The following is a 72,089-nucleotide window of genomic DNA, read 5'->3' as shown; positions in this document are numbered from 1 at the left end:
ATGAAACATCTACTGAGCTTGTTTAAAGTCATTTTGATATTTCATCTCTTAAGACTTCTGAGATCTATTTGAGCACTTTCAAATTGTGTGCAAATAAATGGACAATGACAGCTGAAGGGCAAATAGTTTATGTATTTCTTTGCATTCTTTTTAGTACTGTACACCCCAAACCAAACTCATCTCCTTAGACAACACCTAGAAAATATTAGGTCACTGGACTGCAGTTGGAAAACTTATACAAAAATACATTTCAAAAATACACTTAGAATTGGTATCTTCCCTTCCACTGCCTTGAAGCATTTTATAACCCTAAATTCTAAGAATGTCTTTCCCACTCTTCTCTGAAATGAAAATCCAGCTGATAAAAGAGAGCCCAAGTTACTTTTGATTCTTCTATTTCCACAAAACACACATCAAGTTTTATCATGAATACTTCTTACAGCTCCTCTTGAAATTTCCAGAAACTTTGTTCCTTATTCATTCAGAAAGAAGTCAGATTCTCTTGGTTCTAATTCTCAAAGTTTGGCACCTTCAGTTCATTTCCATTTCTTTCAAGATGAGCTTTGCAGTCAGGGGAAATGGTTTCCACTTAATTTTCACTCAATCTATTAACAGGATAAGGTCTAAGCTACTGTAACAAAAACTCCTCAAAATAAAGTAGTTCAAATAAATGGACACTTATTTCACCATGTTGTAACAGTTAAAAGGGGTTAGGAGACTCTGTTCCATGGAGTTATTCAGGGACCCAGGCTGATGCAGCAGTTCTGCTATCTCCAAGGGGCCTCCAAGGTTGCTCTATTCATGGTCTTTCCACCATTAAGATCAATATAAACCTACTCATGTTTGTCCATTGCAAATGGAGGAAAGAGAGAGGGTCTAAGGCTCATGATTTTCCTTAGGAATGAGATAAAATTTATGTATATCAATTATGTTCACTGATCACTAATGAATATTTGTTAATAGTAAGTTTATTTTTATTTATGTTTTTATTTGTTATTCATTAATAATAACATTTAACCTAAGTGGCTACAGCTAACCATTTAGGTTAAATGTTAAATAGCCTCACAGGACAGTTATGTGCCCAGAAAGAAAGAAAGAACACATTTTTTGGAAACAAGAGTTTTCACACTTAAGGGTTACAAATCATATGGTTCATTTATTTTTAACTCTGCCCCCCCAAGAATTACCAATAGTAGAGACAGGTTATTTTGTTAGTTTTGCTTATTGAGGGAGAAAGCTAGAGAGTACCTCCATGAAGGAAGGAAGGAAGGATGGACGGATGGACAGAAGGAAGAAAGGAAGGAAGGAAGGAAGGAAGGAAGGAAGGAAGGAAGGAAGGAAGGAAGGAAGGAGACAGAGAGACAGAGAAGGAGAGAAAAGAAAGAAAGAAAGAAAGAAAGAAAGAAAGAAAGAAAGAAAGAAAGAAAGAAAGAAAGAAAGAAAGAAAGAAAGAAAGAGAGAGAAAGAGAGAGACAGAAAGTGAAGGAAGGAAGGAAGGAAGGAAGGAAGGAAGGAAGGAAGGAAAGAAGGAAGGAAGGAAGGAAGGAAGGAAGAAAGAAAGAAAGAAAGAAAGAAAGAAAGAAAGAAAGAAAGAAAGAAAGAAAGAAAGAAAGAAAGAAAATACAGAGAGAAAAAGAAGAAAGAAAGAGAGAAAGAAAGAAAGGAAGGAAGGAGTAAAAAGAAGGGAAGGAAGGAAGGAAGGAAAGAAGGAAGGAAGGAAGGAAGGAAGGAAGGAAGGAAGGAAGGAAGGAAGGAAGGAAGGAAGGAAGGAAGGAAGGAAATCATTCATGAGAAGGTAAACCATAAATCTTGGTACTATTTTTGTTCCTTTCTCATTCTGCATCTCCTAAACCAACAGAAATATTTCTAGTACCAGACAGTGTATCAAGTGCTATCAAGTTATTTGACTGGAAAAAATGACAGAGATTTCTTGCTTAATGGTCAAATTTTCATCTTGTAGAGCTCAGTGGGCTTGCTTGCTCTTATTATCTGCTGAGAACTGAGAGTTCTAGATTCAATTCAAATAATTAAAGGAGGTTTAGTGCCTACAAATATAAGTTAGACAGATGTGGAAAACTAAGCATGCTACAGAAGAAAACTGTCACACTAAAGTTAATAGGAAACAAAATTTTTTAATATCTCAGAGGAATAAGAGATACTGTTCTAAAGGGAAGGGAGAAAGCTAGTTGGGCAAATGGCTAAATACTTTTGAAGAGAAAGAATGACTGTAAGTTCAATCTTGTTTATCCTGGCTAGTTGTACCAAGAACAGTGCAAAAACTTGATAGGAATAGTCTGAGGCCATCCAGCTAGGAAGTCGTATTTACTCAACCCTCAATTTTTAATTTCTAATAATATCCATGATCTCATACTTGTCCTCTGCCAACTATGGCCCTAGGTCTTTAACTGTAGCCAGTATTTCCACTCACAATGGTAGTGAGCACCTGAAATCCAAGAGTCACTTATATTGTATGCATTTAATTAAGGCCAGCCTTTAGCTTAATTTCTGGACCCACTACTCATACTAGCATCTCTGTTGCTTGGTGCTATTCTCTGTGCTTATCATCAGCATCTGTCCCTTGTTCTTGGTTTAGTCTTTGTAGACTTTTATCTCTGGCACACTGTGGGTGTCTTTACAAGGTCTAGGCCTAAAGGCATCTGATTTGTCAGACCTAACCGTCTTTCTTCTGCCCTGTCCTTCAGGAGAATTGGATCCGACATTTCAGGTTCTGCATTGACAGAATTGGGGAAAGTAGATTTGGGAAGGTTCTGGAAATCTGATAGCAACTAACACTGAATAAACAGCTGTAGTATGTTCTGCAAAGTAATATGAAGAATATGAAGTGCCATTCCTAGATGTACAAGCGGCATAGAGTCTAACTGGAGAGACAGCAGAACTGTGCAAAACACATGCAAATTAAAACAAATGTTTACCTGGTACTCACAAAAGCAATGAAAATAAATTTTCTCTGTAATTTAAACCAACAACTCCTTCCTACTATTATGAATAACTAAGTCAGAAGTGTATTTGGGGATGTGAATGATTCAAAAAATGGTCGAAATGTCTTGCTTTCGATGTGTGAATATATACAGCTTTGTAATAGAATTACATTTTCCATGACATACAATTTTCTATGGTCATCCTATTATCTTCAGTCAAACTATTATTTCCCTTACCCCTTTACTGAAACTAGGGACTAAAAACAAATGTGAAGTTTGAAATGAAATGCTGAAAGTAAATAGTGGTGTACTGAAGGCATTGATTTCTTTTCAATCTTTCTCTAATGCATTAGTTTAAATAATGGGATAACACTTTGAAGCATGTCCTTGATTTGTCATAAAGTTTAGCATTCTAGGAATTTATTTTGGATGTACTCATGGAAACAAATGCCATCAAGTATGATGGCCAGTGTGTTTATCCGGGAAGTCACCTTATACTTTCAAAAAAAAACAAAGAACATGCCTCTGGTAGTGAGTCAGTATTTTCACTTAAAACAGTAGACTGAACTTGATGTGGGAAAAAAGGGTTGTGTCTGATTCTTGATTCTTGTTTTGTTTTTGCTGCAGAACCTGGCACTTTACCTGGTAACTCGGAAGTGCTCAAAAAGTCTTTTTTAAGCTGAGCAGGACTCAGCCGTTGTGGTAGGCAGAATAATGCCCACTCAGGGATAGATGTTAAGGCCTGGAACCTACAAATATGTTAGATTATATGGTAAAGAATGACTTTAAAACAAGGAGATTATCTTGGATTATCTGAGTGGGCCCAATGTAATTGAAAAGATTCTTAAATAGAAAAGAAGCAGTCACAACTAAGAAATCTGCAAAAGCAGTAGTCCCATACTATGGAGTCCACCAAATGATTACTACATTGAATATGGTTTGGCCGTGTCCCCTCCACCCAAATCTTGTCTTCAATCGTAGTTGCCATAATCCCCATGTGTTGTGGGAGAGACCCAGTGACAGTTAATTGAATCATGGGGGCAGTTACCCCATGCTGTTCCCATGATAGTGAATGAGTTCTCATGAGATCTGATTAATTTAAAGGCGTCTGACGTTTCCCTTGTTGGCACCCATTCTCTCTCCTACTGCCTTGTCAGGAGGTGTCTTCGGCCATGATTATCAGTTTCCAGAGGCCTCCCCAGCCATGCAGAACTGTGAGTCAATTAAACCTCTTTTCTTTATAAATTACCCAGTTTCAGGTATTTCTTCATGGTAGTGTGAAAACGGACTAATACAACATTCTTAAGATAGAATCCAGCAAGCTTGCTATTCTCTACACAAAACGACCTACATCATACGCCACCCAGCCTCTCACGTAGCTTACCAGATGTATGTTCAGTCATTCAGGCTGTCTCGGTCTACTCCGGTTGCCCTAACAAAATACCATAGACCAGGTAGTTGAAACAACAGAAATTTCTTTTCTTCCAAGTTCCAGAGTCTGGAAGTCTGAGATCAGGATGCCAGCGTAGTCAATTCTCGTGAGGCCTCTCTTCCTGGCTTGTAGGTGGCCGCCTTCTCTCTCTGCACTCCACATGGCCTTTCTTCAGTGTGTGTGCGTGGAGAGAGAGAGGAAATCTCTGGTATCTCTTCCTCTTCTTATAAGACCACCAATTCTATCAAATCAGAGCCCTACCCTTTGTGACCTCACTAAAAGTTAATTACCACCTAAAAGCCCCATTTTTATATACAGTCACATTGCAGGCTAAGGCTTCAAGATAAAATTTAAGGGAACATAATTCAGCGCATAGCACAGTCTCACTCTCATTTGCATTCTTTCCCAGTCTCCCTGGCTAGATATAAATATTTCCTCAGCTACAAGGCCTCCTGTTGTGTCCTGCTCCTCCTTAGGCATGCCTGCCTTGAATGACTGAATACTTGCCCACATAGAGAAATCAATCAATTCTGTTGTATTTCTCAGCTCAGAAAAGTGAACTAACTGAAACCCTGTAGTGTGTAGCAAAAACAGGCCTTTCACCTACAATTCTCATAAAGTGGATACATCGTTCCAGACTTGTCAGTTGTAATAAAATATACTCCTCTCCAAGTTATTCGAAATCTCCTCTTAGCATATGAAAGAATGGGCTTTTGAATACAGAAATTTTAATCCCTTAACTTTTTTTAAATTAACTATAATAAATTTTGACTGCCAGACAACTTGATCATGGAGTATGAATTATCTAATTTCCAAGGTATTAGACCTTCTCCTTGATAGTTAAGCGTCATTTTCAGGTAACCTCACTGTGAACATTCCAAGAACATTTAACATGTTTTTATTATATGTGTTATAATGATAATATTATTATATGTGTACATGTAAAGAACATGCAAAATATTTAAACCCAGCCCCTAAAGGAGCTGGAAATGGTAGGTCTTATGTTTGCTTTACTCTTGCCAAAGAGAAAGAAAAAATAACACATACGCAGGAGAGAGCAGATTCAGATGATCCTGCCTGAAGCTTCATAATCAATTTATGAATCCAGTAAATATTTCTTGAACACTTACTTCAATAGAACTGGAATTATGAAAATTAGAAAAATGGAAAACATCCATTCTTGTGAAAAAACATAAATAAATAATCAACCACATAATGATCTCTCAATCTAATAGACAGAGAACTATAAACAGACAGGTACAAGATCAGAGCTATGAACAAACTGTGATAAGCAGGGACAAGTATGAACATTGGAGCAAGATACCTTGAGGCTACTAGGTAACCAAATATTTTTTTCAGAAGAGATAATAATTGAGCGTTTCTCCTCTGCCCATAAGTGAGGAGAGAAGCTTCTGCCCAAGCTTCTGTTTTTCTCTAGCCATGTCTTAGCAATTTTCTGAGGAAACATTGTTAATCTTATTAGTCAAATCTCAGAATATTCACTGGAACCTACTTTATACTGGGGCAGTTCCTGAGTTGTAAAAGGCATAAGGCCATGCTCATAGTCTACTCTTCCATTTCTTGCTTTCACTTCCTGCTTCTATGAGATGAGCATGAGAATGTAGCCACTCTCATTTATGCAACTATTCTGATGCTTTGGATATTCTAGATTACATAAGAGGAGTAGGACGTCCCTCTTATGCTGGTCCTAAATCATATACTATATCACAGTTCATCAGAGATGATAGACAATGGAACAATAGAAGGTGCTTTTCTGGCATGTAAACTAATTATAATTCCCCATTTGGCTATAATTCCTTGCTTATAAAGCTCCCTTACTTTCTAATAGGGAACTTCAAGGAGGAGGATGAGTGGGTGTTTGGATTCAGGGACCAAAACTGCATTTTCAAAACTTCATCATCAAAAACAGCTTGAGCTGAGTCTTAAATGATAAGCAGGATTTTCTAAGTGAGGGGTAGGAGGTGGGGGTGGGAGGTATCTGAAACAGGCAGCATAAGGAGAGCATTTAAGAGCAGAGCAAACAGCACCAGCAAAACTGTGATACAACTGCAACATAGATAGGGTACATGGAGGAGAAGAATAAAAGACGGCATGGCTGAATAGGACTGGGTCCAAGTCAGGAAAGCTTGGTGGTCATGCTAATATGATTGGATTGTATTCTGTAGACTGTCAAATGCAACAGAAGAAATTTAAACAAAAGAACAACATAAAATATCAGTATTGTTGAAAGGTGTCTTTGGAAGTAGAATGGATAATCACTAGGAGGATGACAGCAGCTAGGAGACAATGAAATAATGCAGACAAACGAGAGCAGTGGCAAAAGAGGAAAGAATGAAATAAATATTTGAGTGTCTTTGAGATCTATACCACTGTTCTAGGTACTTCACAGCCATTTACTTTTATTTTCCCAAAATAACCCTGTGAAAATGTTGGGACTGAGAGATTGCATGGTACTTAGCTCAAAGTCTCAATAGCCATAAAATAAGAGAATTAGAATTGGAAGCCATGTCTGTCTTATTTCAACTCTTACTCTCTTTTTACAATGAACAGTCTTATACACCAGAGAGAATTTTAAAAAATCAATATTGAGACAAAAGAAACTAATTAAATGTGGTGGAGGGAAGAAGATGAAGGATGGGCCAGTTGATTCATCACTGAGACAATAAACTGAATAGAGGTTATCATAGAACAGCTAAGCATAAATGCCCCATATAGTTGAATGTTCAATATATGGAACAGCAAAATGGCCTGTGCTATAGGCATAGACTTGAGTGTCACCACCACACAGAATAACGTTGCCCAAAGAAAAGACAAAATGAGAAGAAAATAACAGTAAAGATGTTGTATACACATCAGAAACCAAATCAGTTTTGTGGGTTTTTTGTGTTCTTTTGAGCATATAAAAGTTAACATAAAGATTCTTAAATCAGTATTGAAGTGCTGCAAATGTCAAAATGGAACACTATGGTAAATATAGAGGTAGCAATAGCACAAACAGTTGCCAGCGCTAGAGTTAGAGGGCAGGAGAATTGGAGGTTATTAAAACATAGAAGCTTAAAGAATGGGTCGTGAGGAAATATAATTTAGACCTCTAAGGAAGAGCATGCCGGGAATCTCCAAGACTACCCTAACACTCAATAATTAGCTAGAAGGACTCACAAGACTAAGAAAAGTTCTTATATTCATGGATATCATGTATTAAAGTGAAACAATACGGATGAAAATCAGCAAAGGGAAAAGGTATATGGGCACCATTCTCAACAACAATAGGTACAAGTTTGCAAGAGTCCTCTCTGAGTGGAGTCACACAGATCCACTTGATTCTCCTAGCAACAATATTTGATGACACATATGAGATATTGACAACCAAAGAAGCTTACCTTAGCCATGTGTACAGGGGTTTTATTGGGTGTAGTGAGTTGTCCCCCACCTCCCTAAAAGTTATATCCAAGTCTTACCTGTTAGTGCCTGTGTGTGATTTTGAAATAAGGGCTTTGCATATATAATTAAGACTCTCAAGATAATATCACACTCTGGAGGCAGGGACAAGGGTGTGGAGGACACAAGGCTAAAAGATAGTAGATGTGTGGCTCCAAATTAGTTGGATCATATGAGGTTGATTGGATCCTATCAATCAACTGAGAAGAAACCAGGAATCAAGATGTGATTATCCAGGAATGATCTCTGAAGGAACCTTTGGTCTAATGTTGTCTAATGTGTCGATCCTTGTGGCGTATATGGGAAAGTCACAAGGGTTTGAGTGTCATAATAGACTTCTCAAGAGATCCGGTTGTTTAAAAGAGTGTAGAACCTCCTCCTTCACTCTCTTCCTCCTGCTTCCACTATATAGGATGTGTTTGCTTCCCCTTTGCTTTCCACCATGATTGTAATTTTCCTGAGACCTCCTGAGAAGCAGAAGCCTGTATATACCACAGAACTGTGAGCCAATTAAACCTCTTTTTAAAATAAATTAACTTGTCTCCAGTACGCCTTTATAGCAGCACAAGAATGGACTAATACAGAAAATTGGTACCAGAAGTGAGGTATTGCTATAAAGATACCCGAAAAATGTGGAAGCAACTTTGCAACTGGGTAATGGGCAGAGATTGGAAGAGTTTGGAGGGCTCAGAAGAAGACAGGAAGATGAGGGGGACTTTGGAAATTCCTAGAGACTTGTTGAACGGTTTTAACCAAAATGCTGATTGTGATGTATGAACAGTAAAGTCCAGGCTGAGGACTCAGGCGAAGATGGGGACTTATTGGGAACTGGAGTATAGGTCACTCTTGCTATGCTTTAGCAAAGAGATAGGTAGCATTGTGCCCCTGCTCTAGGGATCTGTGGAAATTTGAACTTGAGAGGGATGATTTAGGGTATCTGGCAGAAGAAATCTGTAAGCAACAAAGCATTCAAGAAGGGACCAGGCTGCTTCTAACAGCGTATTCTCTTATGTGTGAGCAAAGAGATGATCTGAAACTGAAACTTACATCAAAAGGAAAGCAGAGCATCACAGTTTGGAAAATTTGCAGCCTGATCATGTGGTAGAAAAGAAAAACTCATTTTCAGGGGAAGAATTCAAGCCAACTGCAGACATTTGCAGAAGTAAAGAGGAGTGAAATGTTAATAGCCAAGATAATCAGGAAAATGCCTTTAAGACATTTCAGAAAACTTTGTTGAAGCCCCTTCCATCACAGGCTTGGAGGCCTAAGAGGGAAGAATGGTTTTGTGGGCCGGGCTCAGGCCCCCACTGCCCTGTGCAACCCTGTGACACTGTTCTCTGTGTCCCAGCCACTACAGCTCCAGCCATGGCTAAAAGAACCCCAGATACATCTCAGACCACTTCTCCAGAGGGTGCCAGCCATAAGCTTTGACAGCTTCCACATACTGTTAAGCCCGAGGGTGCAGAGATGGCAAAAGATGAGGCTTGGGAGACTTGCCTAGATTTCAGAGGATGTATGGAAATGCCTGGATGACCTGGCAGAAGTCTGCTGTGGAGGAGAGCCCTCATGGAGAACCTCTCCTAGGGAAGTGCAGAGGGGAAATGTGGGGTTGGAGCCCCCACACACAGTCCCAAATGGGGCACTTCCTAATGGAGCTATGAGAAGAGGGCCATCATCCTTCAGACCCCAGAATGGTAGACCCACCAACAGTTTGCACCATATGCCTGGAAAAGCTGCAGGCACCCAATGCCAGTCTGTGAAAGCAGCTGCAGCAGCAGCTGTACCCTGCAGAGCCACAGGGATGGAGCTTCCCAAGGCCTTGGTGGCCCACCCCTTGCATCAGTGTGACCTGATTGTGAGACATGAAGTCAAAGGAGATTATTTTGAAGTTTGAAATTTGGGACTGGCAAGCATCCTGTAGTCAATTTCTCCCTTTTGGAATGGGAGCATTTACCCAATGCTATATCCCCATGGTATCCTGAAAGTAACTAGCTTGATTTTTATTTTACAGGCATATAGGCAGAAGGGACTTGCCTTGTTTCAAATGAGACTTTGGACTTGGACTTTTGAGTTAATGCTGGAAAGAGTTCAGAGTTTGTAGGACTGTTGAGAAAGCATGACAGTGTTTTAAAATGTGAGAAAGACATAAGATTTGGGAGAGGCCAGAGGCAGAATGATATGGTTTGACTCTGTGTCCCCACCCCAAATCTCATGTTGAATTATAATCCCCAATGTTGTAGGTGGGCCAGGTGCTAGGTGACTGGGCCAGTTGTGAGGTGACTGGACCATGAGGAGTCATTTCTAATGGTTTAGGACCATCCCCATAGTTCTGTCTCATAATAGAGTTCTCATGACATCCGGTTATTTATAAGTGTGTAGCACCTCCCTTTTCATTCTCTTCCTCCTGCTCCCGCTGTGTAAAACGTATTTGCTTCCCCTTCATCTTCCACCATGATTGTTAGTTTTTTGAGGCCTCCCCAGAAGCAGAAGCCTGTACAGCCCACAGAACCATGAGCCAATTAAACCTATTTTCTATATAAATTATCTAGTCTCAGGTATGTCTTTGTAAGAGTGCAGAAACAGACTAATTAGTTTAGACATATTAGTTTATTTTTCTATTGCTATAATGATCCAAAGTAACCCTAATTATCATTATAAAATGAAAATAGTTTAGAATGTTTTCTTTAGATTCCCCACATAACTTCAAGGTAGAACAATAATCTGTTTGTGTTCTTATGTAAGAGACTCGAATAACACAGAAGTCTTTTAAATGATCAGAACAAAACTGAATAAGAATATAAAAAATTGTGACAAAGATTAAAAGCCAAACTAGAAGTAGAAAGAAATTTTAAGTCCCAAACTCATTAGGAGGTAAGGAGCACACTTTTTAAGGGAATGACAAATTGCCTTTAATTTTGTTATTTTATGTAACAGTTTAAAGCAATAGTTTTTGAAGTTCACACAAATTGTGATTTACAGAGGTTAACATACTTCTAAAATACAACCAAAGTAGACAAAGGTATGAGAAGAAAATGGAGAGACATGGGATAATATCCAGGGAAGAGCACCACCTTTTAACATTTCTACTTAGTCAATTTTTAAATTACATGCTTAAACAACCTATAATAAAAGTGTGAAACTACAGAAAAGCTTTGGAGAGCCTACTTTTAATTCTAGGCATTAAACTTAAAAATTGTTCATATCATTCTGATGTCACTTTTACCTGGAGATTAATGAATTCCCATTCGTAAGAACTTTTAGATACAGTCAAGAAGAAATTCATAAATTTATATGTATTTAATCCTCTACTAGAGTGAAGAAGAGATAATTTTTTAAGGTAGCAATGTGACCTCCAATTATTTAACCTTCCCTGCCAGGGACAAGTGCTGTGGGACTAAAACCAATCATTAGATGACTGATTTGAAAGAAAACCACTGGAAGCAAAGTCAACAGTACAATCAGCCACTGATAAGGTAATTAAAGTCCCAGCTTCCTAGTGTAGATTGTTAGAAATAAAAGATTATTTTAGTGATTATCTGATCTTGCCCCTACCCCTGCATCATTGCCTACTCTCTTCCCCAAGAAGAATCAATCATCCTCAGCCATAGTAGCCTCCCTTCTTTTTCCAAATACATTTAGCATGGTGATCTAGTGGTTACGGTACAATGCACTCTCTCAAACACGTCTAGCAGGCCCTTGCCTCAGCATCTTTGCTTCTGTTGTAAGGTGCCTGGAGCACATGTAGATTCAGATCTTTACGTAAATGTCACTTTTATACATAGTACTTGCATTATTATCCTATATATAACAGGTGCCCCACTTCTACACTCCTCCCATTATTCTTTATTGTATCACTTGTTATAGTTTTCCTCATATGTGTTATCACTACCTAAGCCATACCATAGGTTTGTTTATTCATTTGTCTTTCTCTTCACCCTAAAATAAAAGCTCTAAGAGGGTAAGGGCTTTTTGGTTTAGTCCATTGTTTTATTCCTAGAACATAAAATAGTGCCTAACCCTAAGAAGTCTTTCAATAAATATTTGCTGAAAATTGTTCACATGATCCCATTATTATTTTAATCTGTTTCGGTCTTTGTATTTTCCAAAGATCAAATTTAATGCCTTGATGATTATAACAAGGATAGTTAGCTTACCTTTATTAAGGTCTTGCTATGGGTGAAGTGCTGGGTGAAGCACTTTGCAAAGATCTCACTCCCTGCAAGCCTGTGAAGAGAGGTATTAATAAATTTTCCATTGTATACAGTAGAAAGCACAGCCATAGAGAGATGATTCAGTTGATCAAGGTCACTCAAGGATCTCAGCCTAGTTCTGGCTGACTCTAACCTTCTGCTTTTGGCACTCGTAACTGAATTAAATTCCATTTTAAGTAAATACAAATACAATCATATAAAGGCTGTATCCTGTCCTACAGGTCTAAGTGATACGTTCTTTATGTGGCTTTTCCTTTCTCAAGGCTTTTGCTAGTCTATATGGCATTTTGGTATGATTTGCAAGAAGTACCTTCTGGGTGGCTCAGGTGGAAAAAGGTGTATCCACTGGGCAGTAACAGCCCTAGAAGTAGAAAATGCTTTTGTGAAAAGAGAAAAGTGTCCCTTTTCTCCTGGCTGATCCAGCCCTTCTCTAAGAAATACGGCCTAGATAGTAGCACACAGGTTGGATTTCAGTACCACTTGCCTCTAAGACTGATGCTTGTTTGCACAGCACAGATGCACAAATTCCAACCACCTTCTCCTACCTTTCCTTCTTCTTTACTCTGCTGTGTCTACATTTTCTTTTCTCTTGTTCCTTGAACACTGCAAACCTACTCCCCTCTTAGGGCCTGCACAGTTGCTGCTACTTTTGTTCAGGAAATCTCTTTCCCCAGATACTCTCCTAACTCATTAGTCTCTGTAAATGTTATTTCTCAAAGAAGCCTTCTGACCATCTTACATAAAAATAACACACCATAGTCATTGTTTTATATTATGATGCTACATTTTTCTTTTATATAATTCATCACTATCGCTTGATATTATGTGATAGGTATTTGTTTAATTCTTTCATGGGAGGCACCCCCATATTATTTTAGGTGTAAGGACCCAGTTCTACTAACACATTTTTCTTTGTAAACTTTAGCTAACTGATCTATACGGCTGTCTGTGAAGTGATTTAGCTTTCAATTACTGGAAATACGTCATCTATGCTATAACTTGACATCAGTTCCTAACTCATTAACCTAGAAAGTGGAAATAAGATAAAAATAAACTTAGGGTCATAAATACAAATGTACCTGAATATGATAGGTATCTATATAAAGTAGGATATGCTTAAATTAATTTTTAATATCAACATGGAAACACATAATTGTGAAGTGTTCATCAACGACTTATGGATCCCCTCCTCTTAACTTCCCAACAAGAATATATCACATCTCAGCTTTTAAAATACTATCTTTCAGAGTTTTCATGAAGCATAAGAAAGCAAGTGATTGGAACATAGTAAGTGAACAATAAATATGAGTCCTTGGCTTTATTCCCTATAAACTCCCCCCACCACACACACACACACACACACACGCACACACACACACACACATCATAACATATGTTTACATTTCAATTGATCATAGACTATATTTTAGGAAAGACTGGCTGTTTTACCGCAATGATTGCAAGTCTGTAACTAAAATAATTAAATAAAACCAAAAATGTTGTCAGTATGCTCAGATATTTTTATTTTGTAGCATTTATCCTAAGGTTACCAATTCTATTTCTTAGTCAACTAGTCAGTTGCTTTCACCTTGAATTCACTGCTTCTAGGTTTGTCTAAAAAGAGTATTAAAAAATAAAACAGGCTATTTGAAATAGCATAAAATTCATTATTTCTTATAGAATAGTGGGAGAAATTTTAATGTAGTTAAAAATAATATAAACAAAAGTTAGATAATACCCGACAGATAAGTTGCTGCATAGCATATTTTTATATCCAGTATATCTCAAAAGATACAAACTACATTTTCACAAATTTATAACTGTAACAAATCGGACCAGAGTCTTTTTTTTTCCAGATAAATGTAACCCTTTCCAGAGTCTTTTTTTTTTTCATATAAATGTAACCCTTTCCATAGTTTAAATTACAAGAAAAAATATGCAGAATAAAGAGTCTTTCATAAAGTTTCTAGAAAAATAGAAAATATTCTTCTAAGAGCACAAAAATATTTTGCAGCTGGTGATGGACAGTTAAATATTATTATTTCTCATATGTTTTCTGCAATCAAAATCTTTGATTAGCTGATTCTGAAATAACTACCAATTAGTCAAAGACATCAGGACCCTTTAATTATTTAGAACAAAGTGGGTTTATGACTTCTCGTGTATAAGCATAGACTTTAATTTTTTTGTACTTTTTGCTGTAATTCTAATGCATTAAAAACTGCAAACATGAATTGCAAAACGGTGTCTGGGGAAAAAGAGAAGAGAAAGAACATGGAAAGAAGCATAGTTCATAGTAGAATATAATTACTAAATCTTCATTAACTCCCTGGACTAAAATTAACTCTAAGAATAAAACGTATTCCTAGCTTTAGTCATTTACAACAAATCTCCATGAGAATGTTCTCTTTACACTTAAAGTAAATTTCCATATTACAGTATACATTATTGTCATGAATAGTAATGATGGACTTAAAAATTTTATCTTGGTAGACAAGCATTGAAATCTAATATAACCCATATTTCAAAGGAGTTGTGACAAATAACTAGGGATGAAGATAGAGTGTCTTGGACCATGTACTACAGATATAAATCAAACCAAATATTTCTATCTCTTCCTTAGCAGGAACAATACAACTTTTTTGTTTCTGGATGGAAATGTAAAGAGGAGTTACATTTCATTTTATATAGTCAATAAATAAAGCTGTTATTTCAATGATTGACAATTATATATGTATTATATTTAATACATAAAAGTTATATATTATATATTTAGAGATATATACATGGAATATAGTTATACAACTATAAAACATAATATATATTATATATATATAATTCTATAACATAAGATACCCCAAAACGCGGTGGCTTAAATATGATACTTGTGTTTCTCTCACATGGTAGTTCAGAACTGTGTCGATTTGGCAAGGTAGTTTAGTTCCATAAGGTTATTCAGGGATACAATCGCACTATCTTGTGCCTCCACCATCATCATGAACATTGTCCTTACCTGCAAGCTGGAGGCTTGCCACCTTCACATTCCCATTCTACCATATGGAAAGATAAGAGAGAAGGTCCAAGAATAGAGGACTATCTTCTTTCAGCAGATTAATTAGAAGTTGTAGGTATCACTTATACATGCATATACTAAGTGTGATCACATGGCCTCATCTAGCTGCAAAGCAGACTAGGAAATATCCATAGCTGAGTGGCCATGTGTCTGTTTTAACTTGAAGGATTCTATTACCAAAAAGCAAGAAAAAATGGAGGCTGCTGATCCACTATATTTATAATTCCATATACACTTGCATAGTCTATATATGTATAATTCCATATATATGTGTATGTGTGTGCATGTGTTATATATACATACAAATAGCTTTCTTGAAAACTATGTATATATGTACGTGTGTGTGGATATATATATTTCAAGTCAAATTCAAGAATTAGCTAGTGAAATGTAACAAGGCCTTTAACCTAGAAAAACAAAACCAGTTTTGAATAAAAAACCATAAATTTTTTATTAAATTTAGAAAGTATAGATTTTATTTCATAAAGCACATCATAAATGTTTAAATTGTGAATAGATCGATAAAGGTTAAGAGATAGGCCTAAAATCCCCGAGGGGCCAAGCAGGTCTACACCATTTATTGAAGCTGCCTTTCACTGAGTCACATGGTAAAGTGGAAGAGCTTTGGTGTTCTTGTCTGAAACATGTTACACCTACCCACCTACCATGTGGGATTTTGTGAGAATTATCGACAACTGATTTTAAAAAACACATCAACACAGGTATATGTGTAATATGTATCTACCCAGTGCAATGCCTGGCACATACTAGGTTATCTTATAAAGGTAAAGACAATTATTAGTATTACTTTGAGAAAATGTTTCTTTATGAATTGCATTATCAGTCTTTGATATTTACTGATGATGAACAAACATAATAAATATTCCAGAAGCACTCAGAATCTAGGGGTAAAGCTAATCAGGAAAGTAAACAATTTTAATAATATAAAATAAAAGCACAAAATATTTAAGTTATTGCTGGTATGTGTTTACAAAGAAAAGTTACCCAGCTCAGTGAAATTGTGTGTGTATGTGTGTTTATGTGTAAATTCCACCAGCTCCATCAGTACCATACTGTTTTAAGTACTTATTGGAATTTTTTTTATTTTTTATTTGTAGTCAGAAAGTAAAAGTACTGATATTAGTAATAATACAATAGAATCAAAGACTAAAATGATCCAGTTGTCTACTCAGTAATCTTTAGCTTTAATCAGATGCTCACTATACTATATTAGGTCACTTTGGGCTAACTGTAAAAGAAAACAACAAACTTAAAAATATATGAAATGCTAGATGCACAGCATCAAAAACAGTGGCTAAAACATGAACTCTTCAGATAAAAGAAAAACAGATTTTGTCTAGAAGTTGAAGGGTTCCTATGGAGAAATGCAGAGATAGCTAAATTTATAGAGATTAGCATTAAAATATACAAAGTAAAAAGAATGTCACACATTTATAGAAATTTAATAGAAATGCAGCATATCATCAATTCCCTATATCAAGAAAAACGGTTTTTATATTCAACATTCTTTACCATTTTTTACAAAAAAAAAATCAAAGTTTTTTTGATGTGCTGCTGGATTGTTTGCCATTATTTTATTGAGGATTTTTGCATCGATGTTCATCAAGGATATTGGCCTGAAGTTTTCTTTTATTGTTGTGTCTCTCCTCAGTTTTGGTATCAGGATGATGTTGGCTTCATAAAATGAGTCAGGGAGGAGTCCCTGCTTTTCCATTGTTTGGAATAGTTTCAGAAGAAATGGTACCAGCTCCTCTTTGTACCTCTGGTAGAATTCAGCTGTGAATCTGCCTGGTTCTGAGCTTTTTTTGGTTGGTAGGTTCTTAATTACTGCCTCAATTTCAGAACTTGTTATTGGTCTAGTCTGAGATTTGACTTCTTCCTGGTTTAGTCTTAGGAAGCTATATGTGTCCAGGAATTTATCCATTTCTTCTAGATTTTCTAGTTTATTTGCATAGAGGTGTTTATGGTATTCTCTGACAGTATTTTGTATTTCTGTGGAGTCAGTGGTGATATCCCCTTTATCAGTTTTTATTGTGTCAATTTGATTCTTCTCTCTCTTATTCTTTACTAGTCTAGCTAGCAGTCCATTTTGTTAATCTTTTCAAAAAGCTGTCCCTGGATTCATTGATTTTTTGGAGGGTTTTTTGTGTCTTTATCTCCTTCGGTTCTGCTCTGATCTTAGTTATTTCTTGTCTTCTGCTGGCTTCTGGATTAGTTTGCTCTTGCCTCTCTAGCTCTTTTAATTGTGATGTTAGGGTGTCAATTTGAGATCTTTCTAGCATTCTGATGTAGGCATTTAGTACTATAAATTTCCCTCTTAATGCTGCTTTAGCTGTGTGACAGAGATTCTGGCATGTTGTCTCTTTGTTCTCATCAGTTTCAAAGAATTCCTTGATTTCTGACTCAATTTCATTATGTACCCAGGAGTCATTTGGGAGCAGGTTGTTCAATTTCCATGTAATTGTGTAGTTTTAAGTGAGTTTCTTAATCCTGAGTTTTAATTTTATTGTACTGTGGTCTGAGAGACTGTTTTTACGATTTCAGTTATTTTGCATTTGCTGAGGAGTGTTTTACTTCCAATTATGTGGTCAATTTTAGAATAAGTGCCATGTGGCACTGAGAAGAATGTATATTCTGTTGATCTGAGGTGGACAGTTATGTCGATGTCTATTAGGTCCACTTGATGCAGAGCTGAGTTCAAGTCCTGAATATCCTTATTAATTTTCTGTCTTGTTGATCTGTTTAACAGTGGGGTGTTAAAATCTTCTACTATTATTGTATGGGAGTCTAAGTCTCTTTTAGGTCTCTAAGAACTTGCTTTATGAATCTGGGTGCTCCTGTATTGGGTACATATATATTTAGAATAGTTAGCTCTTCTTGTTGCATTGATCCCTTACTGTTATGTAATGCCCTTCTTTGTCTTTTTTGGTATTTGTTGGTTTAACTTATGTTTTGTCAGAGAGTAGGATTGCAACCCCAGCTTTTTCTTTCTTTCTTTGGCTTTCCATTTGCTCAGTAAATTTTCCTCTACTCCTTTATTCTGAGACTATGTATGTCTTTGTACGTGAGATGGGTATCGTGAATACAGCACCCCTATGGGTCTTGACTCTTTATCCAGTTTGCCAGTCTGTGTCTTTTAATTGGGGCACTTAGTTCATTTACATTTAAGGTTAGTATTGTTATATGTGAATTTGATCCTGTCATCATGATGCTATCTGGTTATTTTGCACACTTGATGCAGTTTCTTCATAGTGTCACTGGTCTTTATATTTTGGTGTGTTTTTGCAGTGGCTGGTACTGGTTTTTCCTTTCCACATGTAGTGCTTCTTCCAGGAGCTCTTGCAGGGAAGGGCTGCTGGTGATGAAATCCCTCAGCATTTGCTTGTCTGGAAAAAAATTTATTTCTCCTTCACTTATGAAGCTTAATTTGGCTGGATATGAAATTCTGGGTTGAAAATTCTTTTCTTTAAGAATGTTGAATATTGGCTCCCAATCTCTTCTGGCTGTAGAGTTTCTCCTGAGAGGTCCACTGGTAGTCTGATGGGCTTTGTAGGCAACCTGGCCTTTCTCTCTAGCTGCCCTGAACAGTTTTTACTTCATTTTGACCTTGGAGAATCTGATGATGATGTGTTGTAGGGTTGATCTTGTGGAGTATCTTAGTGGTGGTCTCTGTATTTCCTGAATTTGCACGTGGACTTGTCTTGCTAGGCTGGGGAAGTTCTCCTGGATAATATCTTGAAGTGTGTTTTCCAGCTTGTTCCCATTCCCCTTGTCTCCTTTAGGTATTCCAATCAATTACAGGTTCATTTGTTCTTTTTATGAAGTCCCATATTTCTTGGAGGCTTTGTTCATTCCTTTTCATTCTTTTTCCTCTAGTTTTGTCTGCATGCCTTATTTCAGCAAGGTGGTCTTCAAATTCTTACATCGTTTCTTCTGCTTGGTCAATTCAGCTATTTATACTTGTGTATGCTTCATGAAATTCTCATGCTGTGTTTTTCAGCTCCATCAGGTCATTTATGTTCCTCTCTAAACTAATTGTTCTAGTTAGCAGTTCCTCTAACGTTTTATCAATGTTCTTAGTTTCTTTGCATTGGGATAGAATATGCTCTTTTAGCTCAGCATAGTTTTTTATTACCCATCTTCCGAAACCTACTTCTGTCAATTCGTCCATCTCAACTTCTGTCAAGTTCTGTGCCCTGGCTGGGCGCGGTGGCTCAAGCCTGTAATCCCAGCACTTTGGGAGGCCAAGGCGGGCGGATCACAAGGTCAGGAGATTGAGACCACAGTGAAACCCCGTCTCTACTAAAAATACAAAAAATTAGCTGGGCGCGGTGGCGGGCGCCTGTAGTCCCAGCTACTCAGGAGGCTGAGGCAGGAGAATGGCGGGAACCCGGGAGGCGGAGCTTGCAGTGAGCCGAGATCGCGCCACTGCACTCCAGCCTGGGCAACAGCGTGAGACTCCGTCTCAAAAAAAAAAAAAAAAAAAAAAAAAAAGTTCTGTGCCCTTGCTGGAGAGATGTTGTGATAATTTGGAGGAGAAGAGGCACTCTGACCTTTTGGGTTTTCAGCGTTTCTTCATTATTCTTTCTCATCTTCGTGAGTTTGTCTAGTTTCCATCTTTGAGGTTGCTAACCCTTGGATGGGGGTTTTTGTGGAGCCTTTTTTTGCAGTTGATGATGCTGTTGTTGTTGCTTTCTGTTTTTCTTTCAATGGTCAGGTCCCTCTTCTGTTGTGCTGCTGTGGTTTTCTGGGGATTCACTTCAGGCCCTATTCATCTGGTTCACTCCCACACCTGGAGATGTCATTCAAGAAGGCTGGAGAACAGCAAAGATGGATGCCTGCTCCTTACTCTGGTATCACTGACCTTGAGGGGCGCCAACCTGATGCCAGTAGGATTGCTCCTGTATAGGGTGTCTGACAACCCCTGTTGGAGGGTCTCACCCAGTTGGGTGGCGTAGGAAACAGGACTCATCACAGGGAACAGCACTTTGATTGTCCCTTGGTGGAGGGTATGTGCTTTACTGGTGGGAAACCCACTTCTCTGGGCTGCCCAGATTCCTCAGAACTACTAGGAGGAAACGCTAAGTCTGCTGGTCTGCAGGTACTGCAGCCATCCCTTCCCCTAGGGGCTCAGACCAAGGGAGATCCAGGTTCTGTCCCTAAGCCTCTGGCTGGAGTTATTGAAGTTCCTTCAGGGAAACCACACCCAGTGAGGAGGGATGAGTCATGGTCAGGCCTGAAGGCACTCTGGCCACAGTCTGCCATAGCTGGTGTGTTGTGCTGTGGGGGACACGTCTTGAGACCAAGTCTTCCAGCCTCCCTGGCTCCAGCAGGGGAAAAGCATGGTCTGGAGCTATAGAGATGAATGCTGCCCTTCCCCCACCCAGGAAGCTTTGCAAATTAGGCAGTTGTGAGTCCCAGTGCTGGCTGCTGCCCCTCCCTCAAGGAGTTCAAAGGACCTAGACAGCAGGCAGCTGCAGCTGTGGTGCTGGTTGACCCTCCCCACAGGAGTTCAGTAGGCTTAAGCAGATTCCAGCTGAGAGGCTATTGAGAATCTGCATGGCTCTGGGGTTGGGAAGCTAGGCCGCAGGGGCATAGGTTTGCGAGTGGGATCTTCTGATCCATGGGTTGCACAGTTATGTGGAAAAAGCATGGTTTCCCCGACTGGATAGCATGCTCACTCACCACATCCCTTGGTTTGGGGGTGGGGGCTCTCCTGCCCCATGTGGTTCTCAGATGGGCTGCCTCACCACACAGCTCTTCCTTCCTCTCTGTGGATCACGCCAGCCTCCTAATCAGTTCTGATGAGAGAACCTGGATGCCTTGCTTGCCGGTGAAGGAATCATATACTTATTATAGTTCTTTTCCATGGTAGCCTATGATCACAGCTGTTTCTAGTTGGTCATCTTGGCCCTGCCCCTCCTAAATATTTACAATTAAAGGTCTCCTTGTTAAGCTTTCTTTTTTTTTTTTTGAGACAGAGTCTCGCTCTGCTGCCCAGGTTGGAGTGCAGTGGCGTGATCTTGGCTCACTGCAAGCTCCGCCTCCCGGGTTCATGCCATTCTCCTGCCTCAGCCTCCCGAGTAGCTGGGACTACAGGCGCCCGCCACCTCACCCGGCTAGTTTTTTTGTATTTTTTAGTAGAGACGGGGTTTCACCGTGTCAGCCAGGATGGTCTCGATCTCCTGACCTCGTGATCCGCCCGTCTCGGCCTCCCAAAGTGCTGGGATTACAGGCTTGAGCCACTGCGCCCGGCCGTTAAGCTTTCTTTGATGCCAGCTTCAATTCCATTGCATTTTTTGCCAACCTCGGCCTTGATTCCCTGTTTTCTATCAGGATTGTCTTGAGATTTACCCAGTTGCCTGCAATTCCCAGGGCTCCATAACAGGTGCTCAGGAGTCTGGGGTACTGCAGGGGACTGGGAATTTGCTGGGCCTAACCAAGGCTGTTAGTCAGCGTGCGGCCCCACACTCAAGGTCCAGGAGGGAACGACGTTTGGTATCAGGACGCAAGCCACCTCCAGCCCGGGCAGCCCCCTCTAGATATTTTATAATGTGTTTTAACACTTTGGAAATAGATATGCCTTTGCTGCTCAGTTTTTTAAATTTTACTTTTATTTTTTACATTAAAAGGAAATATTTTTGTATAAATATACATAAGTACAACTATGTTTTCAATGTATATTTCTGTTAGTCTTAACTAACCTTAGACATTAAACCAGACCCTAATGATAGAAGTGTGAATGTAATCAACACAGTTCCAGCTTTCATGGAATTAATACCAAAGGGTGGCATGAGACAATTAGAAAACAGTTAAAACTATAACAACTAGAGCTAGTATCTACATAACTGAGGAGTCCAGCTCCAGGCCAAAATCCTATGTGTGATCTTTGAGGCTCAACCATAGGCAATTACAAAGACTTTACCTGGAAGGCCTTGAGAGGGAGAGCTGCCCTCCCATCTCCAGACTTCATGCACAGTCATCAATCACTTTGCGGTCTCTGGAAGGAGTTGCAGTCAGGGATTCAGGCTCCTCCAGCTGGCAATGCTCTTACACACATCACATTGCTAACCAGGAGCCTCCATTCAGAGGCCATGGCCTTTCCCAGGTGTCTCTGCTGAGACCACCTTATTTGGGGAGGCTTGAGAACACATTTTCCCACTCTGACTCACTATTCAGTACTTTCTCTTTCCTAGCCCTTCTCTCTCTCCTTCCTTAATCCCCAGCTACTATGTCCATCAGATGGCAGAAGCCTTTTATTTGAGCCAGAGCATAAAGCCAAAAAGTCAAGCTCCAGGAGCCACATGCTTAATAGTTATGTTCCACCGACACTTGGTCATTCCAAGAGTGATGGGTGCCATGTAGAAAGTGTAACAGGAAAAAGTAAGCAGCATTACAGATAGTGGCCAAAGAATGGATCTCTCAGGATGGGACATTTTAGCTAAGATGTGAGCAACATGAAGTAACTGAGGCTGGGAACATATGGAAGAAGAATGTTCCAGGCGAAGGGAAGTACAAAAGGCTCTAAAGCTAGAATGAGCCTGGTGTACTCTAGAAACAGAAGCTGGTGGGTAAGACTGCAGCCTGGGAGCACATGACATGGGAAGGAAAGATGGGAGATCCTCGATTACAGAGGGCCTTGAAGAACATGGTAAAGAGTTTGATTTTATTCTAAGTGTAATAGAAAGTCACTGGTAAGTTTAAACAGGGGGTGTCATGACACAATTTCTATTTATAACAAGATTACTTTGACTGCTGTGAGGAAATTGATGAAATATATATATATATATATACACACACTGTAGGGACATCAATGAAATTGCCCAGGAAAGAGAAAAAGAAGGATACTCATATTAGGCAGAATAAATGCAACATTCATAGGCAAAGAGCCGAGAAATAAGCATGGGGAACTGAAGGAGACACAGCTCCGTTGGAATGGCTAAATTATTGGGTGCCTGCTGGAGAGTGACTAGTGGGAAGGCTGAGAAATTGATCAGCATCCATACAAACGTGACCCATGCTTTGATAAGGAGCTTGATCTCAGAACAATTAGAGCCCATTGATATTTAAAAGAAAAGTAAAAGTTTCTCACTTATGAAGTCAAATCTAGCTCCTATAAAGGCACAGAGAAATTAAAAACATATAAACATATAGATCATATATTTAGATACCCAGAGCTACCCGGAAGGCAATTCCTTATAAATTGGACATTGCCACCTCTGGCCCAGAATATCTAAAGTCACCCAAAACAGTAAGTAGATGAGCAGGTCTTCTCCATTCAGAGAACCATCTAATCCTGAGCTAGCCTGGCAGGATGTTAAGGGTAGATGGGGTGTGTCATGCACCTGGCTGCCCTTAAGCTGAACATTTGGCTTTCCTGAGGCAAACGTCATACCCCTGGGCATACAGAATTTCACACTTATTCCCAATCCTTGCCATGTTTGCAAAGGCACTTTGATAAGGCCTCTATCTTGATTTCTCAATTATGTTTGCTTCCTCTACTGGGATAAAAGTCTTGTCACAAACTTCAGAAAAGGAGAAAGGACCCTGGCCCTGAATTTCCTTTCTGAGGGCTGAATTCTGCAGATAAAAATCCTCATTTTGTCTAAAGCCCTGTCTCAAAAACCACTGTGAAATCACAATGCTATCTCTGATTGCAAGTATCTCTTCACTGTCTACATACTCTATGTCTTAGTCCATTCGACAATTCGGGATGTTATTCCAAAATACCATAAACTGGGTAGCTTCTAAGCAAAAGAAATTTGTTTCTCACAATTCTGTAGGCTAAAGGCACTAACAAATTTAGTGTCTGTTGACGGCCTGTTTCCTGGTTCATAGATGATGCCTACTTGCTGGAACCTCACATAGTGGAAGGGGCTATCTTTCTCCCTGTGGCCTCTTTAATCCCATCTATGTGGGCAGAGCCCTCATGACCTAATAATTTCCCCAAAGCCCCACTTCCAAATACTATCAATTGGGAAATTAAGTTTCAACACATGAATTTCGAGGGGACAAACATTCAGACCATATCACTCATCACTTTGTACTCTTTAACCCCAAATCAACCTCTTTATACAGCCTTATGTTCCTATAAATATCCCCACTATTTCCTCTCTCCCCATGAGCTAACTGTAAGTCCAAGCATTTTAAACAGCAATGGCCCTCAGTCCATTACATTAAGCTGATAGCTTTAGAGAATTAAGTACTAAAAAAGGTCAAATCCTTTTCCCTTTAACCCAGAACTCATTCCATTTCCTGGTGGTTTGGGACTTTTTGATATCACAGACTTTATTTATTTTTGGCAACTACTTTATTTGGCATACTTAAAAATAAAACTATTATCTAACCATAAGAAAAAAAATAGACAAATATAATTAAGGGACATTGTGTAAAATATTAGTACTCTTCAAAACTGTCTAGATCATCAAAAATAATGAAAATCTCAGAAACTGGTCACGACCAAGAGGAGCCTCAGAAGACATGACAAATAACATAATGTGGTATCTTGGATGGGATCCTGGACCAGAAGAGGGACATTAAGGAAAAAAACTGGGGTGATCTAAATAAAGTGTGGAGTTCAAGAACAATTACCAATATTCGTTCATCAATTATGACAAATACACTATACTAGTATAAGATGTAAGTAGTAGGAAAACTAGGTGTGACATATAGAAATTATACTAGCTTTGCAAAAATGCTGTAAATCTAAAACTGTTTTAAAATTATTAAAAATAAACAACACAATTGACAATGATTCTATATTTTGCTTTATTCCAGAAATTATACTCTTTGTCATGGAATTTCTTGAATTTCATTTTTAAATTAAATTTAACTCCCTCTTTTCTTTTTAAGAGATAGAAAGATTTCCTTTTTCCTGAGCATTTTGATGAGGTTATTTAGGGTCAGGTTATCTATAAATATTACAACTGGTCTCATTTGGAGTTAAAAGGAGAACACCAAAACCCATTTTTGTTAATTATTTATTTCTAAAGCTACTGATTCTTTCTTTTGTATATTGATTTATATGAGCCAAGCAAACATCTTGACCACTTTATAAAGGTTTCATTATGTTTCCTTTCTATTTCTCCAAAATGCATCTTCTCAACTGACCCATTTTCTATCATCTAAACACTTGTAGAAAGAAGATAATGTCCTCATCTTCAGCAATGATGATAAAGGACCATATGGTAGACTTAGGGAAAATAGATGCTCCCCCACTTAGTAGCATTTTGACCTTGGACAAGCTCTGCAATTTAGTTTCCTCTATATTTCCTCTAAAGCAGAAATGATAGTAGTAACTAACACATATGTGTTATAATGATTAAATTAAATTCTATATTTAAAATGCCTAGCATAGGACCTACCACATAATAAGGTCACAGTAAATGGTAGTAGAGGGAGAAAAGAAGTACTATCTTTTTCTCACCCATCACAAGGTTCATGCTGAGCCCCCTATAACAAATGGCAGATTAACAAGGAAAAGTATACAAATTTATTTACTGTAAATTTTAGGTGACACAATAGCTGTCACTAGGAAATAAAGACCCAAAGAAACAGGGAAACATGGGTATTTTAATGCTATGGTTGATGACAAGTGGACAGTTATGGGAAGTATGATTGGACAAAGGAGGTATGATCTAATGGTAATAAACTGGGGAACTTTAACAATGTCTATTTTTCAGATTCTTCTTGGCACCTCTGTGTCTTCAAGGATAAGAATACTTCTTTTCATTGGGTACAGGGGCACCTCTAGAATGAAGGTTTTATGACGTGCTTCAGGGCGTTAGCAGCAGCAAATCTGTACCATTCTGCAGCAACCTCAATTCTTGCCTCCTCAGAAGAAATAATTTGATCAATGGGACATAAGGCAGAGTGAGAGACTGAGGCAAGTTTTAGAGCAGGAATGAAAGTTTATTAAAAAGTTTCAGGGCAAGAATGAAAGTGTGTCCAGAATTTATTCCTTCCAGTGGGTTCTTGGTCTCCTGACTTCAAGAATGAAGCCGTGAACCCTTGCAGTATTACAGTTCTTAAAGATGGTGTGTCCAGAGTTTTTTCTTTCAGATGTTCAGATGTGTCCAGAGTTTCTTCCTTCCAGTGGGTTTGTGCTCGCCCTGACTTCAGGAGTGAAGCTGCAGACCCTTGCGGTGAGTGTTACAGCTCATAAAGGTAGTGTGAACCCAAAAAGTGAACAGCAGCAAGATTTATTGTGAAGAGCAAAAGAACAAAGCTTCCATGGCATGGAAGGGGACCCAAACAGATTGCCGCTGCCGCTTGGGTGTCCAGCTTTTAGTCCCTTATTCGGCCCCACCCACATCCTGCTGATTGGTCCATTTTACAGAGTGCTGATTGGTCCACTTTACAGAGTGCTGATTGGTGCATTTACAATCGTTTAGCTAGACACAGAGCACTGATTGGTGCAGTTACAATCCTTTAGCTAGACACAGAGCAGTGATTGGTGTGTTTTTACAGAGTGCTGATTGGTGCATTTACAATCCTTTAGTTAGACACAAAAGTTCTCCAAGTCCCCACCCAACCCAGAAGCCCAGCTGGCTTCGCCTCTCAAAAGGAAGTAAAGTACAGTTGGAAGAGGGCCAAGTGGGTGACTTGAGAGAGTCAAGTGCCTAGTTTGACCTTTGGCTTGGGGTTTTATATGGTGGCATGCATCCAGGGTCTTGTGTTACATCTTCCCAGATTCTTTCCTTGAGGTGGGCTGTCTGCATGCACAGTGGCCTGCCAGCACTTGGGAGGTACTACATGCATGGTGTGTTCACCGGAGTTGTGCACATGCTCACTTGAGGCGTTCTTCCCTTACCAGTTGAATGTCCCTAAAAGTTCATGTACCAGTTAAACCCTACACTTTTGCCTCTTAGTGTGCCTGCTTGAGCCCACTTGCCCAACCCCTGAGATCTTATCAGAAAGCTGCTGATCACTGGTTTCAGGTTTCTTCAATCTATTTAGAGGCTGCCTTTCCTTAGTGCCAGCTGTGACCAACTTTTATTTTAGAGAGACAGTGTAACAACCACCTGGCCATTACCTGATGGTTGCCTTGACATTCCTGGTTGTGAAGGGGAGCCCTTTCTTGCCCTGTTCATATCTGCCCATTACCTACTCTAACAAGGGGAGAAGGGCAAGGGGAAGATGAGAGTGATCTTCCTGTTTCTGCTGTTTGCTCCAAAGCCAAGGTGGCATATTTTAGTGTAGTGTGTCCTGAACCCCATCAGTGGTTATTGTTTTTAGGGCTGTGACCTCCTATGAATCCATGTGTGACACAGAATGCAAACCACCTTAGGTGAAGCACATGAAATATATATAAATCTCTGTCAAGGTCTAGATATTCCTAAGACTGGGAATCAGAACAAAACGAGAAATTAGAGAGAAGACCAGACAATGATGGTGATGCTGCAGAGCCCAGGACACATATGGAAGGGTAGAGCAGCTGGGCTTTTGCTAGGGCTTTAAGTCTGTGCAATGCATGGGAGATACTCCTGGCTTAATATCTCTTCATATGTGTAAAGGGATTGCAAAAGTTTAAGGGAATTTCATTATTTTTGAGACTCTGTAGAGGCTAAAGCAAGTCTACTTTGGATGCTAATCCACCATGTTGGCTTCTGATTAACCCCAGTTCTGGGAGGGCCTCTAAGATTTCCAGTTTATCTATGGTTCCTTATGTAATACTAGATACTTACCATAAATCCCGTTCTTAGGTCAAACAACCTTGAAGTTATCATACTTCAGTTGTCCTATACATCCCTTCTGAACAACCCCTTCCGTGTGTTAGATAAGTCCTGGTTCTGGGGGGTAATGGCATGGGGATCCACCATCTTGTCTCACCACTGCTGAAGACACAAATATAGCTCTTGTTTGTAAGTCTCTGTTAAGTGTTTTCTCCTAAGAAACTGGGTTTGTCTGCCTCTTTCTTCAGCCTCTCAGCTTCCTCAAACTTTGGCGTAGGTTTGAATAGACCTGCCCTCCTTGAAACAGACCTCCTCCCATAACTGGAAAAGAGAAAAACAAAAGAGAAACAAAATGTCACTATCGTGCATACTAGCTCTCTCGGGAGACCATGTGAAAAATAAATATTGTGTGGGATTATTCAGTAAATAAGTATTTGTTGAATAAATGTTGCAAAAGAGGCAACCAATGGTTTTTTTATGGAACGTTGCATTGAACATTTTATTGAACATTATATATGTGACATGCTTTCTGCATATCTCATCTTGTTTACTGTTCACTACAAATCAGAGGTAGATTTATATTGCCCTCATTTTAAAAAAATAGTACTTTTCTCATTTTTAGAGAGCTAAAGAGATTCAGTAGCATGTCCATTAGCAAGTCATTAAACTAGAAAAAGTGATTGGATGCCAAGTCTAACTCCAGATAGATATTGGAATACTTATTCATTGCACAGGCTCTATAGAAATATAATTGCATGCATGATAGAACTCCCGCCCTCAAGGAGCTTACAGTTCTCTGGGGAATACAGATGGAGTAAGTGACATGTAGGTGCTATGGGATCACACAGGCGAAACCCTCACTTGGAATTAAATATTTAGCCTTTATGGCACATACTGAGCCTTTTAAGCACATATAAGAAATGTACTTTGCTCAATATACGAGCAAAGCAATTATTGCAGTTAAAAACCTCCCATGTCTGAGGGAGGTTTTTAGCTGCAAGGATTGCATCTTGGGAGATGGACTCGGGAGGTTTTTAGCTGCATGGACTGCATCTTATCTGTGAGCTACACCACAGTGTAAGTAGATTCAGTACACCTATTTCAAGGAGAGTACATGGGCCCAAATCCACTTAACACCATGTGACTTTTGGTATTCTGTGCCTCAGCTTTCTCATCTATTAAAGAGAGATGCTAACAATTATACTACTCCTAGGAAAGTATCTTTACAAGACACTTAGAATAGTGCCTGTCGCATAAGTACTCAACTATATGTTTGACTTCCTCCTCTTGCCAGCCAACATGCCTGGCAACAGCAGGCACTCAGTCAATGTTTCTGAGTCAAAGCAAAGGTTTTGGAAACTCAGAATATATTTTAGACAACTCTGTAAATAAACTCAGACTCAATGGAATAAAAAGCCAATCTGGCACAAAATAACTAAAAACAATAAAGTAAAAATATATAAATACTCTCTTCTTCCAGTGCCAGAAGGTGAATGTGAAAATCCAGGCAACTGCCAGAGGCATATAGATGGCAAAATTTTGTGATGATGCTAGCAACCAGTCTTCTTTCAATTTCTTTATCTGTGGTTCCCTTCTGTTGCCTCCACCATTACCATCTTACTTTATTCTCAGTTTTGGTAAGGCTGGAACATTCTCCTCTCTTCAGTAGGGATGGTGGGGTGATAGTTATTGGTCTCCACTGAAACAGATAATTGCCTTAGATATAGGCAAGCAATTCTATACCTGCTGGCATATTATTTAGGTTTCTGTGAATATTTATCTATAGTTAATTGTCTTTTAACTTCTCAGTAAAGGAGACCCTTGCTATTCATTACAATAGTAGGTACCAAGAGAAGTAAATTATGATGTGGGAATAGAACTGAAATCAGAGACACCTGAATTTGGGAGTTTCATTAGAATAGCAGAACACAGTGAGAAATCACTACCTGGCCGGGCGCGGTGGCTCAAGCCTGTAATCCCAGCACTTTGGGAGGCCGAGACGGGCGGATCACGAGGTCAGGAGATAGAGACCATCCTGGCTGACACGGTGAAACCCCGTCTCTACTAAAAATACAAGAAAATTAGCCGGGCGAGGTGGCGGGCGCCTGTAGTCCCAGCTACTCGGGAGGCTGAGGCAGGAGAATGGCGTGAACCCGGGAGGCGGAGCTTGCAGTGAGCCGAGATCGCGCCACTGCACTCCAGCCTGGGGCACAGAGCAAGACTCCGTCTCAAAAAAAAAAAAAAAAGAAATCACTTACAAGATTAATTCTCAAACTTCATTCAAGAAGGAACTAGAAAATATGTTAATAAGCAGCACTGTGATAACAAACCAGGATTTTCCAAATTGACCTATAGAGAACAATAGAAGAAAAATTTTAATATATCATTTTTAAAATAATAAAAATGATTTCCTTTTCTAGAATGACCCAAACTCTAATTTTGTGTCTGAGGCTCATAAAACTAATCATAATGAGTTCATTTAGCATGATTATGGGGTGTGGTACAGCTCTTCAGAAGAAATTTTGTTCTATTATAATTTTATTCCAGAGCACTATATCATTAAAGTGAAATATTAATGATATTTTTATTACAATTGTCAAGAAAATTATGGACAGGATTCCAAAAACATAAAAGCTTGGAATTGTTTTAAAAACCTACATTTTTAAAATGTACTATTCAAAGACTTTCAACTTCTTAAAAAAATAATGTATAATGACTCTCATTTATCATGGGTATTTATTATTCCAAAATTATATAAATGCTCAGTTGAATCAAAGAGCAGCAATAAAAGAATTTATATGAAAGATTAATTAGAACAGAATATTTCCCTTTAGAACAATTCTAAAGGAGCTTGATGTGTTGGTGTTCATTTTAATTAGAATGTTCACTTTTAAAAAAGTAATACTTTTTTTACAACTGTATCTACCCTGAGAAAAAGAATCCTTTCAAATCACGGTTCTTTGGGGGATATTAAAGTCGGGTTTTGGCTTCCAAATGACTATGTGTAACCTAAACCACGAAAATGTGTCTTGTTTTAAATTCCCATGGACAAAATTAGTATGAGTCTTGAACCACTGTTTCCTGTGGAAAACACTAGCCCACATTGGGAATAAATTTTCCCCTAAAACCTTGCTGGTATTATGGAACAATTTTGACAACAGGCTTGCTAGTAAGTAAAGATTTTTTATTTTTTTGGTTTATTATTATTTACCACTACAAAGTTCGGTAAAGTCATTACCTTAAATTTTGAATGAAAATTTATTCAAAAACATATTTCAATAAGAATAGGCTAAGGGAATTTTGTGTCAAAGATTTATTTTTCATTATTATTTTTGTATTTCTTTTATCTTTCTAAGAGTATAGCTAACAGATGAATACAGTAGGTAGATTAAGTAGGTAAACATTAATAACAAAATGTTTCTCCCAAGGAGAGAAAGTTGGCCTCGATCTTAAAAGAAAAACGTATATACTTATCAATAAAGTCAAAACTTGTTGATTTAACATTTTTGACTTGCTCAAAGTTCTTTTGTCTAATAGCATAAAAGGCCAGACTATAACTGGAATTAATAAGGAAAATAAATAAAGAATTATAGTCGTTACAAAATTATTTTACTTAATCACACGTAGTCAAGGGGCACCATTTCAGGACTTTTCTCATGATTTTTTTTTTTTTTTTAACTACGCTTTCAAACACAGCTCAAATCATGTTGGCATTATGTTATCTGAGCTATGAAGAATCCAAATGGTGATGGGTGCCAGTTTTCCTGTTGTCCAGGATTGTAGAAGAGATAAAATCTCTAGAAAAGGAATCCCAAGCAACAACAGCAAAGGCAAAAGAAAGCTGAGCCCATTTAATGCATAACCCAAGTGTTGCAGATCTTCTCAGTTCATGGAAACATCAATCTTCTGCCGAATTGTATAATATGGTATTAGAATATGGTCAAAACTCTTGTTTAACAGTTTAAGAGTACATGAGATGATAGTTATACTGATAAGCCTGAATAAGCTCCTATCTTACTTGACCCCACTGAAGGTAACATGTGAAACTCTAAGTAAAATATTTCTTAAAACATTATTTGAATGCATGGGAATAAAAAAAAAAATTAGGCAGATTCTGGAGGGAATTTGAAAGTTGAAAGAATGGATTGCAAGAAATGAGCTGATGGTTTTTATAGCATGCACTATTAAAATGCCATAAAAATACCAATAGAAAATCTGTAGTTTTTCTGACCTGAAGATTTAGATAAATCAATTTATCAAAGGAAAATGATGAGAATAATCCCAGAAAGAAGAGTTCTAGAGAGCTGGAATTTCAAATTTTGTGTGTAAATCTTCCCAATTATCTGACCAATAAGCCATGCATGCCTAGAGCAGATTTAAAACATTCCAGGTAAAGATTTTTAAAAATGAAACATTATCTGAGCTCCCACCTATAAAATAAAGTTTATAGTTTGATTCCTAAAAAGTTAATTGCCCAGTAAGACAAGAACAAAAGTACTCTGAAGAAATACATAGGATAACAGAATCCATAGACTTCATAATAGATCATCAAAATATCTATGATACAACCCAAAATTATTTGACATATGAAGATCCAGGAAAATGTGAAAAATCCCAAAATCTGATTTGTTTCATGAGGAAAGACAATCAAGACTATTATTAGATAACTCAAATTTTAGAATTACAAGGCAAGAAGTTTTAAGAACTTCTTGTAACTAAGCTTATTGAGGTAAAAGAGAAATGCTTATAATGAAGAAACCTCTGTAGAGAAATATAAACTATATTAAAAATAGAAATTCTAGAATTGCAAAACACAAAAGATAAAAGAAATATTAGCTAGATGGGATTAATAACATAATGAAGATAACATAGGAAATAATTCCTGAATAGAAAAATAAATTAATAGAAAATATTCAACCTGAAGAATGCAGAGAAAAAAAGAAAGAAAATTAGAAAGCTCTAGTGGCCTCTCGGACAATAACAGAAGTCAAAGAGAATGAGCACTTCAATTAAAAGGTGGAGATTATTAGAATAGATTAAATAGCATAAACAAACACTGTCAACAAGAGATACATTTTAAATATAAAGGCAAATAGGTCTAGAGTAGGTACCTGGCAAAAGATATACTATGAAAATAAACTTAAGATGGATGATTGGTCCAAAATAATATGGGACAATATAAGCTTTAAGATACATAATATTACCAGAGAAAAAGGGGGCTACATCACAATGATAAAATGGTCAGTTCATCAAGCGGAGAATAACCATATATGTGAAAAAACATAATAACAGAGATTTGAAATTTATAAAGATAAAATTGAAAGAATGAAAAGGAGAAATAAGCATGTCAAAAATCATAGAAGGAGATTCCAGCAGTTAATAGAAAAATAACAAAAAAAAAAATCAAAATACACATACGGGATATGAACAAAGCTGTTAACCACCTTGACCTAGTTGATACTTATAGCTCCCTATACCCTAGAATTGCAGGATCATTCTTGTTTTCAAGTGTACATGGTATATTTGTTGTGACAGAAACATATGCAGAACCATAGAGCAAGTCTCAATAAATTTAAAGAAATTGAATTTGTAGAGTATGTTTACCGGCCACAATGAAATTAAATGCAAAATGAATAATGAAAATTATCTAAAATAATGCCAAGTATTTAAAAATTAAAGAAAACACTTCTAAACAATCAATTGGTCAAGGAAGTAATTAGGGGAAAATTATAAAACATTTTGAATTTAAGGAAACAAAAATATAGTTTATCAAAAATTGATGGATTAAGTTAGTGTTTGGAGTTGTTTAACTGGAAATGTTTCTATTAGTAAAGACAGTATGTCTAAAATCAATAACCTATGAGTCCAACATAAGAAGCTAGAAAAAAATAACAAATCTGAAATTTGATTATTTGAAAAGATTGACAAGATAAATATACAAGACAAAAAGACAGAAGACACATCACCAATATAAAGAATGAAACAGGAACTATCAGTACATATTCTATAGAAATTAAAAGAAAAATAAGAGAGTAGTACAAAATTTTTATACTAACATACTTGACAACCTAAATGAAAAAGACAAGTTATCTGAAAAAATACAACCCACCAAAATGGTTACAACATGAAACAGGAGATCTGAGTATCCATATATCTATTTTAAAAAATTAATTTTTTATCAAAATTTTTACCAAAAAGAAAGCTTCAAGCTCAGATACATTTGATGTTGAATTCTAGTAAATATTTTAAAACTAAGTATCACCAGTTTTATACAAACACTATCAAAACATAGAGAAGACAATAAAGCTATTATGTAAAAGTTCTAAATCAATATTCCTCACAAATAGTTGCTATTTAGCAAAATCATAGCAAATTGAATCCAGCAAGGTATAAAAGGATAATGACCAAGTAGAGTTTACTCAAGAAATATGATGCCAGTTTAACATTTATCAACTTAAATTTACCACATTAATGGACTAGACAAAAATTACACGATTATCTCAATAATGCAGAAAAAGCATTTGACAAAATTCGACACCCATTCATGGTAAAGACTCTCACTAAGCAAGTCATGGAGGAAGCTTTCTTCAAATTGATTTAAAAAACAAAACATAACTCTCAGGTAACATCATACTTAATGGTAAAAGATTGAATGCTTTTATTATAAGTTTGATAGTAAGGCAAAAAAATGCCTATCTCATAAGTTATATCTCAAATTGTACTAAAGGTTCCAGTTCTTGCAACATGGCAATAAAATTAAATAAAGGTCATAAACATTTGAAAAATTTTTAAATGTTACTATATAAAGTTTTGCATAAAAAGAAAACTATTCAGTTGGTATGCTTCATCCATGATTCAGCATAAAGTTTTGGAGGTTGATTCATGCCCATATGTATATCAGTAATTTGTTCCTTTTTATTGCTGAGAAGTATTCCATTGAATATACCCACAATGTGTTTATCTTTTATCTTACTGATGGATAACTTTTCTAAATATTCTGGATTTAGCTATTTCTAGATTTTTGGCTATTATAAATAAAGTTGATATGAACATTATTAAACACATATTTTTGTGAAGACATATTTTCCTTTCATCGCTTTTGTGATGACCTTTCTGATCACAGGTTAAATGTGTGTTTAATTTTGTTCAAAACCTTTTTCCAAAATTAGTTGCTCTTTTATACTGATAGTCTATGAATTCTACTTGAATCAAAGTTCACCAACTTTTGGAGTTGTCAAATTTCTCAATTTTAGCCATTCTCATGAATTATATAAGGGTATCTCATTGTGGTTTTAATTTATTTTTCTCTGTTGATAAAATTAAAATTTAGATAATTTTTTCATGTGTTTATTTTATTTATCTCCTTTAATGAAATTCCCATGAACTTTTTTATAGGAACGAACGAATGGATTGTACAATACAAATTTTAAGGATCTGAAATTACCAAAGCAACCTTGAAAATGTAGCTAAATATATTTGATAATGTAAGATAATATAAATAATAATAAATATAAGTAATATGTGTTGGCAAAAAACTAAACATTTTGCCATTGGGTGGGTTGAGGGTGGAGAATGAGCAGGAAAGGTTGTAAGGGAATGTTCAGGGTAATTATAATATTCTATAAGTTTATAGGGATTTGAGTTGCATGAGTACATACATTAGTAAAAAATTAGCAAACGTACACTTGAGATTTGTGGATTTTGTTGCATATAAATTTTACCTCAAAATAAAAACAAATAGGAGATGATAAATATGCTGACATATTTGATGAGAAGTATACTGATGTCTGTAATTTATTTTGAAATAAACCAAAATTAAGAAGCCTTAATTGTCAAACTGATGGAGGAATAGATGAATCAATATATGTTAAAGATCATATCATTAAATGGTAATAATGGAATCTACACAGGTGGAGGGTAGTTGAATTCTTATAAAATCATTTAAACATTGCTGTAGATGAGAATTTTAAAATATTTTTTGGAAAGCAAAGACATGAAATAGAATAACACATTTCTGAAATATTTCAAATAAAAATAGAAAATATTAATTTTGGCACTTCAAGCAGCCATTTTCCATCTCTGAAAATTCAACAATGTAGAATAACTTATTTTCCTTTATTGGTAGCTAAGTAAAGCTGTTTTTCCTTATTAAAGAGAGAATATTTTCCAAAACAAATATTTCTTATTTTTTTAACTTTCCCTTGTTGAAGCATTTTCTTAAATAGATTATGTTCCAAAACAGCTTTCAATGTAAAATGACTTACGTAAGGTTACCTGCTGTCCTACAATGTGCTTATTAAAACATCATCTGCATATATTTTTAATGCTTACAGAATCCAGAGTGATTTCCCTTTTCTAAAGCACTAAAATTGGCTATTTGTGCCTACCGTGTTTTTTAAGTCTTACTTGAGTTTTAGCAATTTCATTAATCTTTTCAAAATCCTGAATATTTTTATTTTTGTACTGTCTATCATATATTTGCCTTTTATTTCATCAATTTGTACTTTTAACATTATTTATTTTGTTTTTTGGGAGGAGGGAAGTTATTTTTCTGTTCTTTCCCTGACTTTTTGAGATAGACAGTTAATTGTGTCTTTTTTTCTTATATCTTATATCTGCATTTAGATCTATAAGTTATTGTCTAAGTTCTGTCACTCATGGTTTTATGTCAGAGCTTCATTTCATTTGGTTTGAGATATTTCACTGTGATTTCCTCTTCGCCCAATGAGTTTTTTAAAAGTATATGGCTTGACTTCTAACTCTGCCACTGTGGTCAGAGCACATGCATTGTTTTATTTTAGAACTTCGGAAGTTATTTATTATCCAGCTTTTCTTTTTTTTAAACCGTAATTAATTTAACAAAATCTAAAGTTAAATACTATTTTAGTCCCCATGCCACCCAATATATTTTAACACTAATAACTCCCTGCATATTTACATGATATCATTTTTCATTATTTTAGTGTTCTTTTCTTATCCTACAAACTAGAGATTATTCATATTTTATACAGCGATGTCTGTTAAGGTTTCATTCCAATTAACAATTTTATTTGCTGATCATTAATTCTTGTATTTCAGACTGCCATTTTGTTGGGCTTTTTTTTCTTCTTCCTGAAGTTATATTCTTCAAAATTACTTTATATAAGTAATTGGTAGGGAAGTCTCTCTATTTTTATTCATCTGAAGATTTAATATTTGCACTAATTTGGGGCAAACAAACATTTCTTGCAAGAACACAAAAAGCACTATCCATAAGGAACCAGCATGATAAATTTAATTTCATGAAACTTAGAAACTTTATCAAATGTTTAGCAAAAGACAACACTGAGCAAAAATATGAACAACAGAGCACATTCAAAAACATGTTTGCAGTTCATGTAACCAACAAATATCCAAAGTATTTTTGAAAAAGAGGAAAAGCCCCCAAATCGGTAAGACAGAGACTTTCCTTAAGGATGCAATAGCATTTCTCAAAAGAAGATCTCCAAATAAATATAAATACAAGAAAAGTTGCTCAGCCTCATTTGACATTAATGAAACATGTTAAAATTACAAAGAGATACTACTATACTTCATAAGAATAGTGAAAAGTTTAAGGTAACAATACAAATGGCTGGCAATGATTTGGAGCATTTAGAAACACTTCCACAATCATATGATTTTTGCAATTTTTTATATGTTGTTTTTACTCATATATAATTGGTTATTTACAAAATGCAAAATGAAATTTCAATGTAACTACTAAGAAATAGAAATATTATGTGTATATATATACTATAAGATAAAGTGTGTGTGTGTGTATATATATATATATATGCACACATGTACTGTGTGTGTGTGTGTGTGTATTCTGACCTATTAGGTAGCGGAAAGTAAAGACATTAAGAAAATGAGTCAACCAGACAATATTTAGAGGCAAAAAAGGTACATTTAGATCCATATTTCACTTCAAATACTACAATAAATTCCAAGTGAATTAGAGACCTGAAAGGGTTTTAAAAAACAAACAAATTCTTGGAGAAAAACATAAGCAATTTCTTTCATAACTGGAAGTTGGAGAAAATATTTTAAACTATGTCCAACATCAGAAAAACAAACAAAAAAATTGATTAAAAAATGTACAAGTTATTTTTTATTGTCTATGGAGGAAAAACACCATAGACAAAGCAAAAACAAAATGATTGAGGAAAAATGTTATCTGAAACTTGTGTGATAAATAAAGTTAATTACCCATTTTTTAACTCTTAAAAATGAAGAAGAAACAAATAAATTGATATAAACATGGGGAAAATATATGGCAAGGAAATTCAAAGAAGAAAAAGCGAAAATGATTCTGAATCACCTGAGAAGGCAATCAACTATTGTGATTGTTAACACTGAGAGTCAACTTGATTGGATTGAGGGATACAAAGTACTAATCCTGGGTGTGTCTGTGTAGGTGTTGCCAAAAGAGATTAACATTTGAGTCAGTGGTCTGGGGAAGGCAGATTCACCCTTAATCTGGTGGACACAATCTAATCAGTTTATAGCCAATATAAAGCAAGCAGAAAAACGTGAAGAAGAGAGATGGGCCTAGCCTCCCAGCCTACATCTTTCTCCCATGCTGGGTGCTTCCTGCCCTTGAACATTGGACTCCAAGTCTTAAGTTTGGAGACTTGGACTGACTCTCTTTGCTTCTCATCTTACAGACAGCCTATTATGAGACCTTGTGATCATGTAAGTTAATACTTAATAATCTCCCCTTTATATATATCCTACTAATTCTCTAAGAGAACCCTGACTAATACAACTATTAATTGGAAAATACAAATTAAATTGTATACAAATTCCTATTTGTCACCATCAGATTAAAAAAATTCAAGTTTAACAACATCTGTGTTGGTCATGGATAAATAGTCAATGTCATATATTTTGGATAAGAATATAAAGTAATACAAGTTTTTGATGGAAAATTTGAAAACGTTTAGCTTGCATAGCTAAAAATATTTCATTATGCACTTTGATCCAGCAATCTTATTTCCAAGCAATAATCCAAACTGCCTTTGGCTACAAAGAAAAAGAAAAATCTTTTATACACAATTATTGATTATGGCATTATTTGCAGTAACAAAATATTGGAAAGAACCTAAATGTCTAGCAATAGAGAACTGGATGAATAAACTATATTACATTTACACAATAACATTCTATATCACTATGAAAAGCAGGGATGACAATTTTTATTGACATGACATGATCTTCAGGGTGTATTTTTAAGTGAAAAAAGCAAAAATCCAGATGAATAAGAATATATTAATGTCTTGAAAAGAAAGTAAAGAGACACAAATATGAATGTGCATAGGTGCTTATATTTGCAAAAAGAAATCCTACTGCGGAAAACCAAAACTAAAGTGATTACATGTAAGGATACAGAGAAATAAGAGAAGTCAGGAGGAAAGAAGACTTTTCTTAAGATACCTTGTTGTATGCTTTTATTTTAGAAGCCTAAAAATGTTAACATATTCCAAAATCAATATAAAAGAAAAAAACAAGTCCTAAGAATGAAAAACAAATGGAAACATCCAGCCTGGGCGACAGAGCGAGACTCCGTCTCAAAAAAAAAAAAAAAAAAAAAGGATGTCATAGCCAAATAAGGAAAACAAATGTTACATGTCATTTGGGAGCACAGTAATTTGACAGAAAATTATTGATAGAATAATTTTCATAAACAAATAGAGCTTTAAATAAATTTGAAACTTTACTAGGTTTTATATGATTTTATATGTAGTTGCATAAAGTTAACAAGTAATTATGCTAATGTTAAGAATGTTATTAGGAGCAAAGATTTTCTGTGTAACATTTTCAGTGTGAAAGATGGCTGAGTAGAGACACTGGATACCCCCCAATCATTCCCAGAATGAACCAAAATTATAAATAGACAACCATACCTCAAATAGAACATCTAGGAGAAAACACTACAGTTCAAGAAAGAAGTCACAAGAAACACCTAAGGCACAGGAGGAGAAAAAAACAAGCAGCCAGCTCCTCCAACATCAGCCAGGAGCTCAGAGGAGCTAGGCATTTTAGGGGAAGCATCATTGAGAGAATGTCAGCAGTCCATATTTCCATTGTTAGTAATCCAAACCATGAGTGGGCTCTTCTACCCACCTGAACTCTGCTGTAGAGAGCAAGAGAGTCAAAGCTGTATTCTAGCACCATGGATGGCAATTCCACACCACAGCCACCACAACACCAGTGCACGCCACTTAGGACCCAGAGGGTCATATCACAACTGTTACTGCCATTACCCATAGCATGCTGACTTCCCAAGGACCAGGGAATCCACTTACATGCCCAGCCCACAGTTGCCAATACCAGTATCCAAGCACACCATCTGGAGACCCAAGAATTAGCCCACCTGGTCCCACTAATACCAGCACCAGCATATGCCACCCTGGGGCCCAAAATCAGGCAAACTCTGCCTATTGCTGCCTCTGCTTGTCAGCCCAACAAAGATGGGCAAATGTGGCATCCCTGTCCCAAGCAAAACTTCACCATGACCTCCACTAGTAATTACATCCTAAACCATTGAGGAAATCACAGATACCACTGATGTTGTTTACAGAAAAAAGAATTATAAGAAATTACACTACCAGTTGCATGCAGAATTAGTCAAAGTGCCATACCTTACCAACGCTATATAGCATTGGTAAATTCTCCCCTATAAAATCAAATTCAAAAAACTGAAAGAAGCAACTATTACACCAGATGCATAGACATCAACAGAAGGACACAGGAAGCATGAAATTCAGGAAATATAACACCTCCAAAGGAACACCATAATTCCCCAAAAACAGATTCCAATCAAGGAAATTCAAGAAATCACCAAAAAGAATTTCAAAATTGTGAAACTAAAGAAGCTAAGGGAGACACAAGATAATTAAGAATAAATATACAAAGAAAACAAATGCAGAACACTCAGGATATGAATGAGAAATTTACCGAAGACACTGATTTCAAAGGAACTACACAAAATTCTAGAAATGAGGCATTCCTTGAATGACGTGTGTATACAAAATACACACAAAACTTCAACAATAGACTAGGTCAAGCAAAAAAGACAATCTCAGAACTTGAAAACAGATCTTTTTAAATAACCCACCCAGACAAAAATAAAGACAAAAGAGTTTAAAAACTGAACAAATTCTTCATGCTATATGGAACATCATAAAGCAACCAAATATATGTGTTATCATCATCTCCAAAAGCGAGGAGAGAATGGAAGGTTTTCAAAACCTATTTAGTGAAATAATAGATTAAGAAGTACCAAGTCTAGCAAGAGATTGAGACATCCAGATACAGAAGTTCCAGTATTCCTAAACAGTACAATGCAAAAAGGTTTTCTCCATGTCACATTATAGTCAAACTGCATAAAGTCAATGACAAAGATAAAATTCTAAAAACTGCAAGAGAAAAGCATCTACTCACCTACAAGGGAGCACCCATCAGATTAACAGTATACTTCTTAGCAGAAAGCTTATAGGCCTGGAGAGAATGGGAAGATATAATAAAAGTGCTGAAAGAAGAAAACTGCCACCCAAAGACACTATATTCAAGAAAATTATCTATAATAATTGAAGGAAAAATAAATTCTTTCCCAGAAAAGCAAATGCTGAGAGAATTCGCCACTAGATCTACCTTACAAGAAATGCTCAAGGGAGTCCTAAACCTGAAAGTGAAAGGATGTCAGTTACTATCACAAAAACACACAACAATGTAAAACTCACAAATATAGCAAACACACAAATTAGAAACAGAATAGACTCAAATGGTACCACCACAGAAAATCAACAAACCACAAGGACAAACAAGAGAAAAAGACAGGAAAAAGGAGTATAAAAAACAACCAGAAAATAATTAAACCATATGACAGGAACAAAACATAGGCATCAATATTAACACTAAACAAATATGAATTATATTATTCACTAAAAAGATATAAACTGGTTGGATAAATTTTTTTTAATGATCCAGTGGTATGCTGCCTACAAGAAACTCACTTTGCCTGTAAAAACACATATAGACTTAAAATAAAGAGATAGACAAAAGATACTCCACACAAATGGAAACCAAAAGCGAGCAGCAGTAACTATACTTATATCAGATAAAACAGACTTTTAAGTCAAAAACAGTAAAAATCAAAAAAGACAAAGAGGTTTACAATATAATGAATATAATGATAAAAATACCAATCCATCAAGAAAATATAACAGTTCTAAATACATAGGCACTCAACACTGGAACATATGCATTTATAAAGGAAATACTGCTAGATCTAAAAAAAGATATACTACAATACAACAATGTAAGGGACTGCAGCACCCCACTCTGAGCATTAAATAGATCACCCAAACAAAAAATTAACAAAAAATTAGATTAAAAGTGAACTTTATACCTACAGACCTAACAGATATTTACAGAACATTTATCCAGCACCTGCAGAATACATATTCTTCTCATAAGCACATAAAACATTCTCCAGGACTGAACATATGGTAAGCTACGAAATAAGTCTCAGCAAAGTTTAAAAAGTTGAAATCATGTCAAGTGTCTTCTCAAACCATAATGAAATAAAACTAGAAATCAATTAAAAAAGGAAATTTGGAACTATACAGATACATGGAATGAACGTTCCATGCTACTGAATGAAGAAATTAAAGTGGAGGAAATAAAAAAATTTCTTGGAATAAATTAAAATTTAAAAACCAACATACCAAAACGTGTGTATCTCAGCAAAAGCAATGCTAAGAAAAACGTTTTTAGCAATAAGCACCTACATCTGAAAAAACAGAAAGACTTCAAATAAATAATTTAATGATGCACATCAAGCAACAAGAAAAGCAAGTATCCAAATTAGCAGCAGAAAATAAAAGACCAGAGCAGAATTAAACAAAATAGACTAAAAAAATTAAAAGGATTAACAAAATTAAAAATTTATTCTTCAAAAACATTACAAAGTTGATAAATCACAAACTAGAATAATTAAATAAAAGAGAAGACCCAGATAAGTAAATATTGATTTGAAAAAGTTGACATTAAAACTAATACTGCAGAAATCCAAAAGGTTTTCAGACTCCATTAGGAACAACTATATGCTAAAAATAAAACCTGGAAAATCAAGAGGGAATACATAAGATCCTGAAAATATACAATCTACCAGGATTAAATCAGAAATAAATAGAAGACCAGAATAGAACAATAGTGAATAATGAGATTGAATCCGTAATAAAAACTCTCACAACAAAGAAAAGCTCAGGATTGGATTCACTACAGAATTCTACGAAATGTTTAAGAAAGAACTAGTATCAATCCACCTCAAACTATTTCAAAAAAACTAAAGTTCTTCCTGACTCATTCTATGAGACCACCATTATTATGATACCAAATCCAGAAAAGGACATAACAACAAAAGCTACAGGCTAATATCCTTGATAAACATAGATGCAAAACTCCTCAACAAAATACTAGCAAACCATATTCAAAAGCACATCAGAAAGATAACACATGATCATCTGGGATTTCATTGTTGATACAAGCATGGTTCAACATATACAAATACATAAATGTGATACATCACATAAACAGATAAAACCCATATGATCATCTCAATAGATGCAGAAAAAGCATTTGACAAAATTCAATACTCTTTATGAAGAAAACTCTCAATAAATAGGTACAGAAGGACCATATCATAACATAATAAAGGTAATATATGACAAACTCACAGCTAGCATCTTACTGAATGAGGAAAACTGAAAGTCTTTCCTCTACAACAAAAGAATGTCCACTTTGACCAATTCTATTCAACACAGGAATGGAAGTCATAGCCAGAAAAATTAGGTAAGAGAAAGAAATAAAATGTATCCAAATTAGAAAGGAGAAAATCAAATTGTTTCTCTTTGAAAATGACATGATCGTATATCTAGAAACACCAAAAGATTCCACCAAAAAAATTCTTAGAAATGATAAGCAAATTTAACATATAAAAATTAGTAGTGTTTCTATTCACCAATAATAGAATAGTCAAAAAAGAAATCAAGACAGCAATCCCATTAACAATAGCTACAAAAAATAAATTTAACCTAGAAGTAAATTTAACCAAGGACATGAAAGACATCTGTAAGGAAAACTGTAAAACACTAATGAAAGAAATTGAAGATAACACAAACAAATGGAAAGACATTCCATCCTCATAGATTGGAAGAATTAATATTGTTAAAATGACCATAATGCCCAAAGCAATCTACAGATTCAATGCAATTTCTATCAGAAAAGAAATAAAATCACTTTTTACAGAAATAGAAAAAAATAATCCTAACGTCTGTATGAAATCAAAGAGAGTCTGAATAGCCAAAGCAATCCTGAGCAAAAAGAACAAAGCTGAAGGCATCACACTATCTCACTTCAAAATGTATTACAAGGCTCTATTAACCAAAACAGCGTGGTGTTTGTATAAAAGCAGACACATGAGTATCTTATGTGGACAGTCCTGTAGACTTCACCATTTCCTTTATGTATGAGGTAGAAAACAGTTTTAGAAACAGCCTCAGGAAGTAATTTGAAAAGCTTATGCACAGTCCAAAAAGAAAACAAACAAACAAACAAACAAACAAAAAAAGCAGACACATAGTCCAATGGAACAGAATAAAAAACCCAGAATAAATCCACATATTTACAATCAACTGATCTTCGACAAAGCAATCAAGAACATACATTAGGGAAAAACTGGATGACTTCGTGCAGAAGAATGAAGCCAGACCCCTATCTCTCCTCATACACGAAAATCAACTCAAGATGGATTAAAGACTTAAATGTGAGACCTGAAACTATAAAAGTACTAGAAAAAAATATGGAGAAAACTATTCAGGACATTAGGCAATTATTTTACAGGCAAGACTTCAAGAGCAAAATCCACAAGAGCAAAAATAAAATAGACAAATTGCACTACATTAAACTAAAACAGCTTCTGTACAGCAAAATTGACAATCAACAGAGTGAAGAGGCAATCTGTCAAATGGGAGAAAATATTTTTAAACAGCTTCTCTGACAGGAGATTATATCCAGAATATACAAGGAACTCAAATATCTCAGCAGAAAAAAACAACAATGAATAATCCCATTAATAAATGAGCAAAGATAAATATTCACAGAACTAGATAAATCTCAAAAGAAGACATACAAATGGCCCAATAGATATGTTAAAGAAAAAAAAAAAAAGCTCAACATCACTAATCATAAGTGATATGGTTTGGATCAGTGTCTGCCCAAATTTCATGTCGAATTGTAATCCCCAGTGTTGGAAGTGGGGCCTGATGAGAGGTGAGGTGATTGGACCATGGGAGCAGTTTTTTCATTAATGGCTTAGCACCATTCCCCAATTCTGTTCCCATGGTAGAGTTCTCATGAAATGTGGTTGTTTAAAAGTGTGTGGCACCTCCTCTCTCTCTCTTGCTCCTGCTCCTGCTTGAAAGACATCTGCTCCTGCTTTGCCTTCCACCATGACTAAAAGCTCCCTAAGGCCTCCCAGAAGCAGAAGCTACTATACTTCCTATACAGCCTGTGGAAATGTGAGTCAATTAACCTCTTTTCTTTATAAATTACCTAGTATCAAGTAGTTCTTTATAGCAATGTGAAAACTGACTAATACAATGAGGGAAATGCAAATTAAAACCACAATGAGAGTTAATCTCACCCTGATAGAATGGCCATTACTAAAGAGACAAAAAATAAGATGTTGGCAAGGATGAAGAAAAAAGGGAACCCTCATAAGCTGTTGGTGGAAGTGTAAATTAGTACAATTGCTATGGAAAACAGCATGGACATTTCTCCAAAAGCTAACAGTAGAACTGCCATGTGATCCAGCAATCTCACTGCTAGATATCTATCCAAAGGAAAAGAAAACAGTATATCAAAGAGATGCCTGTACTTAGATGTTTATTGCAGCACTATTTGCAATAGAAAAGGTATGGCATCAACATAAGTGCTCAACAACAGACAAATGTATAAGACAAACGTGGTATATACATATAATGGAATACTGTTCAGCCATAAAAAAGAATGAAATTATGTCATTTGCAAAAATATGAATGGAACTGGAGGTCATTGTGTTAAGTGAAATAAGCCAGGCAAAGATAGAAAACTACCGCATGTATTTTTCCAAGACTGTGAGACAACAAATTTCTATTGTTTTAATCCAGTCAGTTTGCAGACTTTGTTATGGTAGCTCTAAAAATTCGATTTCCTTGTTCTTATTTCTGACCCACAAAAGTGAAGATAATAAAGGTTTGCTGTTTCAAGATTCTATGCTGAGTTTTAGACTAAATTGTATTGCAGCAGTAGATAACTAATACACATATTTCTCTGAACTATATAAATGTGTGACAGTTCTAAGAATAAAAGGCTGCATAGTACTAGAACTAGAAAGAATCTCTGCACTTGGAGTTTAATACTTTGTGGTCACCATCTTGAAATTCCTAATAATAATTTTCTGTTGAATTTGTGTTTTGTAAGTGAAATCCAATGAGACAATGGGACATGCATGAGGGGCTCGGAGCCTTGACTACACACACTTTGGCATTCTGGTCCCTCCCACCTTCCTGGAATAGGCTTTGAATCATCCACTTCCACACTTCACTCTAGCAACTGCTGTGAGTCTTTGCCTTTGTGGGGTCTTAGAGAGGGTTAAGGTCAGATATTCGTGTCCTGAACAGCAAATTATAAGACATGATGTGTGTGACAGTCTATGTCTGCTATGCAAGAATCCCTGTGCTCCAGGAAGGGTGATACTAGAGCATGTAAAAAACACAATGACAGACCAAGGGAGAGACCTGGGAAGAAAGAAAAAAAGTTTTGTATTTTGAACAGCGAACCATGCATTTCTATTCTGCACTTAAGATTCTACGTGTCTCTGATTCAGAATTTCTAGTGCTAAAGGAGACATGGTTCTGCCACATAGAAGATATTCAATTCCAACAAAACAGATTGCATTCTAACTTCTGTTTTGAAAACTCTTTGTTTGTATACATGAGTTTCAGCTCTATCATTTGAAGCTTACACTGTCCAAATGGACAACCAGGAGGAAGCTTGCCAAGATGAAGAGCATTCTATCTATTTAATTAGTACTGGTTGCCAAAGGTTTCACATTCTCTGACACTTCCAGACCAGGATAGTGTACTTTCTGGTCTTCTTATTCTTGGATTGGAGCATTGGACTTCTTTTAGACAATAAGTAGAAGACTGAAATAAAGTGCCACTTACAGGATAAGTATGTGTCATTATGATAGCTCTCTTTTCTCTGTCACGGCAACCAACAACACATAAAACCATGGTAAATTGTATTATTGTGAAAATAATTGTCTACCTCTTACAGAGCCCCTCCTTAAACTCCCATTCCTATTAGAGGATTAGAAGTCTTCTCAACAAAATAAAAGAGGATAGGAACAAATGGAACAACATTCCATGCTCATGGATAGGAAGAATCAATATCATGAAAATGGCCATACTGTCCAAGGTAATTTATAGATTCAATGTTATCCCCCATCAAACTACCAATGACTTTCTTCACAGAATTGGAAAAAACTGCTTTAAAGTTCATATGGCACCAAAAAAGAGCCCACATTGCCAAGACAATCCTAAGCCAAAAGAACAAAGCTGGAGGCATCATGCTACCTGACTTCAAACTATACTACAAGGCTACAGTAACCAAAACAGCATGGTACTGGTACCAAAACAGAGATATAGACCAATGGAACAGAACAGAGCCCTCAGAAATAATACCACACATTACAACCATCTGATCTTTGACAAACCTGACAAAAACAAGAAATGGGGAAAGGATTCTCTATTTAATAAATGGTGCTGGGAAAATTGGCTAGCCATAAGTAGAAAGCTGAAACTGGATCCCTTCCTTACACCTTATACAAAAATTAATTCAAGATGGATTAGAGACTTAAATGTTACACCTAAAACCATAAAAACCCTAGAAGAAAACCTAGGTAATACCATTCAGGACATAGGCATGGGCAAGGACTTCATGTCTAAAACACCAAAAGCAATGGAAACAAAAGTCAAAACTGACAAATGGGATCTAATTAAATTAAAGAGCTTCTGCACAGCAAAAGAAACTACCATCAGAGTGAACAGGCAACCTACACAACGGGAGAAAATTCTTACAATTTACTCATCTGACAAAGGGCTAATATCCAGAATCTACAAAGAACTCAAACAAGCCTACAAGAGAAAAACACACAACCCCATCAAAAAGTAGTTGAAGGATATGAACAGACACTTCTCAAAAGAAGACATTTATGCAGCCAACAGACACATGAAAAAATGCTCATCATCACTGGTTGTCACAGAAATGCAAATCAAAACCACAATGAGATACCGTCTCACACCAGTTAGAATGGCGATCATTAAAAGTCAGGAAACAACAGGTGCTGGAGAGGATGTGGAGAAATAGGAACACTTTTACATTGTTGGTGGGACTGTGAACATTGTGGAAGACAGTGTGGTGATTCCTCAAGGATCTAGAACTAGAAATACCATTTGACCCAGCCATCCCATTACTGGGTATATACCCAAAGGATTATAAATCATGCTGCTATAAAGACACATGCACACGTATGTTTACTGTGGCATTATTCACAATAGCAAAGACTTGGAACCAACCCAAATGTCCATCAATGATCGACTGGATTAAGAAAATGTGGCACATATACACCATGGAATACTATGCAGCCATAAAAAAGGATGAGTTCATGTCCTTTGTAGGGACATGGATAAAGCTGGAAACCATCATTCTCTGCAAACTATGGCAAGGACAAAAAACCAAACACCACATGTTCTCACTCATAAGTGGGAACTGAACAATAAGAACACTAGGACACATGAAGGGGAACATCACAACCGGGGCCTGTGGTGGGGTGGGGGTAGCAGGGAGGGATAGCATTAGGAGATATATCTAACGTAAATGATGAGTTAATGGGTGCAGCACACCTACATGGCACATGTATACATATGTAACAAACCTGCACGTTGTGCACATGTACCCTAGAACTTAAAGTATAGTAATAAAAAAAAAAAAGTCCTCCCTAATGATATCAAGCTTGAGCTGAACAATAGCCTTGTATCAGTGAAACGTGAGTGGAAGTGATGTGTGCCCCTTCTGAGAGATAGCTTTAAGATCAACCGCTTTGTTCAGCCATCCTTTCTTTTTCTTCCAGGATATCAGCATGCCTAGATTCAAGGTGCTCCTTTAGATTGGGCCCTGGAATGAAAACAAGACAAAGCAGATTATAGTTGGCCAAAATAAGACATTAATGTGAACAAGAAATAAACTGTTTTGCTGTAAATTTCTGAGATTTTGAGGGTGATTATTACTGCAGCATAATTTAATGTATACTAACTGATGTGAAGAGAGTAGTCATTCCTCCCACCTGGATTGCTTAGGCTCAGAGTCCAACTGGGGAGCCACGATGGATATGTGGCATAAGCAAGAATAAGTCCATGTTGTGTTAAATCACAGAGATTTGGGTTGTTTATAACTTCTGCATGATCTAGACTTAACCAATGGTTATATAATCCATGATGTAAATGGTAATACTTCCATTTTAATAATGCTGCCTTATAAGAAAGTAGAAATACCCACATAAACATAATTATATACAGGAATTTCAACAGAAATGACCTACTCTCATTCCACAGGAATTTTTCCAGTAATTTTAAATTGTGCAGAATAATAAATAGGCAATTTTCTTTTCTAAATGAAAGCAGAGAAGAGAAAAAAAGAGGAAGGGAGAGGATGACAGAGTATATCACATATAGTAAGAATAAGTACTACTTTGTGAAATTTTGTTTTAATTGTACATATATGAACAAGTGTGTATGTATGACATTACAAGGTAAAGTGTATTTCTTACTAGGGATCATGGTCATGCTTGAAAACACTGGTCGTGGATTAGGATATATTTAGACTTTATGTCTGAGACAATTACAGATTAATAATATTTTTCTTCTTCTGACTTGATTTCATCTTCTAAACATTAGACAACGAATATGTACTAATTTTGTCAAAAAATAAAGTATATGTAATTTCATGTGCATCTTAAGTTTTCGTTTACTACCTTGCCATTTAGATTCCATTCCTCTTCTCCTCCAACTTCTCCTCTCTCTCCAATTTAAAAAGTAATGTTCTTGTTCTTTCTTTTATGAATGAAATGCTACAAAGCATATTATATATCTTTAGTCTGTCACTTACCATGATGTTGCCCTCTGACAGCATTTATACTCAGGTGAGAAGATTCAGAACTAGCTACCTAGAATAACAGATCTCTAACCAGATGCAGTAACTCTACCTACTGTGTTCAGATCAGTGGGAAAGAATACAGCGGAGTTACAGCTTATCTGCCTGCAATCACACACATCTTTCAACTGGTATCTATGCAACAGTCCTAAAACGTTAGAAAGTTATCATTCGTGTCTGTTGCAACAAAAACTTACTATCATTATCATCATCATCATCATCATTATTTTGCTTGGATTGGTGGGCTTAATTTTTATCAATTCGTTTATGGTTAAAAAGAAAACCCTATTCTCATTTGTGTATAGTAATCAGCTGCTTGTTCTACTGCATTATCTGAAATCCAGACATGAAAAGATTTCGGCATATATTTTTTAAAAAATTGGTCTTCAAAAGAAACTAGCTAGAAAAGCACTGACCCTCAATGACTTGGAAAAACAAACAGATATATTAGTTTGCATACGATTGAGAGATGTTTTATGTCTAAATATTGGATAAAAGAGCCAAGTGTCATGTCACAGAGGCAAGAGAAGTGAGGAAAGAGATAGATGACTTTTTTGCAGCACTAGAAGCAGTAAAGTGGTGGGTAAAAAGCTGTGTATATTGGTTGTTCTATTCACAGCTAGGAATATACACAGGGAAAACAAATCCAGATACACAAAGTTGCAACGGAGTCATTCCATTGGACCAAAACATGCCTTCACAGCCTTTATGACTTTACAATACCTTCGAGAATGTTAAAAACATTCCCATAGAGGTTACTTTATCCTTTGAGGGCAGGGCATGGAATGTAGTAACTTATTGGTTCATAGTCATAGCTACAATCCATGAGAAATTCTTTTCTGCGCTTCTCATCTGCCCACATAATTCAGCATTCTATTTAAACAATCTCTCTCTATCCCCACTTGGAGAAGATCCTTGAGTCTTAGATTTGCCTTTGAGGCTTTCAAGCAAGTCATGTATTGAAAAGATATACTGAATGCTGTATTAATCAGGACAATTTTGACCGCAAAAAACTGAAAGTCAGCCGTACTCTGGGTGGGCGCTAGCGGGGCAGGCAGGTAGAAGTCACTTATTGGTTCAGGTTTGACTTTGACTGACTGGATTCAGCATTTCAAACATGTCTCTTTTTCTTTAGTTGTGCTTTCCACATGGCAAGCTGTGCATCTGCAAAATGACTTAGCAGCCCAGGGGAGCTATCTGGCCAGTTTAGCAATACTATCAAGAGTATTCTTTTTTCCTTGATACTTTCTGCAGCTGTGGCCTCCTTAGGTCCCATGTGCTCTCCAAACAATTACTATAGCCGAAGGTTATGATTCTGTCATTTACCAGGTCCATCATCCCTTTGACATTGAATGGCTTCAGACCCTCCTGAAGAACATGTGCCAAGATTGGGGGTTGGTGATTTACCAAAGGAAAATCCTGTTGCTCTTATCAGAATAAGGACAACAATAATACTAGATATCCTCCACAGTTACTAACAATGTTTGAGGCACTGTTTCATCTCTAATTACTCTATTCCACAGTCACCTTGACACTAGCATTCTTCTCTGGATGGAAATCAATACAAATTTGGTCAGTAGCCCAAAGACCCTTAGAATCAAGGAGTTGGAATAGAACTTACTCTAGCTCGATCCCTTCAATTACCAACAATAGGACTGAGACCAACAGAGGTTAAGTGCCTCACCCAAAGTTATAAACTTAATCTATCAGGGCTGGGCCTAGGCTTCTACATCTTTTGACCTCTAATCCTCAGTCTTCATCTTTACATTATGTGCAGTTACCACAAAACCACTGGCTAATTTGAGGGGATATATTGGAATGGAGGCTGTCTATTGAAATTTTCATAGAATTGATGAAGATTAAATGTGGGAGTAGATGGGACCTAGACAGCTCTGGGAGGCCAGACAGCACAAAGCACGTAAACCATCACATAACAAGAATCATCTGGTTCATATATGGCCATTAAGATAAGTATATTTCAGACATTTTATACCCCTGTGTCACTTGCTCTGCATTCACAGTTCTTGAAGAAAGTTTCCAGTTGAGCAAAGTTAAATCATTTTCCCTCTCCTAGTTGTACCAGGCAGATGGAGAAAGAATCTTGGCCTTTGGACTTCCAAAGGAGCTAAGTTGTTTACATCTGGATTTACCATTCTGTAAAAGCAACACAAACTGCAGGTGCGGTGGTTCCCCAAAGGAAGCCAAGGTATACTGGGATATATGCTGGGGGCCCTCAATCCAACATATAACTGTCCTTTAAAAGGAAGTGTAAGAAGAAATAACAAAAATGTCTTTGGTATCCTTGTAGATCAAGAAATCAACATTGTCAACATAAAATAAGGAAGTACCTCCTCAGGAACGTGAGATGGACCGGCTTTGAATTCTTCCTCAAATTCCTTTCATTGGAATTCTAGGTGTGGCATTCAGCAATTCATGTCTAAACAGAGAGGACCAGCAAAAGCAAAGCTTAAATGAAACCACCCTATGCCCTCTTTTTTTTCTTAGAAGCCTTAAAATATTTTGCTTTGGCTACCAGAAAATTCTATTGAGCCCCTCTTTTAGTTACACGCACATACACGCATGGAGTTGATAACACTACAGCAACGAGCAAAAAGGGTAATCAGACTGATTACACATCCTCCCATCTTAATAAACAGTGTACTCAAGTACACTATAAATCATTTGTTTTCACTCCATTTCCAGAGAGAAGATAACACACATCAGGATTACGCTCACTTCATTACACTGGAGTGAATCTTTTCCTGTCCTTGATAATTGCCATTTCAAGGAGAATTCTTTTCTTTTATTCTCAATTGTGTGTGTGTGTGTGTGCATGCATGCACATGTGTGCTTCTTATAATAATTAAAGAGCTAAGTAATTAAGCAGCTGAATAAATAATAGAAAAGGAACAGAGCTTTGTTAAGCTATCTCACAGAGCTTACTACTGGTTACTTTTCTGAAGTTAAATCATATTAATGTATCACAAGCTACATGTTTCTAAATTCCTGTTGCATCACAGAAAATAGCATTCTGATGAAGGTACCATGCACCCCACACTGGTGTGTTCCTGAGACAGTTGAAGGCTAGCAATTCCATAACCAAAATTGCCTGATGTTAATATCCTAAGTCAGTCTTTAAAGGCTTCTTTGCTTGTCTGTCAGCTGCCCACCTCAGGGAACAGGCAGCATCCCACACCCTGCCAGCACAAGTCGATTTGTCAGCTCCAGCAAGTGCCACATCCAGCATTCTCTGCCACAGCCTGTGCATACACGTTGTTCTTTGGAGATCTTTGCTCTGGGTCTTCAGTTCCTTGAAGGCAACTACAGTTCCTATCATTACCAGACAAAATACTCAGTGAGTGAACACAGCCTTCTGGAAATTCAGATATCTCACAGAATTAATACAACTCCAAAGAATGGCTTTTTGAAGTAATAGGATACAAAATCCAAACTCTAAGTATATAGCTGAAAAGGAGTTAAATACTGACCCTTTATTCATTGGGCCTCCAATTTTCATCTGTACTACTAAAATATAAACTTTTTTTAAAGTAAAATATTCATTGTCTTCTATAGTTACCATCTGTAGGGTGTTTTAAGAAGAAATTTCAGAAACCCTACGAAGCAATCCAAGAAGAAAATGCATTGGGAAAACATGTAAGGAATTTATTTACTTTAGGAGCAAAAGTCTCGCTCAAAATTTTTTAAGTTTTGGAAATGGAATAAATAATTATTTAGTTTAGCTCAACAGAAAAACTATTGTCCAGTATATATTTTTAAACTTTTATTGTAAGTTCAGGGGTACATGTGCAAGTTTGTTACATAGGTCAACTTGTATCATGGGGGTTTGTCATACAGATTATTTTATCACTCAGGTATTAAACCTAGTACCCACCAGTTATTTTTCCTGATCATCTCTCTCCTTCCACCTTCCATTCTTTGATAGACCCCATTGTCTCTTGTTTCCCTCTATGTGTTCATGTGTTCTCATCATTTATCTCCCACTTATAAGCAAGAACATGTGGCATTTGATTTTCTGTTCCTGCGTTAGTTTGCTAAAGACAATGGTCTCCAGCTCCATCCATGTTCCTGGAAAGGCCACGATCTCATTCTTTTTAATGGCTTCATAGTATTCCATGATATGTGCCACATTTTCTTTATCCAGTGTGTCATTGATGGGAATTTAGGTAGATTCTATGTCTGTGCTATTGTGAACAGTGCTGTAAATGAACATACACATTCATGTGTCTTTATGATAGAACAATTCATGTTCTTTTGGGTATCTACCCAGTAATGGGATTGCTGGGTTGAATGGTAGTTATATTTTTAGGTCTTTAAGGAATCACCACACTGTTTTCCACAATAGTCGAACAAATTTACAATCCCACCAATAGTGTATAAGCATTTCTTTTTCTCCAGAACCTTGACAGCACCTTTTAAAAAAAAAAAAAAATTTAATAATAGCCTTTATGATTGGTATGAGATGGTATCTCATTGTGGTTTTGATTTGCTTTTCTCTAATGATCAGTGATGGTAGGCTTTGTAAAATAGGTTTGTTGGCTGCATATGCATCTTTTGAAAAGTGTTCATGTCATTTACCACTTTTTAATGGGGTTCTTTTTTTCCCCTTGTAATTTTGTTTCAGTTCCTTATAGATGCTGGATATTAGACCTTTAAGAGAAGCATAGTTTGCAAAATTTTTCTCTCATTCTGTAGGTTGTCTGTTTACATGGTTGATAGTTTCTTTTGCTGCGCAGAAGCTCTTTAGTTCAATTAGATCCCATTTGTCAATTTTTACTTTTGTTGCAATTGCTTTTGTCTTCTTTGTCATGAAATCTTGCTCATTTCTATGTCTCAAATGGTATTGCCTAGGTTGTCTTCCAGAAATATTATAGTTTTGTGTTTAACATTTAAGTCTTTAATCCATCTTGAGTTGATTTTTGTATATGGTACAAGGAAGTAGTCAGGTTTCAATCTCCTGTGTATGGCTAGCTAGTTATCCCAGCACCATTTATTGAATAGGAAGTCCTTTTCCCATTGCTTGTTTTTGTCAGCAGCTTTGTCAAAGATCAGATGGTTCTAGGTGGTTGGCCTTCTGTCTGGTCTCTCTATTCTCTTCCATTGGTCTATGTGTCTGTTTTTGTACCACTGCTATGCTGTTTTTGTTACTGTAGTCCTGTAGTATAGTTTGAAGTTGGGTAGCATGATGCCTCCCACTTTGTTCTTTTTCCTTAGGATTGCCTTGGCTATTCAAGCTGTTTTTTTTTTTGTTGTTGTTGTTGTGTTTTTTTGTTGTTGTTTTGCTTTTTTTGTTCCATACGAATTTTAAGATAGTTTTTTTCTAATTCTGTGAAAAATGTCATTGGTAGTTGAATAGGAATAGCATTGAATGTATATATTGCTTTGGGCAGTATGGCCATTTTAACAATACTGATTCCTCTTATGCAAGAGCATGTAATGTTTTTCCATTTGTTCATGTCATCTCTGATTTCTCTAAGCAGCGTTTTGTAGATCTCCTTGCAGAGCTCTTTAACCTCTCTAGTTAGCTATATTCCTAGGTATTTTATTTGTTTTGTGGCAATTGTGAATGGGATTGCATTCTTGATTTGGCTCTCAGCTTGACTATTCTTGGTGCATAGGAATGCTAGTTATTTTTGTATGTTGATTTTGTATCCTGAGAATTTGCTGAAGTTGTTTATCAACTTGAGGAGCTTTAGGGCCAAGTCTATGGAGTTTTCTAGGTAAAGGATCATGTCATCTGCAAACAGAGATAGTTTGACTTCCTCTCTTCCTATTTGGATGCCCTTCATTTCTTTCTCTTGCCTGATTGCTCTTGTCCAGTATATTTTAAACAGAGTAATACCCAGTATTTTTCTTCTTGTTTCTTTAAAATCAACATACCTCAAACAAACATAAAAGTGTTCCAAATTTCCCCAAACCTGTTTGTCCTATCAACTTCTACCTAAGTTATAAAATCACCATACCTCAGTAATCTAGTATGAAAATCTCAAATCTATAAAATCCTCACAAAAAAGTTCTTCATCTCGCTATCAAAAAGGTCATTGTTTTTTTCAATTCTGCCTCCTTTGCATTCATCCCTCTCTTTCTATCTGTGGCTGTCAGTACTTTAATAAAGGCCCTTCTCATATGTCTCCTGTATTATAGTAATACCCCCCACACCACAAAAGCATCATACTGCCTCCAGTCTTTCCCATCTACAAAATTAATCCTCCACACTGCTTTCAGAGTGAGTTTTCCTAGAACACAGAAGCATACCCGTCGCTTGCAGCTTGAAATCCTTACCACAGTATTCACACCTCTTGGTTTCCTAGCGCCAGGCAACCTATCCAATGTTATATTCACCTTTCCACCCACCAACTACACTTCACTAGGATGCAGTATTTCTTTCCTGAATATGCTATGTGTTCTGAAGCCTCTCTGTTTTTGCCTTGTAACAGGAAGAGTCTTACTGAGAAAGAAAAATTTGGACAGGAAAGTTTAATATAAAGAATGATTAACTATAACAGAGGATTTGAGTTATAAAGGATTGGCTAGAAAAAAAGAAAAGTAAACTCTAAAGAATATAGAAATAGCAGCTATAAGAAGCAGCCATCACCTCTAGGACTGAGATAGAGCAAGAGGAAGCCCACCTCTGCCAAACCCTGAGATCTAGAATTTGTTGGAGAGTGCATGGCAATGAATCAGGGATGGCAGAGAAGTCATCATACTACAGAAATTTGCTGGAAATTCACTCCCTGGGACTTACTGAGTAAGCCACTCATAAGAATATGTCTCACCAGAGGTACTGTGCTATGAAATTACCACATGGGATTGCTTTGGGGAGCTGCAGGTTTGTGGGTACTGCTGGCTACTATGTTCTACAGAAGCTAAAAGCTGCAGACACTATGAAGGCACCTGTTCAGCCAACCCCCTGGAACTATAAAGCAAAATATTTTCCCCTTCACAAAGTTTCTCTAGAATCTACTATTGACAAAGCTTAACGTCATTCCAGCTGACAATGGAAAATTATCAAAGCACCCATTTCGTTGCTATAAGAAACAAATTGTGAACAGGCTACAATGTATGAACATAGATCCAAGAGGCAATAATTCAGTAACTGGCATATGTGCTTATCTCTCTCTCAGCATGGAATACCCTTACCTTATTGTCTCATTAAAGTGCTTCCTCTTTGATAAAGCCTTTTCCCGCCATCACACTGTGATCCCAAACAAAATTAAACAATTCTTTGGAAAGTTGTCCATATCATTAAAGCAAATTGAATAAAAATTCATTTATGTGACTCTCTCTTACTATTTATTTTTTTCTGTGAGATTTTCAAGGACAGGAACTGTGACTTATGCATCTAAGTGTCACAGCCTCTCACATAAGATCAAAAATCAGAGCAAGCACTCCATAAATTTCACAGTACAAAAGAAAATAGAGGAACTAGAAATTGCCAAACAATAAAAAGAGTTTCAGTTGCTATTCATCACTCCTTTTAGTCAGATGAACCCAGAGATCTCACATATTTTTGTCCTTTATCAGCTAAGGCCCAGGGAGGTCAAGTAACTCATAAAATATTATATAACTAGTCAGTGGCAAAGTAAAGACTGCAACCCAATTGACAGATAGGACCTCAATTCCAATGGTTTCTTCACCCTTTCATAACATTTTCTACTAGGAAATAAAATTCACACACTATATTATACTTGGATTTTTATTTCTCCATAATTGGTGATTTAAGTTGCCAGATTTATATCAATAACTTATTCATCTTCTTGATATTCAAAAATGGGATCATGAAATAGGAAACATACAGATCAAGTCCCTACATACTCCATGCTCTGTTCTACAGATTGGCTCATCACTTTTTCCTGTGTTTGTAATTCTTCCCATACCTTTTCATCTGTCTTCATTAAGGCTCTCTATAGTTGAAACACTAGACACACATTAACTCTAGCTTAATTAATGGAGATAAAGTAAGTCTCATAATGCAGTGAAAATAAAATCTGAAAAAAATATAAAGACCATTAACACTCTGTGTGTGTGTCTCTTCTTTTTTCTTTTCATCTACACCTCTTACATATTCTTCACTCTTCTCTTTACATCTAACCAGCCTTCCCTGCCTCTCTATGTTCATGACAAAATAATAACAAAGTTGTCCTGAACTCCCAAGTTAACATTTTCTAAAAGGATCAGGACCTGCCACTATCTGCCTGGGATTTTGAAATTGCAACTCTAAATCTCAGGAGGACAAAACTGATTAGATCGTTTTGGATCAGGATATCACTTCAAATCCAATCAACTCTAGATGGTGGGCTAATGTGGAGATCTGTTCTGTCTACCTGTCAACACACATATAAATGCAAAACAAGTGTCTCATCTGACGGAAAAGATACCAGTCTGACAGAAGGAGGCTGTGATCTAAGTCAGAACTTTTGTGTTTACTCTATTTTACTATTGAAATCCTATATCGTTTTCAGGCCCAGTTTAAATGCCTAAAATGATCCCCAGAAACCAGTCTACTTGAATCTAGGAAACAAAATTAGCTAGTTCTGGTTGTTGTGCCTCTGTTATAAGATTCAATTTATTCTGCAAATTATTATATATTTTTGCCTACATATCTATCTTTTCCAACCATTTGAGTTGCCTTTTTATTCCCCAAAGTACTTAGAATAATACCATTAGATAGTATGTGTGACATAGTATCAATTGCCCACTGAAAGGGTCTCTGAGCACACATGATGTACTCATTAACTACTTTAACAGTTACTTATTGAGCATATACTATGTTCTAAACCCTGTGGTAGATACATATATATACACAGTGATGAACAAAACAGTTTACCTGTATGAAGTTCATTCTCTACTGTAAAGTTTAAACTATCAAAAGGCTTTAAGATGGCTTACTAGAGACATCTGACAGTCGCCTCCTCCACAAAGAAGAACAAAAATAGCAAGTAGCTAATCACACTTTAAATAGAGCATCTAAGAAAGAACACTGGAATTCAAGAGAGAAATGACAGGAAACACCTGAAGCACAGAAGGAGCAGGAGTCAAGGCAGCCAGCTCAGCCAAGATTGACTGGAAGCCAGGAGAGGCTCCCCAGTGCAGGCAAAGGGTAAGTGAGAGATTCCCAGTGGTCTGCCTCCCCACTGTGGACTCCTGCAATGTTGCCACTAGAAAATCCCTTGACGGTTCTGAGTATAGCATAGGGACCTTCCTGGAACCTGCATGATGGCATTGCTCCAGAGAGGGCTCTTATGCCAGATCCCACGCACCCCGAGTTCTAGACAGCTGCAGCATGGCACCATTTTGAGAGCCCAGCCCGCCCTATACTGCATCCTGCCCTGGAGCCCAACAGCCCTGCATCTCCATATTCCTGGAGCCTCAGTTACATCCCCACTATGTTCATCCAGAGGTCTGCACAGCACAACACCAGTCAGACCCAGCAGAGCAGCAGGATCTCCAGGACTCTAGCAAACACAGTGTCCTGCACCATGGGGAGTGGATGGTACAGTGTGCTGGGGAGGCTGCTCCTGGGACAAAGGCAGCCAAACCACATACTCCCTGGACTCAGATAATCACCCACCTGGGATTACTACCACAGAAAGCAATCCAAACCCACCCCAGCAGCAGTGATGCTGCACACACACTCTGAGGATAGGCTCTACTGTCACGCAACTGAAATGCCACTACTGCTGCTGGGGACCAAAGTGCACATCACTGGCAGCAACCTACCTTCCTCACTAGCAGGACTGCTGTCATCCACTGGCATGTACCCTGAGAACTAGTTTACCCTACTGCTGATGCTTCCACTGGGGGCTAAGAGCACACCCCACAGAGTCTGAGAATTGTCTGCCCACGGCTACAGTCATGGTTAGCAACTCTGCTCCCATTCCCCAAGTAGCAGGACTATAGGGAATTTGCATGCTCTCTTAGAACAGACTGCCCCTACATTCCACCAATGCTGCTGTAGATACATAAGCACTCTGCAGAGGAGCCTGAGATCACCCCAATCTGCTACCCACAGACAGCATCCAAATGCACCACCAGTGGGCCTAAGGAAAGGCCTTCTCAGCCTGATACTGCTCTCCATCCAGTATCCAAGCACATAGCACAAGGGCTTAGGGATTGCACTGTTCTGTCCACCACCACTGGCATCTGTTCATTCCTTCTGTGGACCTGAGAATGTGTTCACCCAACCTGCCACTACTGTCACAGCAAGCTACTGTCACTCACATGTGCCACCTAGAGAATGGCACACTCAGCAGACTGTACCCACTGCTAACACAAACATCTGCTGCTTCAGACCCCAAGGGTTGACTCACCACCAGTACTTCCATCTCTTTATACCACACACATTATGCAGGGGAACAAAGATCTGCCATCTGCCCAGCCCACCACCAGCATCCCAGCAAGGTAGAAGGCCAAAAATTGGCCCATTTGTACCCACTAAAACTCTGTACGCTGACTAGGGGCCCAAGGTCACAAATGCATTGCCCACCACTGTCACCAGTGGGGCCTGAAGACCGGCCCACTTTGCATCTTCATCCTCAGCAAAACCCCACCACAGCCTTCACTAACAACTGCAGCATAAGCCACTAAGAAAATCACAAGCACCATTGACATTGTTTACAGCCAAAGAAATCATACACAGACTACACTACTGCATGTACCCAGAATTAAAGATAAAATGTCCTATCCAACCAACACCATAGATACATCTGCAGGAAAAACATTTCCCATGAAAACTATCCTCAAAATTTGTAGAAGCAAATAAGACACCAGATATCAATGTAGGGACTCAAGAAACACAAAAAAGAAACAAAGAGAATTACAATTCCATAGGAACACAATAATTATTCAGCAACAGATTCTAAAGAAAAAATAATTTTATGAAATCCCAGGAAAATAATTCAAAATAATGATATTTAAAAAGCTCTGTGAGATACAGAAAAACAAAACAGAAAAACAATACAAAGAAATCAGATTAAAAATTCAGGACATGAGTGAGAAATTTATCAGAGAGATAGATATCATTAAAGAAACCAGAAATAAGATATCTATCTTAGAGCTGAAGAATTCAGTGAATGAAACAAGAAATTCATTTGAGAGTTTCAGCAATAGACAAGAGTAAGCAGAAGAAAGAACCTCAGAACTTGAAGACAGTCTTTGGAAATAACTCTGTAAAACTAAAAACAAACAAAAAACACCCCAAAACATACAAAAAAAAAAAAGATTAAAAATGTATGAAAAAGCCTATGTGACATATGGGACACTATAAAGCAATTAAATATGCAAATTTTGGATGTTTCAGAAGGTGAAGAGACCAAAGTCATGGAAAACCTATTTAATGAAATGATAACTGAAAACATCCCAAGTCTAGCAAAAGATTTAAATATTCAAATACAGGAAGCTCAGAGATCTCCAAATAGATGCAACCCAAAAAGTTACATTTTGTCCTTTCCCTGACACACTATAATCAAGTTGTCTTTACCTGACAGAAATGTAAAGACAGAATTATGAAAATAGCAAGAGAAATGTGTCTAGTCATTTATTAGGGAAACCCCATCAGACTAACATCAGATATCTCAGCAGAAACCTTACAGGCCAGCAGTACTGGGGAAAAAAAAAAAAAAAAAAAAAAAAAGGCCTACTAACCAAGAATACTATACCCAGAAACATGTATCCTTCATAAATAAAGGAGACAAGCAAAAACTGAGGTAATTTATTACTCCTAGACCCTACAATATATGCTTCAGGGAGTCCTACACCTGAAAGTGAAAGGACAAATCAATATCATGAAAATCCACCAAAGCATAAAATGTACTGCCAAAGCAAACACACAAAAGAAGAAAGGAAAGGACATAAATATTACCACCACAGAAAATGACCAAACCACAATGAAGAGAAATAAAGAAACAAAGAATATACAAAACAACCATCAAACCAACAACAAAATAATGGGAATAAGTACTCATCTACGAATAATAACCTTGAATGTAAATGAATTTTCCACTTAAAAGACACAGACTGGCTGAATGGATTTTTTTTAATGACCCAACTATATGCTGCCTATAAAAAACTCACTTTTCTGTGAAGACACATAAGACTCAAAATAAAAGGATGGAAAAAGATACTCCACTCAAATGGAAATTAAAAGCAAGCAGGAGTAGCTTTACTTATATCAGATAAAACAGACTTTAAGTCAAAAACAGTAAAAAAAAAAAAAAAGACAAAAGCTCATTACATAATGATAAAGTAACCAATTCATTAAGAAGATGTAACAATTCTAAGTATATAATGCACCCAACATGGAGCACCCATATTCATAAAGCAAATATTACTGGATCTAAAGAAAGAGATATATTTCAATACAGTAACAGTCAGTGACTTCCACACCACACTCTCAGCATTAGACAGATTATCTAGAAAGAAAATAAACAAGGAAACATCAGACTTAAATTAGACTTTAGATCAAATGTACCTAATAGACATTTACAGAAAATTTTATCCAAAAACTACAAATAAATGTTCCTCCAATCGGCACATAGAACACTGTCCAGGATTTATCATATGTTAGACCACAAACAAATCTTAAATAAAAAAGAGAGAAGACACAAATAAACAAAATCAAAACAAAAAAGGACATGTAAAAACTGATGCCAGCCAGGCTCAGTGGCTCACGCCTGTAATCCCAGCACTTTGGGAGGCTGAGACAGGCAGATCATAAAGTCAGGAGATTGAGACCATCCTGGCTAACACAGTGAAGCCCCATCTCTACTAAAAATACAAAAAAATCGCCAGGCATGGTGGCAGGCACCTGTAGTCCCAGCTACTTGGGAGGCTGAGGCAGGAGAATGGCGTGAACCCAGGAGATGGAGCTTGCAGTGAGCTAAGATTGCACCACTGCACTCCAGCCTGCGCGACAGAGCGAGATTCTGTCTCAAAAAAAAATATATATACACACACACACACACACACACACACAAACACACACACATATATATATACACACACATACTGACATGACTATTATGAAAAACTATATTCCAGCAAACTGGAAAACCTAGAGGAAATGAGTGAGTTCCTGAACACATACAACCTACAAAGGTTGAATCAGGAATAAAAAGAAAACCTGAACAGCCCAACAACTAGTAGCAAGATTGAATCAGTAATAAAAAGTCTCTCAAAAAAGAAAAGCCCAGGACCAGATCTTCCATGTTTTTTAAGAAGTAAAACAAATTCTCCTCAAACTATTCCTAAAAATTGAAGAGGAGGAAATCCTCCCTAACTCATTCTACGAGGTTAACATCATCCTGATACCAAAACCAGAAAAGGACACAACAACAACAACAAAATAACTAGTATCCCTGATGAACAGAGATGCAAAAAATCCTCAACAAATTATTAGCAAACCAAATCCAACAGCACATCAAAAAGATAATACTCCATGATCAAGTTGTATTTCATTGTTGATTCAAGGATGGTTCAACATATGCAAATCAATAAATGTGGTACCTCACATCAACAGAATGAAAGACAAAAACTATACGATCATCTCGATAGATGCAGAAAAAGCACTTGGTAAAATCCAGCATCACTTCCTGATTTAAAAAAGCAACTCTCAACAAACTAGGTATAGAACAAACATAACCCAACATACTAAAGGTAACATAGGCTGGGGTGGTGGCCCATGCCTGTATTCCCAGCACTTTGGGAGGCCGAGGTGGGTGGATCACCTGAGGTCAGGAGTTCAAGACCAGCCTGACCAACATGAAGAAACCCCATCTCTACTAAAAATTCAACATTAGCCGGGCATGGAGGCACATGCCTGTAATCCCAGCTACTCAGGAGGCTGAGGCAGGAGAATTGCTTGAACTCAGGAGGTGGAGGTTGTGGTAAGTTGAGGCTGCACCATTGCACTCCAGCCTAGGCAACAAGAGCTAAACTCCATCTCCAAAAAGAATAAAAAATTTAAAAACTAAAAAAATAAAGGTAACATATAACGAACTCACAGCTAACGTCATACTAAATAGTGAGCTAACATGTAACAAACTCACAGCTAAAATCATACTAAATGGGGAAAAGCTAAAAGGTTTTCCTCTAAAGACTGGAACAAGACAGAATGCCCACTTTCACCATTCCTATTCGACATAGTACCAGAGGTCCTAGCCCGAGCTATCAGGCAAGAAAAAGAAATAAAAGGCATCCAAATTAGAAAAGAGGAAGTAAAACTGTTCCTATTTTTAGATGACATGATCTTATATTTAGAAAAAAAACTAAAAATATTCAAGCAAAACAGGTTTGATAAATTCAGTAAAGTTGCAGAATAAAATATTCACATGTAAGAATCAGTAAGGCTTCTATATACTAAAAATAAAATTGCTGAACAATAAATCGAGAAAGTCATCACATTTACAATAGCTACAAAATTCACCTATGAGTAAATTTAATCCAGAAAGTTAAATAACTCTACAAAGAAAACTATAAAACCCTAAAGAAACAAAATTGAGGATAACATAAACAAATGGAAATACAGCCCATGGTTATGGATAGAAAGAATGAATAACGGTGAAATAACCACACTACCCAAAGCAATTTACAGACTCAATGCAATTCCTATCAAACACTAACATTGTTCTTTACAGAAATAGAAAAACCACTCCTAAATCTGTAGGGAACCAAAAGAGAGTCTGAATAGCCAAAGAAATACTGAGCAAAAAGAATAAAGCCGGAGGCATCACACTACCTCTATTCAAAATATAGGTCTAGTAAGCAAAACAGTATGTGTATGTCCATTCTCACACTGCTATGAAGAACCACCTGAGATGGGTAATCCATAAATAAAAGAGGTTTAAATAACTCAGAGTTCCACAAGGGACATGGATGGGGAGGACTCAGGAAACTTACAATGATGGCGGAAGGCAAAGAGGAAGCAAGTATGTCTTACCATGGTGGAACAGGAGAGAGGGAGTGAAGTGGGAGGTGCTACACACTTTTAAACAGCCAGATCTCGTGAGAACTCATTTACTATCACAAGAACAGAAACGCCGAAGTCCACACCCATGATTCAATCACCTCACACCTGGCCCCTCCTCCAACATGTGGGGATTACAATTTGACATAAGATTTGGGTAGAAACAGAGCCAAACTATATCAGTATGATAGTGATATAAAAGTAGACACAGAGACCAATGGAACAGAACAGAGAACCCAGATAAAAATGCACACGGTTACAGCTAACTGATCTTCAACACAGCCACCAAGAATATACCCTGAGGAGCGGACATCCTCTTCAATAAATAGTCAATAAATAGTGCTAGGAAAACTGGATAACCATATGCAGAAGAATGAAGCTGGACCCCTATCTCTCACCATGTGCAAAAATCAACTCAAAGTGAATTAAAAACATAAAGGTGAGATCTAAAACTATAAAACTACTAGAAAAACAAAACAGGAGAAAAACTATAGGTCATTGGTTTAGGTAAAAATGGGTACATCAAAATCTCACAAATCACCACTAAAGAACTTGCTTATGTAACCAAACGCCATCTGTTCCCCAAAACCCTATGGAAATAAAAAATTAAAAATAAATAATAAAAATAAAAGATTTTATGGGAAATATTTCAAAAGCACAAACCACAGAAACAAAAAAAAGACAAATTGGACTATATTAAACTAAAAAGATTCTGCACAGCAAAGAAAACAATCAACAGACTGAAGAGTCAGCCAATTGAATGGGAGAAAATATTTGCAAACTATTCATCTGACAGGAGACTAATTTCCGTTATATACAAAAAACTCTAACAAATCAACATCAAAAAAACACTAATAAACATACTAGAAAGTGGGCAAAGGAATATGAATAAACAATTCTCAAAAGAAGGCATACAAACGGCCAACAGGTATATGAAAAAATGCTCAACATCAGTAGTTATTAGGGAAATGCAAATTAAAACTACACTGAGGTATCACCTTACCCCAGTAAGAACGGTTATTAACAACACAAAACAACAGATGCTGGTTAGGATATAGAGAAAACGAAATTCCTTTGTACTGTTGATGGGAATGTAAATTAGTACCACACTATGGAATACAGTATGAAGATTTCTTTAAAAATTAAAAGTAGAACTATCATACTCAGCAATTCCACTACTGGATATATATCAATGCAATTATTATATATAAAATATTATATAATAAATTATTATTTCAAAGTGATACCTGCACCCCCATGTTTATTTCAGCACTATTCATAATAGCCAAGGTATGGAATCAACCTAAGTGTTAAACAATAAATGAATGAATAAAGAAAATACAGTATATACACAATGAAATCCTAGTTGGCCAAAAAAAAAAAAAAAAAAAAAAAAAAAAAAACAATGAAATCCTGTCATTTGCAGTAACATGGATGGAACTGGAGGTCATTAAGTGAAATACACCAGGCACAGAAAGACAAATATCACATGTTCTCACTCATATGTGGGAGCTTAAATAGTTGATCTTCATGGAGGTAGAGAGTAGAATGCTAGATACTAGAGGCTGGGAAGGGTGTGTGTTGTGGTAGTTGCAGAGGGTGATAAGGAGATTTTGGTTAATGGGCAAAGATATATAGTTAGGTAGAAGTAATAAGTTCCAATGTTCAACAGAAGAGTCGAGTGACTATAAGTAACAACAATGTATTGTATATTTCAAAATAGCTAGAAGTGAGGATTTGAAATCTTCCCAACACATAGAAATGATAAATACTTGAGGTGATGGATATCTTACATACCTTGAGTTGATCATTACACGTTACATGCATGTAACAAAATACCAAATGTACACCATGACAATGTACAAATATAATCAACAAAATAGTAATTCCCCAAATAATAAACAATAATAAGTAAATGTAAAGTTATAAACTATGGTTAGGTTTTTTGTTTGTTTTTTGAGACAGGGTCTCGCTCTGTCACCCAAGCTGGAGTGCAGTGACACAATCAAGGCTCCCTGCAATGTTGACCTCCCGGGATCTACAGGCATGCACCACCATGTCTGGCTAATTTTTTGTATTTTTTGTAGAGATGGGGTTGTGTCATGTTGCCCAGGCTGGTCTCAAACTCCTGGGCTCATGTGACCCACCTGCCTCGGCCTCCCAAAGTGCTAGGATTATAGGCATGTACCTGGCTTTATGATTAGCTTTATCAAGAAAATATATGGTAACTTGTCATTACAATGAAGGGACCTAAGTTACATTAAATGGTCAGAGAAGTCCTCTCTGAGTAATGATATATCATTTCTGAGGTAAGAGATGGCTAGAAATTTGCAGTTGACTAGTGGCAGTGGGCAGAGCAGGAGGAGTACTGAATGAAATTTTACTAGAAAAATAATATGTTTGAAGGCCCCAGATGGAAAGAAATTTGGCATATCTCAAGAATGGCAAAAGGTCAGTGTGCCTACAAACAAAACAGCAATCAGATAAGTGAAGCAAAGTTTAGCTGGACAGGTATGGCAAAATCAGCTTATACAGGACAATGCTTCGTATTTGATTCCGACAGCATAAGAGTGCTACCGGGTGCTTTGAACAAGCCAGAACTATGATTCATATTTGAATTCTTAAAAGTGAACTCTGAATTCAGATTGGAAAATGGATTGTAAATTGGACATGCTGCAAAAATAGAAGCAAAATCTGAGAAGTTCTATAAGGAAGGTGGCACATACATTTTGAGTCTCTGCAGAGATTTTTCTCTATTCACACTGATAAATTTCTCTTTCCACTTTCACCTTCAGGACCCCTATTATTCTGTTATGGTTTAAATTTTTGTCTTCTCTGAAGTTCACATTGAAACTTAATCCCCAATGTAACAGTATTAAGAAGTAAGGCCTTCAAGAGGTGATTAGGTCATGAAGGCTCTGCCCTCGTGAATGGATTAATCCATTCATGGATTCATGGACTAATGGGTTCATGTATTAATGGATTATCATGGGAGTGGGTTAGTTATCATGAGAGTGGGTTTGTTGTAAAATAGATTTTGCTTCCCTATCATAGACTCCCTCACCGTGGATGCCCTGCACCACCGCAGGACTCCACAGAGTCCCCACAAGCAAGAAGGCCTTCACCAGATACAGTCCCTAGAACTTGGACTTCCCACCCTACAGAACAGTAAGAAATAAATGTATTTTTTAAACAATTACCCAGTCTGTGGTATTCAATTATAGCAACAGAGAGTGGACTAAGACATACTGTCAAAGGCTGCTTTTTTTCTCTTTCTTGTGCCTGAACTGTGGATTTTTCTTCTTAGCATTCCTCTCTCTCTCCTATTTTCTCCTACACCAATTATCTGTCCTCTTAAATGACAATTTCCATATTTCTCTCTTTGGCTTTGGAATTTTAGTCAACTTTAATTTGTTCAAAAACTTTCTTATTGATCATCTGCTTTTATGAATTATGATAATGCCCAGGTACAACTGGTCATTGGAACTTTTTCACACTAAAGATTTCTTAGCTCTACTTCCACAGATTCTGAATCACAGGCTGGTGATGAGTCTCAGACATTTATAATTTTAAATAGGTCATTTATGTTTGAGAACCTCTGTTATTAGACTATTATCAAATTTATATCATGAGAATTTGGTTCTAAAATTGTTCTAACATGGCAGGTTTCCAAAGGCCACTCCAAAGGTATTTTGCTTGTGTAGATTTAGAAATCACACTCCAACCTTTTTTCAAAGATTTGTCTCAGGCTAGCAACATCCTTTCTATCAGTAACAGTATCTCATTAGCTATACACCTGTCCTCAATAAAAGAGAACTATCTCTTAGATCTAAGATTACATCATGGATTTTTCCAGATCTTGCAGCCACGTTTTATTAACAATTTGATACCAGTTGCACATAATCCCAGCAGGAGCAATAGCATTTTGATACTGTTTCATATTAGGAAAAAAATTGCCTGATTTCTTATTACTCACTCACTTATAAGGTAGATATCAGGTCATATGAGAGAACTGAAGGATATAAGCTTATGTGATCTTCCCACAAACAAAAAGCAAAAGCAAATTCTAAAACCCTGAGCTCCCAAACTTCCAGTCTTCTGTTTCTTGCCCAGAGCCATACTACCTCCCACATTGCACATGTTGTAAACTTTATGTGGCCCATCTGTTAAGGAGTTTGTTTTCCAAATTTGCAGGGGCTTGGCACTTCTGTACTGAGTACCAGAACTAAATGTGACACCGATTTTTACCTTTTTAATAGTTTTAAATTGCATGGGGCTGGTATTGAAAAGGGTCAGGGAAACGGAAGAAATACAGAAGCAGTAAGGCAACAGTTAAACATCATAGCTTGGGCAAACCCGTACTTAACATCCGCCATGATGACAGCAGTAGCAGTGCTAGGGATATATTGAGTATTCAGGTTCAGTTGTGGGCTGAATGTGGGCACAGCTTGGCATTTGAAATTAGGCAGATTCAGACTATGATGTTTTCTCACAGTTAATGCAGAGACCATAGATAATAATTATGTTGCTGAGCCTACAGTGAATTTTTACGACTGATCCTCTATTAAACTGGCAAAATAAGAGGATAATGTCTCCAGCACTAACAAGTTGGCAGGGAAGTAGCTGGCAACCCCTCCCACTAATGTTCCATCTGTGCGAACCTTCAGTATGATCCAGGATATTGTTTCCCCACACAGGTTGTGCCTGCAGTGTAATCAAGACAGAGAGACCAAGCATAGATATCTTTATTGTTTTTGAAAATGACTGCCATTGGAGGGTGAGCAGAGCCTGGGATTGAGTGCTAATGCTGTTATGTCCTTCTAAGAAGTATCCATGCAGTGATGTCGACAGGAAAATAACCGTTTCTAAGCACTGGCTTGTTGTCCAAGTGACATAAAAGTCACAGAACAAGAACAGTTTCTTTCATTTTAGAAAAGCCTTTTGTTTCTTTTCCTGGAAACTTGGAAAATTGTTTTTGTTTAAAAATATCTTTTCTGTTGATTGCGAACACAGTGCATGTTACTTTCCCAGCCTTGACGCTCCTCCAGCATCCCCAGGCTCTGGATCAGATTTTGCTCTAAAAGCTCAGGGGAGAAGAAAGAAAGGCTTGTGAATGCAAAGAGGGTGCACAAACCAGCTGAGGCAAATCCTGACTCCAATCCCTGAAATGATGTCTGTCATTGTACACTTCTCATGCCACCCAAGAAGTGTCCCCTGATGTTTCAGGCAGCTGTCACATCTGCCTCCTCTGAGCTCCTAAATATTTGTTTGATATTTAAAATGTACTGCCTTGTGTTGGAATTATTGTACTTCATGGCTTATTTGTTTCTCCTTTCATATAGTTCACCGTGCCTGAAATAGGGCCTCATTGGACATACTTTTGTATCATGACTAAATAAGCAAATTCGAAGCCATCCCTGTTGAAGACCATGCACAGGGAAGCACCCTCAGGTTACTCACTAACGTAGGGAGGCACATTGCCATTGCTCTCCTCACCTCAGTGGTGAACTCTCTATGGAATAATAGGTAATAATAACTAATATGCTATTATTTTAAAATGCCAGTGTGCTTTTATGTGCTGGTTCTCGGCACTTTATATGAGTAATACATTTAATTCTCACCATAGGAAGTAACTATTGTTGTCATCTCCATTTTACAGATGAGAAGACAAAGGTACAAAAGAGTTTACATTTTTTTAAGATCTTACAACTAGTAGGTGGTGGTGTTAGCTAGCGTGTGATCTGTCTTCAAAACTCAAATTCTTAAGCACTCCACACACTGCCTCTGGATGGGAGTCCTAAACGTCTACGAGGGACATGAATCCTGTTATATCACTTTTTCAGTATCTCTAAGATCTTATACAAGACAGAAATACAGAGGAGGCAAAGGAGGTTTTAATTATCTGCTTTTTCATGTGTTTTCCTTCATGGAATTCACTTTGAATACATTTTAGGGGTTTGAAGAAGCTCAGGAAATTATTTCTTTCTATCTTCTCTTCAATTCATACGCTTAACTCCTACCCAACATTTGTTCACTCCCTTCCTCCTCCTCTAAACAAAGCAGAAGCGAAGAAAAATATTAATGCTACAAAAAAACATTTGCAATGATCTATGCAACCCTTTCTCTGGAAGTTTCCATCATTATCAGATTCACCTAACAATTCCTATTCATCCAAACGTGGTCTCAATGGAGTTTTTCTTTACCTGTAGGCAGCTTAGTTGCCTCCCACTGTCCTTTGTTCATAGCCACATCAGAGTGACAGTCTTTTTAGAAGACTGGTGTTTATGCAGTATTCCTAGTTCTGTACATTACAGTGGGCACTTAAAGTTTACGTTTTAAATGAATTAGTGAATCCAATACAAAGCCCTCATTTTACAGAGAAGGAAACTGCCGTGAAATTGGAAATGTAAAGTGGCTGATCACAGTCACATATCTAGTCAGTAGAAAAGCTGACCTCAAGTCAGCTACATTTTCCATTGCGAGACCTAGGTTGTCCTTCACAGCCTAACTCAAACCTGAGTTTCTTCATGCCTGAAAACCATAGCCCAGCAATAATAGCTATCTTCTTTATCTTATAATGCTTATAATCTGTAGCACTCATTTAGTTCTGGGTGCATATGTATATATTTTACTTTTCTCTACCTAGATTATAATTATTTTCAAGTTAGAATTGTGCCCTATCTTTTCTTTTCCATTCATAATGCTTTGGTTTCTTGAGTGTTTGAGCTTCTAAAATTAGGAGTTGATCATCTCATTCACTTTTTCCACTCCTATCATCACCTCTAACTATAGCCCCAAGTACATCCTCAAGTGCCAGTCTTGTTTCCAGCTGTTTGAATAGGCCCATGTCTCCATGTCTCCCTTGGAACCTGAAAAATACTCTGGACCACTAGCAACTGTCACAAAACTAAAATAAGGCCATTCTGAGACTGAGTAAAGTGGACTTATATTTTTTCCCT

The 72,089-nt window shown here is 36.9% G+C and overlaps 2 long non-coding RNA genes across 2 annotated transcripts; both read right to left on the bottom strand.

Moving 5' to 3' along the window:
* Positions 1-26,025: 26,025 nt before the first annotated feature.
* On the bottom strand, positions 26,026-44,996 carry LOC135966300 (uncharacterized). The gene is made up of 4 exons (XR_012420484.1): positions 41,487-44,996; positions 41,277-41,333; positions 27,822-28,130; positions 26,026-26,960 (listed from the first exon to the last, which is right to left on the bottom strand). It is a non-coding gene; the product is annotated as an uncharacterized lncRNA (long non-coding RNA).
* Positions 44,997-45,767: 771 nt separating this feature from the next.
* LOC123567560 (uncharacterized) lies at positions 45,768-54,441 on the bottom strand. The gene is made up of 3 exons (XR_006690573.3): positions 53,321-54,441; positions 52,499-52,587; positions 45,768-49,115 (listed from the first exon to the last, which is right to left on the bottom strand). It is a non-coding gene; the product is annotated as an uncharacterized lncRNA (long non-coding RNA).
* Positions 54,442-72,089: the final 17,648 nt, after the last annotated feature.

This window comes from Macaca fascicularis, chromosome 11, assembly GCF_037993035.2.
Source record: "Macaca fascicularis isolate 582-1 chromosome 11, T2T-MFA8v1.1".
Classification (NCBI taxonomy): domain Eukaryota; kingdom Metazoa; phylum Chordata; class Mammalia; order Primates; family Cercopithecidae; genus Macaca; species Macaca fascicularis.
This window is presented reverse-complemented; position numbering and strand designations above follow the sequence as displayed.